General features: G+C 36.4%; 1 protein-coding gene across 2 annotated transcripts; it reads left to right on the top strand.

The window, feature by feature from the left end:
* Positions 1 to 31,374: 31,374 nt before the first annotated feature.
* Positions 31,375 to 65,510, top strand: PERP (p53 apoptosis effector related to PMP22). 2 transcript variants are annotated; one of them, XM_056818872.1, is made up of 3 exons: positions 31,375 to 31,885; positions 60,454 to 60,594; positions 64,016 to 65,510. In XM_056818872.1, exons 1-3 carry the CDS (start codon positions 31,666 to 31,668, stop codon positions 64,237 to 64,239), a joined length of 585 nt encoding a protein of 194 aa, XP_056674850.1. In that variant the 5' UTR covers positions 31,375 to 31,665; the 3' UTR covers positions 64,240 to 65,510. The 2 variants fall into 2 exon arrangements, with proteins under 2 accessions (XP_056674850.1, XP_001370231.1); XM_001370194.5 differs by lacking the exon at positions 31,375 to 31,885 and adding an exon at positions 45,213 to 45,629.
* Positions 65,511 to 72,089: the final 6,579 nt, after the last annotated feature.

Below are 72,089 nucleotides of genomic sequence, written 5' to 3'. Positions count from 1 at the left end.
TTTCATATACTAAAAACACATGCTTATAATCAAACACCCACTATACTGGGAGTAGATTCTGGACTCTGTCTCTTATTACCTGAATGGCCTTCGCTAAGGCAATTTATACCTCTGGGGCTCAGTTTCTTCATCTGTAAAATAAGCAACTTGTTTAGAGTCCTCTATCTGACATCCTAGGATGTTGAACAGGGTGACAATTCAATGAATTAATAAGAAGGAAAGGAAAAAGAGAGAAAGGAAGGGAAAGAAAAAGAAAGAAATGAAGAAAGAGAAAGAAATGGAGAAAAACATAATAAAGAGGAAAAAGAGGAAGAAAAGAAAGAAGAAAAATAGAAAGTAAGGAAGAAAAGAAGAAAGAAAAAGTATTCACCATAGAGTAGGTACAAAGCATTTGGCTGAATTTGGAATCAAAGTTTTAAATTCTAACTGTGTCACTGTGTGACCTTGAGCACTTCAAGTGGAAAATGATGGTTGGACAAAATTACCACTAGAATCCCTTCAAAGCTATTTACTGACATGCTTTTACCAAGTGTATGTGCTGAAAAACAGTGCTTTACTGCCATCTACAGAGCCAAATAAATAATTCCCCCCTATTTGTAGGATATAATAACATCTTCTATTTCACTAATTTTTTTAGGGAGTAATAAATAGATGGTAGGATCGAAATTAGACTTGTGATTCCATGGTACATGGAACCTCTAATCTTGAAACTTCCCTACCGATGCTGATCTATACCTTCTCTGCATCCTCCAATCTCACTGAGCTCCCTGGAAAGTTGAAAGCCTTGTCCCTGTGTCAGTTTCTGAACTAGAATTTTCTGCTGCTAGATTAAATTTACTTTTTTTTTTTTATGAACAGACCCAACAGATGGATGTTTTTCTTTACCAGTCATAATAATTCCACATATAGTGTCATCTCTGTTTTAGCAATGCCAAAGCCCTTTAATCCTCTCAAACTGATTAAGGACTTATTTGAACATTATGATGGATTTATAAGAAATTTCCTTAAGATTTAGTTTTTTTCTTTTTCTTTTACCCTTTCCTTCCGTCTTAGAGTCAATACTATGTATTGGTTCCAAGGCAGAAGAGTGGTAAGGGCTAGGCAATGGGGGTTAAGTGACTTGCCCAGGGTCACACAGCTGGGAAGTATCTGAGGCGAGATTTGAACCTAGGATCTCTCATCTCGAGGTCTGATTCTCAATCCACTGAGCGACCCAGCTGTCCCCCAGTTTTTGCTTTTTCTGACTTGAGTTCTCACTTAAGATGAGGACTAGAGAATTCTTGTTTATAATAAAAATCAATTCAAGTCCATTGACTGATGAATGATTCTTATTGCCAATTGGTACAAATAATAAATCCCCAGAATTGGTCTGATATATTCAGATTTGCACTATTTGAAGTTATAATAATATATTCTCGTTCAATGGAAATATGCAGTGCAACTTTAAATACTGTGACTATTTCAGGGAAGTCATTCTCACTAATCAGGACCCAGATGTGCATTAATTCTACCCCAGATGGAGCAAGTGCCTGAAACTGCTGGAGGAAGACTATATGTAAGCTTTCCCTTTAGGACTCTGATAGTACAAACTATTTGTATCATACTCAAGCTCCCCTTAGAGAGGCAAGTGACTAGGCAGAGGACTTGGGAGCAAAGACAGAAGTGACCAAAAGCTGACTGAGCTATTAAAAGGGACAATTTTCTAACAGAATATTGAAATAAAGGTTTCATTAAGCATAGAATTTTACCGTATATAAAAAAGTAGCAATAGCTCATATTAATTTTAGAGTTAATAATGTCAGATTTTGAGGTATTGTGTCTACTCTAAATCAGAATTTTTACTGCCACACTGGATTAACTTGTCATTGTCATATGCTTTTTAAAGTAGCAGAACTGGGATTTAAACTATATGAAAGATATCATTTTCACACTCACTGCACGGCTCATTAGTACCTGTTTCCACTGAAGTCCCCTCAAGAATTTTTTCACAACTGGAAGATCCTCCCTATTTTTTCTACTGATATGAATCCTCTGAGGCCCGGAAAACTATATTCTGAAGTCAGTGGACCTGAGATTGATTCTGAGACCATCTGGTTACTATTTGTTTGACTTTGGGAAAATCACTTAACCTTTCCAAGTCTCAGTGTCTTCATCTGTAAAATGATCTCATTTTACAGACAATGTGGTATAGTAGTGTGACAGAGGCTGACACTAGAGAAAAAGTACCAAGACTGAAGATTATGTGAAATTGATCACCTTGTTGGGGGAGGGGCCCCAGGAAGGGACTCTGGAAGGAGGAGTAGTTTCTGGCTGAGAGCAATGAGTCTCTCTCAGTCTTGAGAAGCTGAAGAGAGAAGGTGGAAAAAGACTTTCTCCTGAGGGCTACCCATTTTTCCTGCTGGTGACTGGAAATATCCTTCCCCCCCTCCCCACAACACTTCCCAATTGAAGGGACTTTCTGAAGCAAAACCTGAGCAGACTTTACCTCAACTCCTGCTGCCCAGGGATGAGTCAACCTGACTTTATCTCAGGGGGTTCAGGCTGCCAACACCTGAGTTATCCCCCAAACTCAAGGAGGGAGGGGAAGGGTTAGATAGAGACAGGGATCCCCTTTTGCCACATTTCCTTTTCCCATTTTTCCCTGCCCATTATTCCTTTGTAATGCCTTATGGAGTTAACATTAAAAGTTATCTGTTCCCCAAGCTGAGTGTTAGTGAATGGATCAAAGGGAGACCTTTTGGTTTCAAGAAGTGGAGGGGGGACAAGAGTGATAAGAGCAAATTGGGGAGAGCAGCTTTAGCTAAGGAGGGAAGGCAGAAGGGGGAAAATCTTCAAACCCCATCTCCTCTCTCTGAGCCAACCTATTACATCAGCTGTCTTCCCTGAACCCCGCTTTGAGAAGGGGGTTCTCCTCTCTTTCCCCCTCTCCATACCGAAAATCCAAACTTCCCTCAGGGTACAAAACTTCCCTCATTTATCTTTTTTTTTAATGCAGTAGAAAGAGTATTGAATTTTTTAATCAAATGACTCAGGTTCAAATCTTTGCTACTTAATGCCTCGTGACTGAGTAAATGGCTTAAATTTCCTCAGTCTCAGATTCCTTATTTATAAAGTGAGGGTTTGATTTCAATGGCCTAAAAATCCCTCCTAGAATTAAATCTATAACCCTATGATTCCATAATGTTTAAAGCTCCCTTTATCTCTGATCTACCATGAAGCTCTCCTTGCCTACCCTATCCTATATCAGTGTCCCTCTCCTGTCAATGCCTAGGAGTAAATTGAGAAACCAAGACATTTATTGGTCAATAGTTCTAGTTATGTCCAAGTCTTCTTGACTCCATCTGGGGTATATTGGCAAGGACACTGGAGGGCTTTTGCCCTGTCCTTCTCCAGCACATTTTGCAGAGGAGAAAACTGGGCAAACAGTTAAGTGACTTGAATAGAGTTACAGTCAGTAAGTGTCTGAGGTCGAATTTGAACTCAGAAAGATGAATCTTCTTGACTTCAGACCCAGAACTCCATCTCCTGAGCCAACTAAGATGCCCCACCTAGCACATATTGGACACTAAAGAAATACTTATTGAATGAGGGATTGATTGACATGAACTCATTTAAGCACCAACCATTATCTTCTATAGTCATCAATTCCCTCTTGTCCTTTGTTGTTATTTTCACTTCTTTCCATTTCAAAACTATTTTGGCCAGAGAAATGGAAGCAAAACAACAGAAAAGCAGTGTTACTTTCTCTTTGTCATTTGTTAATATTGCATTCTCTTCCCTCAACGGTGGACATATATCTTCTTGCTCTCACTGTCATTCTGAAAATAGCTTTGAAAGCTCCCTTTGCTGTCTTTGGCGTTTTTTTTTGAAGTCTCTCACTTAGGCTTACTTTATGCCAATGCTCTAAAAATCTGTGTTTGTCCATGGTAATCTATCCTCAGTTCCATCTTTTGTACATGTCCATTTAGAATTGGAATTTTTTCATTGAGGAAATATTTTTAAATACCCAGAAAAGAGTTAAAGCAGGTTCAGAAATAGACATAGGCAAGCCGGTATTACTATGTTAAATGTAAAATATACTTTTATTAAAAAAGCCCCTAACACATGTAATACCCAATGAAATTGCATGTCGGCTACAGGAAGGTTAGGGGGAGGGTAGAGAGGGAAATAATATGATTTTTGTAACCAAGGAATAATGTTCTAAATTGACTAAATAAATTACTTTAAAAAACCCATAAATGTAGGAAAAGAACACAAACAAAATAAGACAATACAAATAAAGACAAATTTCAAAAGTAAAAAAAAAAAGGCCCTTACCTTCCATCTTAGAATAAATACTGTGTATTGGTTCCAAAGCAGAAGAGAGGGAAGAGCTAGACAATGAGGTTTAAGTGACTTGCCTGGGGTTACACAGCTAGGAAGTGTCTGAGGGAAAATTTGAACCCGGGACCTTTTCATCCCCAGGCCTGTACCTCAAACCACTGAGCCACCTCACTGTTCCCTTAATATTTATTTTAAAGAAACCAACTCACACATAATAGAAATTCAAGTTTTGCTCACAATGCTTTTTCTTGTTCCTTATGTAAAGAAATGTTGATATTTATTCATATGTTCAAATGTTCATGTTTTTAATAATAAAAAAGAATTTTTTTTAATTTGAGTTTTTAGGAGAACTCTCAGTTACATCTGTTTCTTTAAAGGCCTCTGCCTTTATTTTTTTCCTCATTGGAATCATTCATTATTGTGTTGTCAGCAAAGCTGGAACTAAGGATGTTGTCCTGAGGGATCAATTATGGACAACACTGATAGTATTTGCATATCTTCAGCTGGCAGAAATAACTAAATGTACATAGAATATTTAGTTAAAATAGGAAGCTAAGGAGTGAGCTCTTCCCTGATGGCACGTTGTGGCTACCCTTCCCATCTGAGCTTCTCCTCATCTCTCCCTTCCATGGAGATGTGCTTAAGTCCTGCAGTTATCATTTATTCCAGGAGCAAAAATTCTAGGTCAACTCTTACTTGAGCCACATTACCTTTAGAGTTCTGGGTTCTAAGCACTGTGTTAAGAATTGAGGACAGGAGGCAGCAAGGTGGCTCAGTGACTTGAGAGAGAGACCTAAAGATGGGAGGTCCTGTATTCAAATTTGATTCCAGACACTTCCTAGCTGTGTGACCCTGGGCAAGTCACTTAATCCCCAATGCCTAGCCCTTCTTGCTCTTCTGCCTTGGAACCAATGCACAGTATCAATTCTAAGATGGAAGGTAAGGGTTCTTAAAAAACAAAAACAAAAAAACCTAAGGACACAAATATAAACTTGTTAAAATAGACCCCTTAGAGCTTGCCTTCTGATAAAGAAGGCAACATATATAGGGTAGGTTAGGTCAAAATCTGAATTCCTTTTCTTTGAAAACATTATTTCAAATTTGGTGACTCAAAACAACTAGTACTTCCAGTTTCTGATTGGGTCCTGTTAGTAATTCTTGACAAAAATGCAATATTCTTTTCATTGACCAGCAGAGGGAACTAGCTATCTATCATCCTAACCAGGCTTTGAAACATTTTGCCAATAAAAATGTGCCTTTTGAAGGTCACTAAATAGATCCTGATGAATTCATGGTGGATTCTTGTGAATTCTCAGTAGAAAATAAAGCTAAAAGTAGAATTATATAGTTGACTGTTCCAGTAGAAAGCTTGGCATGTGTGCTAAAACATATGTTCTTTCGACTTGTTAAAAGGTCAAATACTAATGAAACCAACTAAACTTCTTTTCTTTAAAAAAAAAGTATTAAAACTCTTATGCACTCAACATCCTTTATTTCTATTTAATTTAGCTATTACAAACAATATTTCTGTACTTCAACCCACAAAACAAACACTTTGAAGGCAATTGACTGAAGGCAAATTTTCCCTTATAATTATGTCTTGATATGTTATTTTTATTAGCATGAATATCAATCAACAAGGCAGCCATCAAAAAGCTACAGGTATTTCCAGAAACCAAAGATGGAGTAGATGGTATCGCTACATGAGATCAGCCAGCTAAGAAGCACCAAAGGAACCACTACTCCCAATCACCATTGCCAGCCCCCTCAGCATTCCATTCCTCATTGTTTGTGATTCTTGTTTGCATGGACCAGGTCTCCAACTCCCTTGACTAGGATTCCTGGAATTTCCTGATGTCATCCTTAGTCTGCTTTTTCTTACTTTCCCAGACCGATATCTTCAATGAGGAGCCATCTCTGAATTTGTCTCCTTAGCTAACTCCAGAGAAATCTGTCTAATGCACACATTTATAGATGCTGATCCCCTTTTAATCTCTTTGATTGGTAGATAAAACCATTGATGGATGAAAGATCTTTGTAATAATACTATGTAGTGCTGTGATTTTTAAAAAAATCATATCTGATTCAATTCAATTTAGTTTATTAAATTCTTACTCTGTGTAGACCATGGTTGTGCTAAGTGCTGGAAGGGATACAAAATTATTGCCTTATCTTTATAGATTTTACAGTTCAATAAGGGGATAAAGACAAATGGAGATAACTATTTTGCACAGCATTACACAGTATATAGTGCCTAGGACATCCCTTTCTGATATATGGCATCACAGAAAACTAGTCCAAATTCAAGATCATATATCTACTCAAAAAGCATAATTCACAAAGCCTTTACATTGTGTTTATTTTTATTAGTCAATTCAAGAAGAATTTACTTGCTTACTATAGACCAACTGCTGTGCTAAGCACTGGAAATACAAATATAAGTAAAGAGAAAAAAAAGTTTCCTGCCCTCAAGGAGTTTACATTCTAATGTGGGAAGATAACATATAAGGGAGCTGAAAAGCTGGGGTAGGTGAGATACCCATTTGGGAACAGTGTGCTAAAGTCCTCAGAAGTGGAGTCAAGAAAGGAATGAAAGATGGCTGGCCTGGGTTTTTCCTCCAGATGGAGGATCTAGAAGGAACTCACCAATGGGAAAAGAGAGTTACAAGCTAGAAGGTGGGGGGTGAGGGTGGGGAGTGTAGGGGTTCACTGTAAGAATGCTTTAGGGGTAGACAGATGTTCCAGGGTGTGACGGTACTTGAGGCATGGCATCCAAGTCCATAAAGTCTGAAATAGTCAAGAGAGGGATGAGTCAGCCAGATGGCACAATTAGTTAAAAGCAAAGGCATTTAATGGAATAAGATAAGAAAAGAATCAATAGAATATATTCCTGATAAAGCTGGGTCTTATTCTTCCACAATTAAAGATGCCATCAGTGTGGAGTGGACATACAAACAAAGAACATATGTTCAGAGTGGGTATATGGAGTAGGACTCACATAGGGAACATAAATGGAGAGGATACACCCATAGCAGGTATCTTGTGCCTCTGTTGCAAAATGATCACCACCTTTTGGTAATGTCATCATGCTTCTTCTGCTACCCACAAAGCTCACCTGACATACATTCTTGCAGGGCATGTGGGTATGGCTCTTAGTCTTTGAAAGGTGCTACTCCTTGCTGGTTTTATGACTGATGAAAGTCTCTGCTACCATTTTCAAAGTTTCATTTCTTCAGTGCACATGACAGCCATCTCAACTGATTGCTTGGGTAGTGGCTGGCAAACTTCTCTTGACATTCCTTCAGTAAAAATTAAGGCTATGAAAGATCATAATCACACAGAACCAAAGCTAGGAAGAATATTCTCAAATGAAGATTAGGTACAATTTCTGAATTCCCAATGTCTGGAACAAAGACTTTGTCCTTTAGCTTCATTCTTTTCTAATTACTAGCCATCATCCCCTTCGGAATCATTTTAGAAACTGCCCTTTTAACAAATCATTAAAAGGTATCCAGCTGTCTTCTCAATCTTGCCTTTATTATGTATATGTGGAGAGCAGCAAATTTCTAGCAAATACAATTTTTAAAAAACTGGGAAAATTGGAAACAAGTTAAATGTTTATTGCTTGAAGGATGGTTAAGCAAAATGTGGTATGTGATACATGAATATAATGAAATATTATATACTGTAATAAATAATAGATATGATGACTATAGAGAAAGGCTGACATGAACTAATGCAGAATGAAACAATTAGAGTCGGGAAAACAATATATACAATGACTATAGCAATATAAATGGAAAGAACAACCACCACAAATAATCAAAAATGAATCTTGCAAAATCATAAAAAAATAGATGTTGCCTCAAAGGAGAGATGAGAAAATACCTTTCAGCTACCTTGTAAACATTGTGGTCCATAGATGTGGAATACTTCATACACATAAGATTTTTTCAATATGTTGATGGCTTCTGCTGATTTTTTTCTCTTTTCCATCTTTTATAATTCTTCATGATAAGAGCTGGCCCTTTTGGAGGGGGAGGAATACAGATAGAAGCCTCAGTGATATAAAAAAAGATATTGACAAAAATCTATTTAAAATAAAGTAGCCTGTGTTTACATTACACTTTAAAAAAAAACACATCTGATCTTCCCAACAACCTTGTGAGATAGATATTTATTTTACAGATGCGGGAACTCAGTGTTAGAAAGTTTAAGTGACTCATAGCATTTCACAGAGAATAAGTGTCAGGATTGGAGTGAAACCTGAATTTTCTCCTATCAAATCAAGAACTTTTTTTTTCTCACATCACACTTTCTCTAAGACTAGAAAAGTAAAGTGGCGCCAGATTGCAAAGGACCTTGAATATTAGATAAAGAAGTTATACTTTTCTTAGTAGGCAAAAGGGAGCCACTGAAATCTTTAAGCAGAGCAATTACATGATGAGATTTCTTAATGAGGAAACTTCCTCTATATCTGTTAAAGGGATACCAGAATAAAGGGCAGAGAATAGAAGTGGGGAGCAGTGTGCTAAAGTCCTCAGAAATGGAGTCAAGAAAGGAATGAAAGCTGGCTGGCCTGGAAGAGTATTGGATAGTATAGGAGGGTCTGGACTATAATGATATTAATGGAACTAGTACAGAGAAGCATATGTCATATGTGTGACAGATAATGTTGAGGTAGAATCAACAAGACCTGTTAACTGAATGGAAATGGAAGGTGTGAGAGATACAAGAGTAAAAGATACTACCAAGATTTCAAGTCAGGGAAACCGAGGAGAGAAGGCACTGGGGAGAAAGATAAGCATGGATTGGATATGACGTGATGATAGCACTTCCATTGTTCAGTCATGTCTAATTCTTCCTGATCCTGTGGACAATAGCTTGTCAATGCTGTCCTTGGGACCTTCTTGGCAAAGATCTTGGAGTGATTTACCATTTTCTTCTCCAGTGGATTAAGGCAAACAAAAGTTAAGTGATTTGCCTAAGGTCCCACAGCTAGTAAGTGTCTGAGGCTGGATTTGAACATGGGTCTTCATGATTCCAGGCAGTGTTCTATCCATTGAGCCACCTAGCTTTCTCAAGAACTTCTAAACATAGCTAACAAGAAGTATCTCCCAAGGTTCTGTCCTGGGTCTCTTTCTCTTCTCTTGTAGTGAAATTGGGATTAACTACACCCTACTTATTCTTTAGATTTTTAGCCACCAGGAATGCATACACCCCCACTTAAGGATTTAGTGTGGGGGAAGAAGGTCTATGACCCACATGTGCTAGCAAGTGACAAATCAAAAACTAATGACTGTCCCTCGGACAGTCCAAAGCCAAATTTAAGCCACCATTTGTACACATAAAGGTGGAAGGAAGGCACAGGAAGTGACACAAAGAACTACCTTTAAATTTGGTGTCCACTTCCTGTGAGGGTTTTTTCACCTTGGAACTTGGCCTTGGAGGAGCTAGACTTGAGATCTCAGACTGCTTCCCTTTGACACATGGTGAGTGAAAAGGCTGACTCCCTTTCCTTGGCTTTCTGGAGGCACTAGCCTCTGGAAAGGCCACTCATCTTGATGTCACTTGACTACTTTACTGACAAGGGAGGGAGTATAGAAAGAGAAGACAAGAGGCTTAAGGACATATCTTTGGGGAACATCTGGCTGACAGCAAGGGTCAGGGAGAAAAAAAAAGTCTCAATAAGGGACTACGTTCAGAAGTTAGAGAAGCAGAAGAGTATATGGTGGCTTTGAAGCCAAGAGAGGACAAGTATCCAAGAGAAGTTGTTAGATAAAAACACAAAAGGCTGTAGACAGATAAAGGAGAATGAAGACTGAATAAAGGCCATTGGATATGGTGATTTGGATGTCACTCTTGAGAAAGCAGTGCCAGCAGAGTGATGGACAATGATCTTCAAAGTTGGGTATGTATACCATAGGCAGAGAACAAGATGATCCAAAGAAGTGAAAGAAAAAAAAAATCTATTAGAATTAGGTAGAGAAGCATAGATGTTCAATGTACAAGCATAAAAACTGTACCTGCCTTTGCCTCTTAACTTCACCTTTTCTGGATTTTGTGGTATCTACAATAGGTGGCTAACTATTCCCATCCCAGGCAGGTAGACTGGCTGTCATTCTCTGGCTGGCCCAACATCATCTTCTTGCATGTGGCCCAAGCAATGCACAGCTTATCTTTCTCCTGTCCTGGGTACTACACAGGCAGTGTACAAGTTCCTTCTTGACTATTTATGATCTTCAATTCCTTCAATGCCAGGAGAGCAAGCCCTGGAGGACGGGTGGTAAGTAGAGCGTGATGTAGCAATACCAGTAGGAGTGAGACTAAGAAGCAACAACAGTAGCTAGCAAAAGTAAGAAAGTCGTGGTGATCTGTTGTTGCTTCCAAGCACCAAACTCTCTCAGATCTGCAGCTGTGATCTCAAGATGTCCCTATCCTTCAACTACCAAACCCATCAGACAGCTAGGCAAGAACCAAAGGTCATCTACTACCAGGCAACTGCATTTTAATGGGGGAGACAACATGCAAATAAGTGTATACCAACTAGCTTTAATGTTGTTTTCATGCAGTCCAGTGTTGTTATAAGGGTTTCCTAACCCTTATTAATAATTGGTATAGTATGGTAATACCAATAATTTTTGTCCTGTGTGGACAGGATTTTGGTGTGATTGAGAAAAATGGCTTCTCAGAACTGCCTAAGAATTTCAGCTCAGCCAGTTATACAAAAATTTGCATATTTTTATTATAAGTAAAAAAAAAAAACTAATGAAAGAGATAGTAAAAGGAAATAAGTGGAAAAGAAATTCTTATAATATATAAGTCCCTAAGCTAATAATTCTTACTCTAAACACCCAAAATCTGATCTGCAAAGATCTTCTTCCCGAGAGTTGAGGCTACTCTCTCTTCCTATTTTATCGAAATCCCCAAAACCTTAATCTATCTACCCTGTTCTAAATTATATACAAGAGAAATGTTAGGTCTCTCTCTCTTCCTTGCTGAATAGATGAAAAAGAGCTTTGAATCTGCACAGCCTTTCTCCACCAGCACAGCAAACCTACTGGGCTTGCACCAATGTTTTACCCAACAATCTCCTTCACTTGTCAGGTCTTTTAGATGAATCTTTAGATATGAAAAACACTGTGATTTTTCCCAATCTGATTGAGCAGCTCTTAGGACCTCCTTTCAGAATAGGGTCAGCCCAAAGAGTGAAAGTCTGTTGGGTAACTGTCTCTCAAAGCACTCTGGAAAATTCTCTCTTACCTATAAATCCATTTGAGATTCCATTCAGATTTTAAGGAACCTAACATAAATCTCCCATATGCATCTATCAATAACTTATGCTACTTAACTCTATTTCCTAATGAACTCTTAATTAATAAATAATTCTCTATAGTGTCAAGACAAAAGTCAAGACTCCTGACAATGATCCCAGATGCAATGGATGATGTTGGTGTCTTCAGCATATTACCAAGTTCTAAATGCTCCTCTATGCTTTGCTTCATCTGCCTTCATGGCCATTAGAACAACCTGGGAAGTGGCACAGTGGAAAGAGTTCCGGGGCTGAAGTCAGGAAGATGAATCTTCCTGAGTTCAAATTTGATCTCAGATGAGGACTAGCTATGTGCCCCAGGACAAGACACTTAACCTTATATACCCTAATTCCTCAAATATAAAATAAGCCAGAGAAACCCCAAATGGGTCACTGAGAGTCAGAAATGATTGAATAACAATAAAGAGCTATTGATAATAAATGGAAAGTTACCTGGAAAAATCTGAAAATTCAAACCCTCTGGAAAGGAAGGATTCAGGAGTTTTATGATATATATTGTGAAAATGAATTGTATTTTTAGAGGGAAGTGGTAAGACTGACGACCAGGAAGGGTTCTACAGGGGGTGGGATTGTAATTATCTTAAAGCAAGCAAATAAGAGGTGAGGGAGCCAAATATTTTAGGCACGGATGTTGGTCAGGAAAGGCACAGAATAAGAAGACAGAGAATAAAGTGAAAGAAGACTAGACATGTAGGAAGGATCAAGTTATGAAGAGCTTTAAATACCATAGGATTTATTTTGTAATTTATCCTAGATTCACACAGCCACCACTATGGTTCAAGTCCTCATCACCTCATACTTGGACAATTACAATAACCTGCTGATAAATCTCCCCACTCTAATCTATCCTTCATTCAACCACTAATGGGATTTTCCAAAAGCACAGGTAATAACTATGTTACCCCATCCCCAACTCCACATTCCACGCATACATTCAGTAAATTCTGGTGGCAACTAATTGCCCCAGGATCAAATACAAAATGCTCTCTTTGCATTAAAAGTCCTTTACAACCTGCCATCCTCCTACCTTTCCCATTTTCTTACCCCTTGATCCCCAACATGTACTCTTTGATCCAGCAACACTGATTTCCTGGATATTCCTTGAACAAAACACTCCATCTCTCAGCTCTGAGCCTTTCCTCTGATTGTCATCCAAGAAGCTCTCTCTCTCTCTCTCTCTCTCTCTCTCTCTCTCTCTCTCTCTCTCTCTCTCTCTCTCTCTCTCTCTGTAAACCCTTATCTTCTATCTTAGAATTGTAAAATTTAAATCAATATCCAATAAATCCAAGTATATATTTCATAAGATTTGTTAGTAATTACTTGAAGTAGAAGAAATATAAGAATAAAAGTAAAAGCCTAAGTAAATAACACATGAGTAAAATTCTCCTGCCTAGCATTCACCCAACCTCCATCAACTGTGTTCCTGGGAAAAGAGGGAGAGGGCAGAGCTACACTCACAACTTTATCTTCAAAACATGAAGATGTAATGTGACAACAAAGATGGGAAGCTGGGAAAGAGAGTTCTGGGGAGCAAAATTCTAATTATACAATCCCCACTGTGATTCCATTGGGAAATGAGCATTTAAAAATCTCCAGATTTATATGCCTAGTTTCCCCAATGCATCATTACACATAACCAACTTATATCTCTAAAGATCTTTAACTAGAGATACATATAATATTTTGCTTTCTAAGGTGAAATTACAAAAATTGGGGAATAAGAGAGAAATAAAAGAGAAAGAGAACAAAATCCAGTGATCGCTAGGCACATTGACAAAAAGCCAATAAGGGGGCAATCCCCTTTGGCATAAGAATGTACATTCAAAATAAATGCGTTCTACCCCCACAGTTCAATTCACTGCATACCAAAGTTCATTCTGGATCTTTTGGTGCAGTATGTGATTTCTGTAGGCATCTTTGTGGCACCTTCTCCAAACAGTTCACTTTCTTGATTCAGGGAGGTATCAAATTTCTTATCCTAAAAGTACTCTCAAAATGATTTAAACTTTGCATTATAGGATAATAATACAATCACCCCTGAGGAGGGTGTTGACTAATACCTAGATCACTCTGGGATACATGGCTGAGTTATGAGGTATATGAATCAATTGTCAAAAGAAAATAAAAAACATAACCCAAATAAAAGAGAAAAAAGTAACTTCTGGATGAAACATAAAATATTACAGAGTAATGTGTAAAAATTCTAAGTAAGGAAGAACAAACCTATAACAGGTCCTAGAATTAAGGCCTAATTAAAGTGATTTATGTTCTACAAGCCTGTAGTAGCAATTATGTACTTACCCAATCATCAGCCAAGACTACAGAAAATTGTCACACTATGAAAGAGAGAAAAGGGACTAGATTTTGAAGCAGAAGGGAAATATGACTCCCTGGTCTGATTTTACCTTTGCTCTCAGGGATAGAGGAGCCAAAATGGCAGCCAAACCGAAGTACTTGGTAGAAATCTAAATTTGGCATGATGGAATCTTTTATCTGATGTTGTCAAACAGCCGGTTTCTTGAACCTCAAAATAAAGTCAAGTCCCCTGTTTTGTTGCAGAATCTCCAGAATCTCATCAATCCCACCAGGATTGGTTGATCTTGACCTTGTGCTCCTTGGCACTGTATAGTGGCTCTTTTCTGATCTCTTCTCCTGAAATCAGACACAATTGTTAATCAAAGTCCCATAATATTTAACAATCAATGGCAGGTTTCCATAGTCTAAAGCTTTTGGCTTTGACCAAAATTGACATTAGGGCTAATGGACATTTTGAACTTACACTAGTGCAAAAAAAATAATATGGTGACATATGCTTCAAGTACAAAAAAATTAGAGAAAAAAAGAAAACTCAAATACTATATTGCACATAAAAGGAAAAACAATAATACAATTTTAGAAAATCAAAAATATATCGTTCACAATAAGTGACACACTGTGTTAGCCAAGGAGAGACACAATACAAAGATTTCTCACTTGATGGACTCCATTCATCATCATCTATGTGACAATTAACAAAGGCAAAAAGAAACAAAATGCCATTTAGAGACAACATGTGACCTCTATGGATCTGGTGACAAACCCAGCATCCATAAGGACCTATGGTTTTGCCACAGAAAGGGGTTTGTCCAAGCTTATGGACTTTTATAATGGTCTTTTCTCTAGTCCAGTCAGAAGGGAAAGGTACAAATAAAGACAAAGTAACAGAACATATAGCTAATGGCCAAAATACAGTAGTAAATGACATAGTGGAGTAAGAGAATAGTACAGATTAGATTAACATGTGAATTTAAAAAACAAAAATTAAATCTTAAAACAATCAGCAAATACAATATATGTGACAACATGTGAACAATAAATTCAAGAGTCCTTTTCTCCAATTCCAATAACTGTGTTACAGAGACTTCTTCACTATTTGCAGGGGGAACAAATTGAAACAGTTAACATCAATAAGTCAAATGAAGTATGAAAAGTCTTAAAATTCAGTTCTAAACTCTTTAAGATCCCTTCCCCTTCCAAGTATCATCATCCATCTAGATACCTTTGGTCACACTTCTGGGGTTCCCCATACGGGGCAGATTTCCCCACTGAGTATAGTATGGATGAACCCCATATTGGATGTGCTGCAGAGACTAGGCATGCTTAGACAGTAAGGGGAATGAATCTCCCTTTTAAATCTTGAGATTACTCAAGCTAATAGCAAGGACAAGTCCACCCAGGAACAGTAGGAAGAAAGGATATCCTAAAACCTTGAACTGTGTGAGTTTGGTAATACTGTCCAGGAACGGGAGCTGTTTGAGATAGGGGGGAAATTGGGACATGCTTGCAATTCTACTTCCTATCTGTAGGTGGTGCTACCCTAGTGTGTACTGGCTAGGAGTAAAGTTAAGAGGTTTGGAAGAGTAACCTTCCTTCCCCTCCCCCTAGGGGTAAAAATGCCAGTGGTCCTGTGATACCTCAATCCCCACCCCCACAGCCAGGAACATGGAAGCCTCTCTGGGTTATCGAGGCTGGGGTTGGAGTGGATAGTATGGATTGGCTGTTCCACATTGTATTCCTCTGCTGAAAAGCAGCTAGCACAGGAGTGAGACCCACATGTTTGTAGGAAGGGGTAGCCCAAGGGGATTTGGATCTCACCCTTCCAGCAGGAAAAAGAAGGTGCTTCCAAGCAACTCTCAGACCTTTGGACAAACAGCAGTGGTAGGGGGGCTGTGGTGGGAGTGAGGGGAGCAATGTCCTAAACTCCAGACTTCTGGTCACCAACAATGTAAAATTTAAATTAATATCCAATAATTCCAAGTATATATTTTATATTTACTAGTAATTACTTGAAGTAGAAAAAAATAAAGGAAAAAGCCTAAGTAATTAATACATGAGTAAAATTCTCCTGCCTGGCATTCACCCAACCTCCACCAGCCACATTCCCAGGAAAAGAACGAGAGGGGGCAAAGCTACACTCACAACTTTATCTCCAAGATGTAAGGATGTAATGTGAGAACAAAGATGGGAAGCTGGGAAAGAGAGTTGTGAGGAGCAAAATTCTAATCATACAGAATCAATACTGTGTTTTGGTTCCAAGGCAGAAGAATGGTAAGGAATAGGCAACGGGGGTTTAGTAACTTGACCAGGGTCACACAACTAGGAAGTGTGTGAAGTCAGATTTAAACCTAGGACCTCCCATCTCTAGGCCTGATTCTCAATTCACTGAGTTATCCAGCTACCCCCTAGAAGCACTCTCCTTTCTTATCTCTGCCTCCTGGTTTCCCTGTCTTTCTTCAAATCTCAACTAAAACCCTATTTTCTTCAGGAAGCACCTCCCAACCCCTCCTGGTTCTTAATTATTTCCTATTCATCCTTATTATAGTTTGTATATATTTGTCTGCTTGTTATCTCTTCCTTTGGATTATAAGTTTCTTGAGGCCAAGCACACACTTTTTTTGCCACTAAATTTATCCTTCAGTGTTTAGCATACTGTCTGGCATATAGTAGACATTTAATAAATATTTAGTAAATAATTGATTGATAGTAGATAATAAAAATAATTAATTGATAATAATATAATTGATGAAGTAGGGCAGTGGCATCATCTTCATTTAGATAACTTCCAGATCTTTATATATCTATCCCTATTCTCTCATCTGAAGTCTTCAAAGGGAGGCTTGAAGGCCGCACACACTTCACAGGTGTGTTTTATGAATGAAAAAACTATGTGTCATGTATAGTTCTAAGTAATGGGAATACAAATTAAAAAAATTGAGATGATTCCTGCTTTCAAACAGCTCACACACTAATTAGCAGAAATAACCGAGAAAAGCAACTTCATCAGTAGGTCAAATGGAAAAACTTGGATGTCCTTTGTGGGCATGAGTGAATATCAAAATGCAGGAGTCCTGTAGTTACATAAGTAGGTCAGACATCAGTATGAAAGAATTGCAGAGAGCAGAGGGAGAAAAGATGATAATCCCTTGAGAATCTTGGAAGGTAATGGCAGGGTTGATAGTATGCTCTGGTGTTTCTCTATGCCACTGAAAGGTTTAGGTTGGTTGACTCCCATTTTGTCCAAGCTGCATGAACTTAAGCAGTGAGGAAGAAACACTAGTGATAAAAGCTTAGTGTCCAAAACATAGTGCCAGTAAGCCTTGGTCCTGTATTTTATCTGGTATAGAAGGCTAGCCTCATTTTTACTTAACCAGACTTCAGCCAATAAACAAACTAACTTGGAGCAAGGTAGAAAAACTCTGGCTAAACTCTCTGGTGGAAATGTAGGAGCTAAAGGAATTGTTGGAAGTCCCCTGAAAAGTGGATATAGTTTGGGAGAACAGAGCCAAGACAACAGGAATCCAGGTGAACTCTCAGTATTCCCCTTCAAATAGTTTTAAAACAACACCTCATATCAAAATGTTTTTTGGAATGGCAGACCCAATGAAAGATCAAAGTGAAATATTGTTCCTACATAATAAAACTTAGGAAGTCTGTAGTGTAATAAATGTGGGTGTTGACTGAATTGAAGAGGTGCAGGGGATAAGGAAGGCTCTGCAACAGGGAATGGAGGATTTGAAGGGACAGAGGGAATATGGAGGCTGGTGAGGTAAAAGGAGAGAGGTACCCTCTGCTGAGACATGGTCTTTGTAATTCCCTCACATTCAAACCACAAGAGAGGTACCCCTAGGTAAGGTTAGGTTAATGATGACAGGACCTGTGTCCTTGAGAGTACTTCTGGGGACTAGTGGAGATTATTTAGCAAGGGTTGACTAGTAGTTGAACCTCAGAGGTTCCCCTTGTCTGGCAAACAGACTTACTGTTGGCTCTCATTGTTATGCCTAGGCTAATGGATACCTTAGCCTCTAGTCTCTTGTTCTTTGTTCTCCCTTCAATATGAATCTGAAGGTGATTTTCTATTTCTCAAATAGTTTAATAATTTTAGTAAATCCAAAAAGGGGATAGGTTTGAGGGAAGAGGAAACCCTACTGCGTTTCTTGTTTTTCTTCAGCTGAGTCAAGATGGCTTAGTTTCAACTTATTTATCTTCTTTTACCTAATTAATGTCTATATCCTACCTTAACAAGTGGCAAGTGTCCTTCTTGGGAAGGTCAAGGGATAGAAAGGATCTTCAGGGTGACCCCCTGAAGTTAAGGGAGTAGCCCCTTCTCAGCAGCTGTTGTTTGTTCTTTCTCTGATGGATGCTCTCAAACATACAGGAACCTTTTTCTTCTGGGTAAAGGAAATGGAGACAAGATTTTTCCTCAGGTTGGGATTGTGGAAAGGAAACAAAAACAAATTCTGGACTTTCTGCCACTGTGTTGGAACAAGCAATAGTGGGAATAGAGAGAGAGAAGAAATTGACAAGACTGACAATTGGTGAGGGAAGGGGCAGCTGGGAGTGGCAGTTGGTCTTGTGACTAGGATTTCCTTCCTGGCATGGGGAGTGGGAGGGGCTTTGCTTCTGAGTCTCTGGATAGAAGTGCTGCTATTTTCTTCAGCCCAAAGAAACATGCCCAATCAGCTCTGAAAGTCAGAACTTTTCTTGTTGCTTGCTATCTACTGCTAATATTTTGAAATTAAGAAAACTAGCACAGATATAGCATAGGCAGGAATAAGAGAATAAGAGAAATCCTCCACTAGCCTGTGAGGTCTGGCCTCAGCTCCAAAGCTGAGAAAGGCTCCAACCTTATCTAGAGAAATCCCTCTTCCCGTTTTGAAAATAATTCTGAGAGAAGAATTTCAGTGTCCTGGAAATCTGGATCATAAAGCCTAATTGGTCTTTTACATTCTTTCAAACATCTCACAGGTTCTGAAAACCAGGAAGGCATCCGTTTTTTCAGACTTTCAAGGTCAGCTGTTTTAAATGGTTTATATGTGTTAATATGGCTTATGCTGCTATCTGGTTGTAGGCTTGTTTGATCTCTTAGTAGCAATATTGGTATTCCACCTTCAGCTCCATCTGTACTTTCTTGCTTAACTACATTGTTATTTTTAGGTATGTCATGTTGTGTGTTAATATATTTGCCACTTTGTTTCTTCTCAGTCAGTTGCTTAATCATTTGCTTTAGTTGCCTCATCTTCTCCCTCATGGCTAAAATCATTATGGCCATTTCATTGTCTTTTGATTTTTTTCCCATAAATTAGATGCACACCTTTTTTTAGGGCATAGTATAATTGGATTAAGAAGAGTAATGCTCTAGCATATGTGGGAATGAATGAAATCAAGCGATATATTCTTATATTCAGCCATTGCAAACTTTCCTAGATCTTAAGAAGAAAATTAATAAAATCTGGAATCTTGACAAAATATAAGTTGTAAAACATATCAAAGGAATGTCTAATCCAGCCTAGATAACCCATGGCAAGTAATAGTTTCTTTGCCATCTTGTATCTTGAAAAGCCTTTTGCAACAGAAAAAAAAATGTTTTTAAGTCTGGTCCTTTAAGAGTTGCCTACTCCCTTCAGAAGGAGTGGTTTCTTTTGGCTATGGTATTACTAGGTGGATTAGTTGCACACAACACTGCTCTCAAATAACTAATTGTCTATGCTATGTTTAATTTAACTTACTCCTAATCTATTCCCTATTCTAATAATATAAATATTATCTAAGTCTCTAGTCTAATCTATAACCTAATCTTATGTACAACATATATACATACTATGCTAAATATTTATAGACTCTATCACTATGTTACTAACCCAATTATAGTATATACATTATTTATAGGTATTATTTACATATAATACAATAAGATACATTGTTCTACACCCTGAAGTCAGTCACATAGAAATTTCTATTGATCTTTCTATTTACCAAAGACCTTATGGAACTAACTATATACATATTTACATTTTGTATAAATACAATTTCAGACACTTGTTTATTTAAACAAGCTCTCCCAATATGTCAGTTTGTGATTTTGTTTTGTGTCTAATAGTGTTGTGTTGAATTAATATTTATCAAGTTTCGTCAGATTTTCACTTCTCATGTTGACTGATGGATCTCTTCTTTCTTCCAAGTTATGTAGTGATGCATGCTATTTCCCTAATATGTGAAATTACTTTTGTTTTATTATTTCAACACACTCAGTCTTACATATAAGTCTCATTTTCCATCTGTCCTGTTCTTATATAAACACATTTACAAAGTTCAAAGTCTTAGCTGTCCATTTCAGCTTTTCCTCTTTGTTTCTTCTCTCTAGCAGCTTTTCTTGATGCTTTTCCTCTGGGCTGGTTTAAAATCTTTTCCTTTAGGATGTGTTTCCTCTGGGATGCTTTTCCTCTGGGCTGGAAAGTTGTTTTCTCACTGTGGCATGCTTGACTATTGGGATCTTGTCTCAAACATTATGTGTCACTATTATTTCTTTGTGGTGTTTTGATGTTAATCAGTTTTTGTTTTCATTTCTCAGAACTATCTTTTGTCTAATTATCTTCTATGTCTGTTACAGTGTTTTGAATTTTTTCTGGTTTTATGTGGGAACAGTGGAAGCATGAGTCTTTCCCTACAATTTTATAGCTGTTGGTCTAGTAAGCAATAATTAATGTGGTCCAGTCCATTTTATGTCTGAAGCCAATTTTCTATTGAAAATTTTTAAGAATACTATGTCTCCTGGTTTGATGTTGTACAAATTGTAATCCACCAATACTGTTTGTTGTATCGAGCTCATTTCATGCAACTCTACTATTCTTGTTTGTAAAGCTTGTATATGTTTTGTTAATTGACAGTCTCCACCTATCATTGCAATGTAAGCTGGTTTACAAGGCCTTCCTTGCCAAATTGCGTGTTCATATAACATCTCAAATGGAGAGATGTGCAGATCTCTACTGGGTAGTGTTCTAAGATGGAACAGAACTAATGGCAAAATGTCTGTCCATTTTTGTTGTGTTTCTGCACAAAATTTTCCTATCAATGTTTTGATGTCTTTATTTAATCTTTCCACTTATCCTGAACTTTGGAGATGAGACAGTGTGTGGTATATTGCTTGTATTCCTATATTTTTATAGATTTCATTTAATATTGATTGAGTTAAGTGACATCCACAGTCTGAGTCCAATTTTGTGGGAATCCCAAATATAGGTATGATTTCTTTTAATAGGATTTTGACCACAAATGCCGTGTTGTTCTTTTTTTTTTCCAAATAAGATCAATTTTAATAACCAGTTCAGATTGGAGAGGTATCAGGGAAAAGGGAAGAGGGATTTCTCTAGAGAAGGTTGGAGCCTTTCTCAGCTTTGGAGCTGATGCCAGGCCTCACAGATTGATGGAGGATTTCTCTTATTCCCGTCTATGCTATATCTGTGCTAGTTTTCTTAATTTCAAAATATTAGCAGTAGACAGCAAGCAACAAGAAAAGTTCTGACCTTCAGAGCTGATTGGGCATGTCTCTTTAGGCTGAAGGAAAATAGCAGCACTTCTATCCAGAGACTCAGAAGCAAAGCCCCTCCCACTCCCTATGCCAGGAAGGAAGTCCTAGTCACAAGACCAACTGCTATTCCCAGTTGCCCCTTCCCCCACCAACTGTCAGTCTTGTCAATTTCTTCTCTCTCTACTATTCCCACTGTTGCTTGTTCCAACACAGTGGCAGAAAGTCCAGAATTTGTTTTTGTTTCCTTTCCACAGAATCTAGAACTCCAGGTCCTTGCTCCACACTCTACAGAGTTCAGAGGGCAATAGCCCTTCAATTAGCAGTTTTTCGCACAATCCTCTTCTCTCACTCCAACTACCACTCCTCCCCCCCTGCCAATCACATTCAAATTGATGTCTGTTCCACCTCAGTGGGCAGAAATGCAAAAGCTTGATTCACAGTTTTCCTTTCCACAGTAGAAGAGTTCTATGATACCACCATGGAAGTTTATCCAGAGCACACACAAGGAGACATCAATAGCAGCAGTAGCAGCAACTGTAGGAGCTTTCAGGTAAGGGGAAGCAAAAGTGTCCAATAGTTGATCAGAAAGAGGACCTGTTCCTGACAGTGGGTATAGCAGGTACAGATTGATAACTCTATTGTCTATATACAGTTCAATGTCACAGTTATAGGATAGAAAGGAATGTTTGTGGATAGTCATAAGGAAGAAGAGGCCCTGTCCATGGTTCTAGAGTCAAGAGGAGTGCTAGTGCTTGTGAATTCATGGGAGCATAGACCAAGAGAGCTATGACTATACCTCTCTCATTGGCACAGCACCTTGGAAGCACCAAAAACTGGCATCCCCCCAGAACCAGCTCTGAAAACAGAAGAACACATAAAAAGCTAAAGCTTTGAATAGTGCTTCCCCAACCTGAGGTGAGCATAATTCAACATTAACATAAAGTTGAAAATCAGTAAGTCATATAGAAAAATTATCAAGCAACAACAGAAAAATAACTTTACCATGAAACACTAATATGGTCACAGGGAAGCCCAAGACACAAATTCAGAAGAAGACAATAACAGGGAAACAGCTACAACCAAAGTTTCAAAGAAAAATGCCAATTGTACACATTCAACAGCATTTCTAGAAGAGTTAAAGAGATGAATGATAGTGGAAAAACTGGGAAAAGAAATGAGAGTGGTACAAGAAAAACATCAAAAGAAAATTAACAGCTTGATAAAAGAGGCCCAAAAATATTAAAGAAAATAACATCTTGAAAAATGATAAGAAAAAGATACAAAAGCTCACTGAAAAAAGTAATTCCATAAAATTAGAATTGGAAAACTGGAAGCTAATTACAAGTAATAACAAAAGAATGAAAAAAGAGAAGAAAATGTGAAATATCTCATTGGAAAAATAACTGACAATAATTGAAGAGCAACATTTTAAGAATTATTGGACTTCCAAAAAACCATAATAATAAAAAAGTAATTATGAAGGATAACTGCTTCAAAAGCTAAATCCAGAAGGTAAAAATAGAAATGTAAAGAATCTACCAATCATCTCCTGAAAGAGATCCCAAAATATAATTTTTCAGGAATAATATAACCAAATCAAGGAGGAAATATTGCAAGCAAATAAAAGTAATAATTCAAATATTGTGGAGACACAGTCAGGATCACACAAGATTTATTGACTTTCATGTTAAAGAACCAGAGGGTGTGGAATATGATATTCTAAAGAGCAAAGGAGCTAATATTACAACCAAAGAAGATTTTGTATATAGTACTAAAATTAACACAATGGGGTGACCACCAGAGTTACTGTAGTTACTGTTTCTTTATTGTAATCACAAAATGAAATTCATACAGGGACCTGGATGGTGGCCAGACTCATCTTTTGTTAACTAGGAGAAAACTAAAGTGTTATAGAAGAGAAATAGACATGAATGTGATTGGTGTCAGAAGAATTTCCCATATCCCTTTAAGTCTTTGGCCAAAGCATGTTGATGTCTTCCTTTTGGATCATATTTGTGTTTTGAGTCTTTCCTGAAAGATGTGAAGACCAGAAGGTCCCTTGCATGTCACAGAAGGGTCAGAGCTGCTTTTTATATGTCTATAGAAGCTTAATAAAAATAATAATAACCTCTCAAAAAATAAAATCAAAGTCATGAATGATAAACTCACCTATAAAATGGAAGTAGATAGTAGAATGGATTAAGAACTAGAATCCAATAATATGGTGGTTATAAGAGGTACACTTGAAATGAAAAAATACACATAAAGTTAAAATAAAGGGATGGAGCAGAATGTTATATGCTTCATTCAGCTGAAGTAAAAAAAATATGGCAGCAATCATGATCTCAGACAAAGCAAAGGCCAAAAAAGTGATCTAATTAAAAGGGATAATCAAAGAACTTACATTATGCTAAAAAGTACCATTTACAATGAAGTAATATCAAAATTTTTACAGTAAGTTTCTTTTTTTTTAACCCTTAGCTTCCATCTTGGAATCAATACTATGAATTGGTTCCAAGGCAGAAGAGTGGTAATAGGCAATGGGGGGTTAAGTGACTTACCCAGGGTCACATAGCTGGGAAGTGTCTGAGGCCAAATTTGAACCTAGAACCTCCCATCTCTAGGTCTGGCTTCCAATCCACTAGGCTACCCAGCTGCCCCCCCCCCCCCAGTAAATTACTCTAATAAAGACCTCATTTCTTAAATATATAAGGAATGGGGATAAATTTATAAAAAATAAGAGCCATTCCCCAATTGATAAATGGCCAAAGGATATGACTAGGCAGTTTTCAGAAGAAATCAATGATATCTATAGTTAAATGAAAAAATGCTCTAAATCACTATTGATTAGAGAAATGCAAATTAAAATAACTCTGAGATACACCTATCAGAAATAACAAATGCCAAAAGGGCTGAGGGAAAATAGGTACACCACTGAATGGTTAGTGAAGTAGTTAAAAATTTCAGCTATTTGGAGAACAATTTACACCTATGCCAAAGGAATACAGAATTCCACATATCCTTTTATTCCACATACCACTACTAAGACTGTATCTGAAAGACCTAATATATAAAAAAATGTTTATATAGGTTTTTTTTGTAGTAACAAAGAATTAGAAATTGAAGGAAATCTCAGCAGTTGGGGAATGGCTGAATGGGTTGTGGCACATGAATTTGATGGAGTGCTATTGTGCTGTAGAAAATAATGAGGGACGTGTTTTCAGGAAAACACTGCAAGACCTACATGAATTGATGCAAAGAAGTGAAAAGAACCAAGAAATCATCGTACCTAGTAACAACAATATTATAAAGATGAGTAATTGTGAAATACTTGGCTACTCTGATCATTACAATAATCCAAAACAAGTCCAAAGAATTCATGTTCAAAACATGCTCTCCACCTCCACAGAGAAATTATGAAATCTGAGTGCAATCAAAGTATAATTTTCTCCCTTTTTTGGCAATATGGCTAATATAGAAATGTTTTGTGTGATTTTTGTGTGATATATAACTGATATTGATATTGTTCATTTTCTCAGTAAGTGAGAGAGGAGGTAGAAAAGAGGGAGAGAATTTGGAACTCAAAATTTAAAAATAAAGAATCTTAAGAATAAAAAATACATTTTTACATGAAAAGAAAAAAATTAAGAAATACAAAAATAAACAAACAAGGGAACTAGGTAGGTCAGCAGATAGAGAGTCAGACCTAGAGTTGGGAGGTCCTAAGTTCAAATTTGGCCTCAGACACTTCCTAGCTGTGTGACCCTGGGGCAAGTCACTTAACCCCCATTGTCTAGCCCTTACCATTCTTCTGCCTTGGAACCAATATACACTGTTGATTCTAAGATAGAAGGCAAGGTATAAAACAAAGAAACAAATGAATGAAAAAAAAAGAAAAATAACTGAAGAAGTTCCCGGGGATGAGAAGATTCCAGTAGTCATAGTGACTCAGTTAACCAAAGGATGCCCAGGGGTTAGTAGCTGGAGTCAGGTGGAGTTGGGAGCCAAGGATATGTCAGAAAACAAGGCAGAACTGCTAGGGAAGAGGGAAAGATTAATTGACTTGAAGGAATTGTCTGATGAGCCTCCAGAACAGCAGAGATAATTTCCACTGCCATGAATGCTAACACAAGAGTCTCTCGGGGGACCAAGAAAGCCACTAGTTAAGCCTGAGTAGCCTGTTACCTCTCCAGAAAAACAGCTATTGCTTTGTTGATAGTTGCAGGGATGATCATTAGGATATGAGTCATTGATATAGGCAATCTGGTTCTTCCTGCTATAATAAGAATTCCTTTTTGGTTGGCCTAGATGGGCAATAAGGTGTCTTCCAAAACTCTAAGTTTATGATTCTGTGAAACCTAGACATAGAATACAGGTGTAGACATTTAATAGTATTGAAGTATAGGCATAAGGATCTTGGGGTTTTAGCTCCTGCACTTTGTATGTATCTAAGTTTGTTACAGACATTATTTTGATCATAGAAACATGCATAGGACCATTAAAAATCTATGTGGAAGCAAGAAGGCAGTGACAACAGTAAAAGTATCATAGACTTTAAAAGTAAATGTTTGAGGGCAACTAAGTGACTCAATAAATTGAGAGCCAGGCCCAGAGATGGGAGGTCCTGAGTTCAAATGGGACCTCAGATACTTCCTAGTTATGTGATGCTGGGCAAGCCACATGTAACCTCCATTGCCTAGCCCTTACCACTCTTCTGTCTTGGAACCAATACACAGTATTCATTCTAAGTCAGAAGATAAGGATTTTTTTTAAAAAAACGAAATGTTCTTCTGATGACTAATGAACAAAGGCATTTCATGTGAGAGAATCACATTTTAATTTCCATCTCTAATACTATCTGTGTGAGTCTGGGCAAGTCATTTAACCTCTCTGGGCTTCATTTTCCTCACTGGTAAATGAAAGGTTTAAATTTGATGGCTTCTAAAGTTCTTTCCAGCAGTAAACCCATGATCCTATGACTCTGATCAATTATTGTAGGAAGTTGGGTAGTGATGAAGAAAATAGTATTTTATGACCATAAAACTCTTGTCATTATAACCTGGTTATCACCATAGTGATACCATAAACTTTTCATAGAAAAGTTTAATTGACTTAAAATTATTGTCATAATGAGAAAGTCAAAAGAGTCCCCAAATTACTCATCATTTGCTTTATCTTTTTTTGTGATAGCTCATGTTACATTCTAACATATTCATCAAAGTTAACCTCAAAACATTCATAAACTATCATCATCAAAAACTTTATAGATATGGAAAAGTAGGTTTGGTGATGCCATTTTTGTTTTCAGTTGTGGTGGCAGTAGGGGTGGTAATAATAAGATCTGATTTTTTTTTCCATTCTTTTAGATTTTATCTCCTTCTTCCCTTAAGATAATTTCAGCAAATTGATGCTTAAATGCCTTTAAATTTGTGTCACTGGAGCATGGATTTCTCCTATGTGTATTTTCTTTACATTCACCTTTTCTTCCTGACTTGACAAACTACATTTCAACTTCCTCATCAATTGATCAATTATAGAACATATATTAAGCACCATCTAGGTGACAAGCACTATGAGAGGAACTTGGGATACAATGACAAAACCAAAATTGTCTCTGCCCTCAAGGGGTTTATATTCAATCAAGGGAAATGATATGTACATATATAAGTAAAGGTAAAATAAGCACAAGCTAATTTCAATGGGAAGTACCTCGCACCTGAGAGGGCAAGGAAAACTCTCCCATGTGAGGAGAAACTTGAGCTGAATTTTGAAGGAATCTTGGAATTCTAATACATGGAAGTGAAGTGGGTATGTATTCTGGACATGCAAAGCATGGAAATAACAGATAAATTAAATGAGAGAAATCTCTCAGAAATGAAAATTGAGTGTGAGGAATAGCAAGTAGTTCAGTTTATTTGACCGTGAAGGGCAGTAATATATAATAAGTCAAGAAATATAATCTGGAGCAGATTGTAAAAGATGTTAAATACCAGAGGGATTTTTTGTATTGCCAAAGAAAGTACCAAGATGTTAGTGTCTAAATGAAGTGGTTCTACTGTCATTGTTCCCATTAGAATCTTAGCTCTTGGAGAGGGGAAACAGTTTTATTTCTGTCTTTGTCATAGTGCCTGGCACAAAGTACATCCTTATAAATGTTGAATAGAAGAGGAAATATGTATCACTACAGAAACATTGGCAAATCTGTTATTTCGGACCTAATTATTGTTCCCAGTTTCTTCTGGTAATGCTTTTGGGGTAATCTAGCTTAGTTGAGTTTCATGCTAGGCTTTCAGTAGGTTTGCTTTTTCCTCTCTAGTAATTATCTTCCATAGTGTTTGGAAATTCACTTATGCCCTAATCCAGTGCTTCCCTAAACTACCACATATCTTGTCTTAGTAATTATCTTTAAAACATCATTAAGGTGGTTGGCCCAGTGGATTGTGAATCAGGCCCAGAGACAGGAGGTCCTGGGTTCAAATTTGACTTCAGATACTTCCTAGCTGTGTGACCCTGAGCAAATCACAACCCCCATTACCTAGCTCTTACCACCCTTCTGCCTTGTAATCAATATTCTAAGGGTTTTTTTTTTTTTAGTCATCAAGGATATGTAAAGATGGAAAAGAAGTCAGACTAATCATGTAGCAAGAGAGATAAATAACAGATGGACTGTCCAACCAACATGTGAACAGACCCAGAAAATGTCTTGCATGTTTAGTTAATCTACTATGTAGAAATGGGGTAAGGATATGGTGGTGAAAAAGTGTCCACAATGATGTGATCATAGATCTATAAGTAAATATTGTAACAATAGGTATTCATCAGAAGAGAAGAAACCAAAGGACCAGTGACTCAGACTTTGTGTCAGAGAGATGATTTGGGTATCAACTAAGAATGAAAGAAAATTGCCCAGATCCTATTGGCCTTCAGTTATCTGTTAGCTTAGTTTATTCAGTAGTGGTGACCTAAAGGGAAGATTTCATTGGTAGGACAAAGTACAATACCTAGAGATTAAGTTGATTAGAGACCCAGATTAACAGTTGAGAAACATTCTGTGGAGAGTGTGGGGATACAGATCTAGGAGGGTTTTCCTGATCTTTAGCCTAAGGGACCAATTGGTATATGTCAAGGTCCTGTAATCTACAACTGCCCACATGTCTAAGGCTCTCACACAGGTACCTCCTAAAGAATATGGAAGGTCTCGGATGTAAAGGATATAATTATCAGTCACCATAAATCATTACCACTTAGCCCTTTGGTGTGTTCTGTGCTTAAGAAATCAGGCAACTTACTTTAAAGCCCAATGCACAAGACTTTCCCAGGGACTCATATAATACAGGGAATACAAAGAAAAAAAAACTACTCAAATATTCAGATTCTTTAAAAAAAAAAAAAAGCTACTCAGCCTCAAAGCATTCTCACCTGGCTTTCTTAATATCCTTTCTTTGAGCACAATCAGTTGTATATGTACATGTATATGTACAGGGACCAGTATAGCAATTGTAGTCCAGAAACTTGTCTCCCTCTTTTATGTGTGGCTTCAAGGATAGCTTCTAGCTGGGAGAAAGGCTAATATGCTTCTTAGAGCAATTTGCACATAACATAAAGGGAAGAGATGATTCCCCACCCTCCCCCCAAAAAAACCCTGAGAGGGCAAACCAAGAAATGTGCTCTGTAAAATCTATTTAAGTAAACATTCAGAAGAGAGATCAATGTTGCAGTAAAGACATTAGCTTCTGAAGGGACTAGAGAAATGTTACCACTTTCAAGTTCTGAAATTTTGAGGAGGCAAGTTTGAGACTCAAAGAAGAACACTTTATTGTTTAGCCATTGGAAGGAGGAAGAGTAGTTTTTCCGAGGTATACACCAGTTTTTGGAGACCATAAAAGTATGATATATCCCCCCAGAATTAAGCTAGAGGGAGAACACAGGGACATTCTTGCTCATATCCAGACATGTCACATGTAAGGGTTGTGAACATAATTTCTAATTAGAAAACACAGGGTTATGAAATTAGAACTGAGAATCAAAACCCAAACTGGGAAGAATTTTAGGCAGAAGGGAGCTAAAGAGAGAAGATTGAAAGTCTAGTATCTACTGAGTGGCCAAACCAGAATCAACTAACAATATTTTTAAGCAATGTTAACTATTTTTAATTTGATCTTTACCTCCTTCCCCTTCATTCAGTTGTATGTTCCCCTATGGTGCTTCTTAATAACTCCCTTTTTAAATAATAGCCCCAGGGAAGATCAGCTATTTGGGAGGGAAGGCAGAGTAAGGATGGAAGAAATGAAACCCCTGTGATTTTTCTTTTGAAATAAAGTGAGGTGTACTACAATTTACCAAACCTTAGCATATTAAAAAAGCTGGAGATCAAAGTCGACCTATGAGTTGAAAGCTTGACTTGATCTAGGAGAAAATAATGGGTGCAAATGACCTAGTTTTGTCTATGGTGCCACCACCCTAATTATAGGTGGTTCCTCGGAATGTTCAGAGAGGTACCCACCTACCTCCAGAGATAAAATCTAGGCCCTTCTACTATTCAGTGTACCAATGAGTAGACAAGACAAGGAAGCTGATAATGTAAAAATACCCTTTGAATTTGGAAATGAGAATTCTTTTTTAAAAGTTAATTAATTTAGGGGGCAGCTGGGTAGCACAGTGGATTGAGAGTCAGGCCTAGAGATGGGAGGTCCTAGGTTCAAATCTGGCCTCAGACACTTCCCAGCTGTGTGACCCTGGGCAAGTCACTTGACCCCCATTGCCTAGCCCTTATCACTCTTCTGCCTTGGAGCCAATACTCAGTATTGACTCCAAGATGGAAGGTAAGGGTTTAAAAAAAATAAATAAAAAATAAAAGTGAATTAATTTAGAATATTTTCCCAAGATTATATGATTCATTTTCTCTCTTTCCCCTCTTCTTCCCCACCCCCCACCCCAGTTGACAAGCAATTCCACTGGGTTACACATTTATTATTGCTCAAAACCTATTTCCATATTATTCATATTTGTAATAAAGTGATCTTTTAAAACCAAAATACCCAATCATATATTCATATAACAAGTGATAAATCATATGTTTTTCTTCTGCATTTTTACTCCCACTGTTCTTTCTCTGGATGTGGATAGCATTCTTTCTCATATGTCCCTCAGAATTGTCCTTGATCATTGCATTGCTATTAGTAGCAATAGCTATTGCATTTGATTGCGCTACAATGGTTCAGTTTCTGTGTACAATGTTCGGTTTCTGCTCATTTCACTGTGCATTAGTTCATGGAGGTCTTTCCAGTTCATATGGAAATCAAGCAGTTCACCATTTCTTATAGCACAATAGTATTCCATCTGGAAATGAGTATTTTTAATAAAGAAATCTTGGATTTGGTGCCAGAGGAAACTTCCAAGGAGATAAACCCCTTAATTTTATAGAAGAAACTGAAGTCAGAAAAAATAAGAGACTTGCTGCAGGCTGTCAGAATCCAAATTTGAAACCCAGTTCTACTAACTCCAAATGCATTGTCATTTCTACTCCACCAGACTGATTTTCCGAACTAATCACAATATTCTATATTCTGTAGTCAATATTTTATATATATATTGTACATATATATAATTCCCTATTTGGCCTTTGAGAATCATAGATTCTTGAGACATTCAACTCATTCCATTCAAGGTGTTCCCCTTCCCAACTCCCAAACCCCGGTCTGGAATCTCCTCAGTGCCTTCTCTGCCTGTGCTTTTATGCTGTCTCTTGTCTCCAAGTGTACAGAGGCAGTGATATATAGTATTCCCTACAGCAAGGGTTAAGTGTTGTTCTCTTCAGACCCATGGGTGTAATCTGAACTCTGTCACGTTTACAAGCTTGAGCCCAGCCTATCCCAGACTTGTTTGCCTACCGGCACGCAGCCTATCCCTGTCCCCAGGACAGTTCTGGACCCTCCATCAGCGGTTCCCGCTCATAGAAGTGATAAGGATCAAGGCGGAGCTGTCATATTGCTGACTACAAAACCTTTCCTGTGGGGCTTTTGCCAAGATTCTCTTTAAACACTTCCCCTCTCACCTGATAACTTCAGTAGTGCTTAAGATTCCCTGCTGTCCACACCTCGGCTCTCTCCCAGACTTAGGTTGGCTTCCCTCCTTTGGTTCTCAGCTGCTTGGAAAGTCGGACAAGATGTTTCGCTGTGGTATGGACTGTGAACGATGCCGGTGGATCCTGCCCATGCTACTGGTCTGTGCCATCACCTTTGATATCTTAGCGCTGACTGGCCGCGGCTGGCTGGAGTCAAGTACCAAAATCCAGACATCCTCTCTCTGGTGGAAGTGCCCCCAAGAGGTTGGCCCCAGCGGAACTGGCTCCTTTGAAGAAGGCTGCGAGACCCTTATGCACTATGGTGAGTGTTTATGGACTTGACAAGGGAGAGTGAGGACAAGACTAGTTCTTGTTTCATGTGATGCTAACATGAGATTCCCAAAGGTTTTCTTTTTCTTTGCAATTCTCCCGTACCTCCTCACCTCCTACCCTCATACACCCGTCTTCTCCAAGGATTTTAGAAACGTTTGTATTGTCTTTTCTTCTCTTACTTAAAACGCTTTAGTCTGATACAATCACTCCAACTGAGCTGTCTTTAATTCTTAACCTACTTTTGAAATACTTAATAATTATTTAATTGTAATTGGTTTCCTTTGTAATCCCATTCATTTAGAAATATTATTCTCGGTAAGGGAAGCTTCGTGAGAGGGTTCATAACCAAAAAACAAAACAAACAAAAAATGTTCTACTATAATTCCCAAATAGGAAGAACATCAGCAGGTCTGGGAGTTCAAATTCCATGATCCTAGCCCAGAGGATGCTTGAACCACTGAGATGACAGTTATTTCTCCACTCAACATGCTATTATTGCAGAGTCCCAGAAAAGTAATTGGAAACGTGCACTGTATGTTTTTATGAGAAGTTTCTGATTTTTTTTAATTGCATGATTGGGGTGATGATACATGAAGTATCACTTGATTACCACAGATGGTTATTTTATCAGTACTTTCCCTCTCATTTTCCTGTTCATTTCAACCTGAAATCCAGAAGAAATGCTTCCACTTCTTTCTTTTTTTTTTGGTTAAAAAAATGCAAGCTCCCATTGATATAATTTTAATTATTTTGTAATTCAGAAAGTGAAATTATGTTAACTTTTGTTTTAAGGAAGATTTTTCTGGCTTACTGACTAAACTGTTCAGAGAAAAAGATTTGTATTTCAATTTACCACAGACTGTCAACTTCTTGAGAAGTTGGTTTTTCTTCTTTTGTCTTGGTATCCTTTGTAGCCAGTACAGTGTCTTGCACAAAATTGGCACTAAGTAACTGTTTATTTATTTGAATTGAATGTAGAAAACAATGCAAATACATTTTTTATAGCGTATATCAAATTTTTCCTAGCCTGTGTCCTGGCAAAATGAAACTCAGGATTCCCAGGTTTTTGTATTGTATGTACAGAGTTGGGACAGATATTAGAAGTTGTCCAGTTCTGAAATGATGAATTTATAATGACCAATTACTTCCTTCTTGAAGAAAAATTGATAAGAAAATGCATCTAATTTCTTTTGCTGTGATAGGAGCTATTAGTCAGTAAACAGATATTTATTAAGTTTCTGCAGTGTGACAGGCATTATACAAGATACTGGGAATACAAAGACAGAAATGAAACAGTACATTCCCTCAAGGAATGTACATTCCAATGGGAAAAAGTCATATTCCATATATAAAAGATGCAAATTAAAACTGGGTGATTAGTTGATAGCAGTTGAAGAAAACCAGAAAAATGTTAATGTAGATGGTGGTACTTGAACTGTTGTGAAAGAAAGCAGAGATTTCAAAGGATTTAGGAGTGGAGGAAGGAGAGCATTCCAAGGCATCAGGACAGTCAATACAAAGGCATAAAGACAGGAAATAATGCCTTCTGTGTGATCAATGTCTAATAAGACTGCAAAGAGAGGCTTTTCTGCAAGAATCTTTAAATACCATACAGAGAAGTTTATATTTGCACTCAGAGTCAAAGTGGGACCACTTGAGTTTATTCAATGAGGAGTGATACAGTCAGACCTGTACTTTAGATGGTTTGATTATTGAAAGGAAAAGGGACTGGAGAGGGAAAATACTTGAATCAGTAAGATTAACTAAGAGTTATTTTATTAGTCCCGGAGAATGGTAACATGGCCCTAACTTAGACTGGTGGCTATATGTGTTGAGGCAAGGAGTTATGTAGATATAGAAATGACAAGATTTGGCAACCAATCAATTAATAGGCTTTTATTATAATTGGGGAAAAGGTAATGAGCATTTATCAATCAGTAAACATTTATATAGAATTTATTGTATGCCAGATGCTTGCTTAGCATTATATATATTCTCTTATTTGATCCTCACAAACAACCCTGAGCTATGTGCTATTAATTATCCCCATTTTACAATTAAGGAAACTGAGGCAAACACAGGTATGATGTTAAGTGACTTCCCTAGAGCTATACAGCTAATAAGGTGATTGAGGCTTCACTTAAATTCATGTCTTCCTGATTCCTACTAGGTAGTTAGGGTTATAGTGGAGAGTATGCCATGCCTAAAGTCAGGAAGATTCACCATAATGAATTAAAATGTGATCTCAGATACTTACTGACTATGTGACTCTAGGCAAGTCACTTAACCTGGTTTGCCTCAGTTTCTTCATTTGTAATATGAGCCGGAAGAGAAGGAAATGGCAAACTACTCCAATATCTTTGCCAAGAAAGCCCCAAATGAGGTTATGAAGAGTCAGCCATGAATGGCTTCTTGACTCCATGCCCATTGCTCTATACACAGCGCCACCTAGCTACCTCAATTATTTGTTATGTAAGTTGAATGAAGAATGGAAAGTTGAAGTTGAAAGCATGAGAAGGAAAGTGATGCCCCAATAGAAATAGGGAAATTTAGTAGCAGGGTGGATTTGGGGGTAAATATAATGAGTTTTATTTGAGATACTCTAAATATGGAAAATTACATATAATATTAGATACAAATACTAGAGCTGATATTTGAACCTATGTCCTCTGACCAGTGCTTTTTTTTCCCCACAAGGCGACACATTACAATGTTAGATGTAATTCTCAGAGCTGAAATTTAAACCTAGGTCCTCTAATTCCAAGCCAATGTTCTTTAATTACCATCAATCCATAAGAATTTATCCTATGTCATGTGCCAGGCATTAAGGATATGAAGGATACAAACATGAAATAGCCCCTCTTTTCAAATTTTTTTTTGAAAAAAATATTTTCAAAAAATATTTACGATCATGTAACCCTCAAAAAGAACTGTGATCTAATCAATTAGGGATGTCCTGCCAAGGATGTGATTTACAACTGATCCCAACTTGTCCAATGTTCTCCCAAAAGTTCATTATGGTGGGTTGACCCAACATGTTAGAGGTTTTCTTTGCTTTTTCCAGTCATTGCTTCTCTAGGAATATGTCCATTTGTTGGTCATTAGACAGGTCTCTGACCTTGAGAGTATCAAAGTCAAACTGAAATTTATTTATCATATAAAAATCTATCAATTGATTTTTTTTTTAAATCCTGTGATTCTTAGTCATTCTGCCACTGTCTTGCAGAAATGGAAGAGAGGTGCATAACACTGAATCTCATTTTTAACTTTTCTTTGATTTAGGAGGATGGGCTTACCATCATCTCCTCCTCTTTCTTCAATTTCATCATCAGCGGGCAGTCTATTAATAGTGTACCCCACCCATAGTTAGTCATGTTTGTCCTCAGAAAACAGATTAATTTGGTCTGTTCCTGGGATCTTATTTAAATATTCTAGGGCCTTTACTGTATGGTAGAATTTTCCAGAACTTGTGTTCCACTATCATAGTCTAAGAATTCAGGGTCACCTCTAAACCACAATAGGATTTTGTGTCAAATAAGGGATACATACAAAGTAATTGGGTGGAGAGGACTAGAAACTGAGAGAATCAGAGAAGGGGAAAGAGAAAGAAATATATATTTATATATAATAGTCCACTGTATGCCAGGCACTATGTTAAAAATTTTTATCAATATTATTTCACTTGATCTTTACAAAACTCATGTGAGGTAAATCCACTTATTATTCACACTTTATAGATTAGGAAACAGGAACAAACAGTGCTTAAGTAGCTTGTCCCAGTCACACAGCTAAGAAGTGTCTGAAGCTAGATTTGAACTCACATCTTCCTCACTTCAGGCCTAGCTTCTTATCTACTGTGCCACCAGCTGCCTCATCAGGAGCAAGAGAGGCTTCCAGTAGGATGCATATTTTGAGCAGAACTTGGACAGAAGATATAATATGAGTAGTACAATGGATAGAGCACCAGAACTGGAGTTGGAAAGACCTGAGTTCAAATTGGCCTGAAACACTTCCTAGCTGTGTGACCCTGGGCAAGTCACTTAATCCCCATTGCCTAGCCCTTACTGTTCTTCTGTCTTTGAATTGATACTAAGACAGAAGATAAGGATTATTTTTAAAAAGAAGGAAAGAAGGACAGAAAGATAAAAAGAAAGAGGGGGCAGGGGAGGGAGGAAGGAAGGAAAGAGAAAAGGAAATAAGAAAAGGAAAGAAAGGAAGAGGTGAAAAGGGACTGCATTCTAGGCATACAATATGGGCAAGAGCTTGGATATGGGAAATAAAATATATATGTGAAACAGGAAACAGTCAGATTTGGTCACAATGTAGAATAATGTGCAAAAAACCCCCTTGAAATCTAGGCTAGATACAGGATGTGAAGGGCTATTTAACACAGAAGAGTTTATATTTCATCATGAAGGCAAAACAGAACTATTTGGCACTTCTTAAACAGGAGATGATATGGTTTAACCTATATCTCAGCTATATCACTTTATTAGCTCCTCAGAGGATGAATTTTAATGGAGTAAGAAGTAAGGAAACCTTGAGCTAGGATGGTAGTTTTGCCAGAGAAGAGGACAGGTGTGCTATATGGTGGATTTAGAATCAATGAGACATGGCTACTGATTGGATATGAAGGGTGAGGGAGAGCAAAGAATCAAGGATTTCAAGGTTGTCAACCTATGTGACAAGAGGCATCAGGTTCCTTTCAATAGAAATAAAGTTAGAAAACTATAAGATTTGAGGCAAGAGAAAGATAATGAGCTATGTTGTGAATACACTGAGTTTGAGGTGTCTGCAAGATATCAGGTTCATTTATAAATGTTCCTGAAATAATTTGGCTTGGTTAGGATTCATGCCAAAATTTCTTTGGGCTCATTTTCTCCCTTCCTGTTTGTGATTTTCCTAGTCTTCCTGCATAATGTATGGGAAATGTGTGTGTGTTGCCTCTGGCTACAATGTCATCCCTTTGAGAAAAGGTGACACTAAGAACATCATCAAGGAAAGATAGTAAATTTACATGCACCATCTAGTATAACACACATTGTCATAAAGGGTAAATTAACTGAATTGCAAAAAGACATGGAGGATAATACTACAATTATAGAATACTTTAAATATTCCCTTTGGAAAGCTGGCTAAGACCAAACAGAAAAATAAACAAAATAAAATACAGAGAAGCAAACAAACTATTGGAGAATTTAGAGCTAAAATACTTGTGATATCTTCTGAATGAGAATATTAAAAATATGCATATTTTTTCAGGACTATATGATATTTTTACAAAAATAGAACATACAGAAAAATTACAAGTAAAAGGAAAGAAACCAGAATACTAAACAAATCATTTACAGATCATAATGTAATAAGATAATAATCACTACAAGGAATATAAACAAAAGACTCAGGCATAAATGGAAATTTGATAAGGAATGGGTCAAATAACAAATTAGAAAAAATTACTACTATCTTTGCAAAATGATAATTAAACTATATTAGACCAAAATTTCTGGTGGTAGCTAAATCAGTCCTCAGAGATAAAATCCTATCTCCATGAATTTGTAATAACAAAATAGAAAAAAGAGGATGAATCAAAGGAATCTGCAATTTAAACGACTAGATAATAAACTCAAAATAAGCACGAAAGAGGAAATTTTGAAAACTAGAGAAAAAAAGATAAATTGGAAGCTAAAAAGATTATGGAATTGTTGAATAAAGCAAAATGCTAATTCTTTGAAAAGTCTGTCAAAATCAGTGAACTAATTTAATTAAAAAGAATGAATTCCTCAACAGATAAATGGCCAAAGGATATGAACAGATAACTTCAATGTTGGAAACCCAAATTAGCAACAGCTACATGAATAAAAAATGTCACATCAATATTAATAAGAAAAATGCTAATTAAAACAAAATTGAAGTTCTATTCCATATCCAACAGATTGAAAAAGGTGACCAAAAAAATAAAAAGGAAAATAAAAAGTGAACAAACACTCAATACTCTTTTATCCAACAATACCACTTCTAGATCTATCTTTCAGAGTTAGAAAGAAGGCACCCAAAAGTACAAAAATATTTAAAGCAGCACTTTTTTGTTATCAATCAATAAACATTTATTAAACTCCTACTATGTGCTAAGCACCATACTAAGCTCTAGGGATTCAAAATGAGACAAAAGAGATCCCCTGCCTTCAATAAGCTTACCATTATAGCAAAAGATATAGTTTTTTTAATTTTAATTTTTCCAATTAGTAAGCATTTATTTTCCTTCTCCCATCTCTCCTTCTCCCAATATAGATTAACATCTCCCACTGTAACACCAAGATAAGTTCAAAATGGATACATAATTTAGACATAAAAGGGTGCTACCAAAAGCAAATTAGAGGAGCAAATTATAATTTACTTGTCAAGCCTGTGGATAAAGGAAGAATTTATGACTAAACAAGAGATAGAGAACATTATAGGATATGAAATGGGTAATTTTGATTATATTAAATTTAAAAGGCTTTACACAAACAAAATCAATGCAACCAAGATTGGAAGAGAAACAAATAACTAGAGGGACAAGTATTTCTGATAAAGGTCTCATTTCTCAAATATAAAGAAAATGAAATCAAATTTATAAGAATAAGAGTCAGTCCCCAATTGATAAATGGTCAAAGCTTATGAGCATGCAGTTTTCAGATGATGAAATCAAGTCTATCTATAGTCATGAAAAAATGCTCTAAATCACTCTTGATCAGAGAAACACAAATTAAAATAACTCTGAGGTATAGCCTTAAACCTTTCAGATGACAGAAAAAGAAAACAAAAAATGTTGGAGGGGGCATAGTAAAATTGGGACACTAATGCACTGTAGATGGAGGTATGAACCTTTCCAACCATTCTGAAGAATGATTTGGAACTATGCCCAAAGGGCTATAAAATTGTGCACACCCTTTGATCTAGCAATAGTACTACTAGATCTTTATCCCAAAGAGTTTTTTTTAATGGTACAAAAATATTTTAATTGTACAAAAATATTTATAGCAACTCTTTTATGGTGGCAATGAGTTGGAAATTGAGAGATTGTGCTGATTGGAGAATGGTTGAACAAGTTGTAGTATATGATTTTAATGGAATGCTATAGTGGTATAGTAGTAGTCTCTCGGTAACCGAGGATGACGATTGTCTTTGTGCATTTTCATCTATGATAGATGAGTGTGCACAAAGACACTTGTGCGTGAAAGAGATTTAAGTGGAAAAGTCGATGCACAGAGACAGTCCCACTCTCTCATGGGTAGTGGTATAAGAAATTATAAAAAGGATGATTTCAGAAAAAAACTGAAAAGACCCACATGAACTGAGGCAATGAAGTAAGCAGAACCAGGAGAACATTATACACAGTAACAGCAATATTGTATGATGATCAACTGTGAAAACTTGGCTACTCTCAGCAATCTGGGACAATCCTGACAAACTTATGTCAGGGACTGCTAGACACCTACACTGTAGGAGTAGAATAGCTGCAGATCCAAGCATATCTTTAAATCAGGGTATTTATGGTTTTCGTTTGGGGTTTTGGCTATGTATGTTTTCTTACAACAATGACCAATATGGAAGTGTGTTTGCATGATAATAAAAATAAAAATTTTAAAAATCCTACTAAAATATTTTTGTATATATGGGTCCTTTCTAATGTTATTTAAGTTCTCCATATTATATGTAGTTTTAGTAGTAGAAATTTTAACAGTTTAGTAACTTTGGGTGGTATATTTCTGAATTGCTTTCTAGAATGGATGAACTATTGTATATTTCATACTGGATGTCCCATGGGTATGTGCAAAATGAGCTCATTATCTTTTTACAAAAAAACATACCACTTGGAGTTGTGAACTGATCCAACCATTCTGGAGAATAATTTTGAACAGGGCTAAAAGGACTATAAAACTGTTCATGCCATACAAGTACTAAGTCTATATCCTAAAGAGATTGAAAAAAAAGAGAAAAGACCTATTTATAAAAAAATATTTATAACAACTCTTTTTGTAGTGGCAAAAAGTTGGCCATCAAAGGGGTGCCCATCAATTAGAGAATGGCAGAACAAGTTGTAGTATTGATTGTGATGGAATACTTGGAACTAAAAAAAAATTATGAGCAGGATGGTTTCAGAAAAACAACTCAAACTCAGTACAAATTGAAGCATACTTACTTTCACTTTATTTTTCCTATTGTTTTGTGTGTTTCTTTTGCAACATGGCTAATATGGAAATATATTTTGCATGACTTCACATGTATAACTGATATTATGTTGCTTGCTTTTTCAATGGATGGGAGTGGGGAGGGAAGAGGGACAGAATTTAGAACTCAAGTTTTTTTTTAAAGAATGTTAACTTTTTAATGTAATTAAGAAATACCTAGTGAAATAAATAAAAACATATTTTTAAAAACTCATGCCACTTGTAAACTTTAACTAACATCACCATTCATTAAGGCACTCAGTGTTTTCCTTAACTCTTCATTCTCCCTGACTCAATATCTGATCAGTAACCTACTCTTGTTGTTTCTGCCTCTACATCTGTCCCCTTGACTCTACTCTGATGGTCTCCACCTTAGTTCAAGTCTTCATCATCTCTCCCCTGTGCCTCTGCAACAGTCTACTAATTGATATCTCTGCCTTTAATCTCTCTCTTTTCCAATCCATCCTTTAGCTGCTGAATGAATTTTCCTGCAGTACAGGTCTGATCATGTCACTATTCCATTCATACCAGTGCTCTTTATTGCTAGTAGGATCAAATAGAATTTCCCCTGCTTGGCTTTTAAAGCCTTTTTAACTATGTTATATAATTATTCCTCTTTGTGCACTCTAAGTTCCAGCCAAGTTGGCCTTCTTACCATTCCTCACATACAACATTTATCCCCTCTGCCTACCATGCATTCCTGTCTCCTGATTTTTGGAATTCCTTATTCCCTTCAAAACTCTGCTTAAGCACTATCTTCCATTTAATGCTTTTCCTGATCTCCCAGGCTCCTAGTGTCCTCATCTCCTTCAAAAATGTAGTATTTATTAATATGATTCTCTATGTACATGTTGCCTCCCTCCATAGAATGTAAGCTTCTCAAAGAATATGATTGGAGATAGAAATGAAGGGATCTGAATTATTTTTGTCCTCATAATTCCCACATCTAGCACAGTAACTGACATGTTACTTAATAAAATGCTTAATAAAATGTTTTTTACTGATCACCACTCAACACTTTGTTAGACTCTTCACCTTGTATGCCCAGTGCATAAGACAAGGATATACCAACCAGGGGAACACAAGCATAGCTATTTAGTAAATGTACTCAGTTATAAAGTTTCCCGAGAACCACAGTATTCAACAATGAAGAGTTGTCACTTGGCTCTTTCTCTCTTTTGCTTGAAAATAATCAATTCTATACCCACAATATATGGGCCAGCTTAGGTATAATAACTCATGGGTTGCTATGTGGTCCAGTGGATAGAGCACCAGGCCTGGAGACAAGAGGTTGTGGGTTCATATCTGGGCTCAGATATGTCATAACTGTGTGATCCTGGGCAAGTCACTTAACCCCAACTGCCTAGGACTTTCCACTCCTATCCTAAAACTAATACTCAATTCTAAGACAGAAGGTATGGATTGAAAAAAAAATATCTCAGAGACTTGTACTCTCTCTGTTTTCATGTGTGGTACTTGATGAGTTGCAGAGTTAAAAAACAATGAGTGAGAAAAGGAACACTAAGAAGAACAAGAGGATATTGTTGCCAGATAGCCAAGATAGCTTCAGAAAAGGAGATGAAGGGAAAAAAGTTCTTATTATAGTTATTTGTATCACCTTCAGCTACTGAATTCTTAAGAGATCAGAAATTCTACTTCTTTTATTATGACAATGGTATAGGTAGAAGAGGAGAACTTTCAATCAAGGGCTAATGACCAAAACATTTGGTTTATGGAATCTTCTTGTGGGGATAGGATCTGCCAGAACAGAAATATGGGTGAGTCCAAAGAATAGTCTTATCCAAAAAAGGGCAAGTCCTGAAATTTAAGGGCACCTCTCTTTAGATCTTATAAATAATTTTTCATTAAGATTTTTGGGAAATAGGGTGGACATTCCCAGGCTATGGAGAATGCGTGTTTTGAATTCCAAGATGGCCGAGCTAAGAGGATATATGAAGGAAGTTCCTATCTAACTCTACACCTATCTATGTCACCTATCAGGACGGTGAACTGCATTTCCAATCAGTCAGATCCATCACTGTGGAACTCAAAATGAGTTAATATCAAGACTCATAGACTGAGTAAGAATTTTAGGAAGGAAGAATCTAAGAAAACTGTATTAAGTATCTTGTAGCTAGGGGTAAGCATCAGGATTAAATACACAAACCTTTGTAAATTTTAAAAATACTTACTTTTTGACTGATTCTACTTTATCCTGTCTTCAGTCATATGTTCTCCTATTTTTGTTGTTTTGTTTTTGTTTTTCCCAGACTCATAATTTCATTAATATAATTAATACCCAGTGAGGAAACTCCATCTTTGAATGCAGCTCAACTCTTGTTCTGCAACTTAGAGTGGTTTGAGACACCCAGTGGATAAACTTGTGTCTTGGGGTCATAGTCAGTATGTATCAGAGGTGGAATAGTTATTAATTCCTGACTCCAAGGCCAGTTCTCCATCCATTATACTGGTGGTTCTAAAACTTTGATCTAGGGTGCCATGGGGGTCCCTTTCATAGGGTCCATGAGGTCAAAACTATTCATAATAATAAGATATTTTAATTTCTATCAGTATATATCAATAAATATTGCCCCTTTGACCTGCCCTTTAGGGTCCTCAATAATTTTAAAGAAAATCATAGCTAGGTAGCACAGTGGATAGATCACTATGCCTGGAGTTGAGAGGATCTGGGTTCAATTGTGACCTCAGATACTTCCTAGCTGTCCGTCCCTGAGCAAGTCATTTAACCCTGTTTGCCTAACTCTTGTCCTTCTGTCATAGAGTTGTTATGAAGATAGAAAATAAGGCTTTAAATAATAATGATTATTTTTAAGAGTGTAAAGGAGTCCTGAGAACAAAAAGTTGAGAAGTACTTGATGGTATTCAAATGCCTTTCATGCTCCCCTGTAATTCTTAATTAATCCCCTTCAATCTGGAGGAGCTAGGAGTTAGAAAATAACATATTTAAAGACAAAAGGCATTGAATACAAGTGTAATTCATGATTTAGGGAACCATTTCTCACAAAAGGTTCTGGCTCAGGACTTAGTCTGGATGTATTGGTTGAAAAGAGGGGAGCTAGTCTTTTCATACAATCTCTGACTCATTATTTTCCCAAACAAAATCCTGGAGGGAAATCTCTAACAGCAGTGCTTAGGCATGGCTCATATCTAAGGTCCCCCAAAAGGGCTGGGCAGGGTCCTTTTTGGAAAAATACTTGATGTACAAAATAGATAACATGTATAGGAAAATTATTTATTTCTATCATCATGCATATAAAAAAATTTAAAATACAAACACCCATATAAGTGAAAATTAATGCATTATTAAAACCAGTTACATTTCTGCTGTTCCAAGAGGTAATAGATACTCAACTTTCATTTCCGATTCTTACTAGATTGGGTCAACATACAAGGTCCAGATTTTCTGGGCAGCCATGTCTAACTCTTTTATTTCCTTCAGAATCAGGATGATCTTTCTGGATTTTTGGCTTCTACTTTGAGAAACAATGAAACTGAAGAAAACATCTGTTGGGTAACTGGCACTCAGGAATTCCAGACCTTTGGAACGAATGGGTTACCTCAAGAGTTAGAATTATTGTTCAGAGACTTGAGGTCTTTCAGAAAGCTGCAAAACTGAAAAGACATCCAGTGCCTAGAGGTCTAGGCTTAAGTTCCCCTAGGCAGCAAGTTTCCTTGTTGCTGTTGCTATTGGGGCTGGAAGTTAAATACCTTCCTACCATTTGCTAGAAAGAAGTCTAAGAGAGAGATAGTTCTCTGTCTGGAGAGGGTGACTCTAAAAGAGATGGGTGGAGCCTGTCTAAAACTTTTAGAGCCACCTGAGGCTCTTTCTGGCTCAGTCACTAATTATCTGACATAACCTTGTCATAAGGACAAATATGTAATTGGTTCATTATCTCTAGGTATAGCACTTGTCTCACAGTAAGAGTCAAACCTTCAATGCCCACTTCCTTTGGAGCACCCACACTTTAAAATACATTAAAAAAATAAATCTTATTCTTGTAAATATATTTTATTATTATCTTTGATTTCTGACATCACTTATATTTCACTCTCCCAGAGTGTCATCTGTTATATAAATCTCCTTTTAAATAATAACTGCAAGACAGGGCAGCTACAGAATAGTAGGACAAGAAGGGGAGAGGAAAGAAAATGATAGTGAACTTTTCCAAAGTATAGGGAATCCTAGCTGTGTGACCCTGGGCAAGTCACTTAAACCCATTTGCCTAACCCTTGGCACTCTTTGGCCTTGGAAATAATTCTTAGTTCTAAGACAAAAGGCAAGGGTTTAATAAATAAATAAAGTATAGGGAATCTCAGAAAATCAGAAGGCATGATAGCAGCTTACTACCCAAAGGGGACAAATATGCTTGACCCATTGATTTACTTCTTTGAAAAGATAGTTTGGGTATAGGTGGCACAGAGCCTAATTCTGCCTTTGACACCATACCACCTCTAATTATGGGTGTTTCATTTCTTTGAAATCAAAGAAGGATTCTCCTCCCATAGCTAAATAGGGTCCCCTTTATTTCTCCAAAGGTCAAGAAAGATGCTCACGACATGATAGCTTCTGAATTTGTCAATGGGATGATCTTCCATGATCTTAGTAAGGATATAAAGGGGGAAGAATCCCAATGGGAAGACCCATTTCCAAGAATGAATAAAATTCACTGATCTAACAAGAATAAACTCCTTATTCTAGCCACAGCTTCAGAAACTTAGAGAAACACAAACTATGATAGGATCGCTCCCTAGTTCTCAAATGAACTATTCCGGTAACGGCTTTTTTGCCTTTTCATAAAACCATGACCACCTAATTAACCATTTTCCATTTTATACTCTTAGAATCCTAGAATCCCTTTTCTTCCTAATCAGGAATGTAACCAGAGCCTTCCTCATCTGTGCGCCTACATTGCCACCTGTCTGCATATGTGTGAAGACACAGGCTGAGCTCCTGGTTTTACTGAGGAAAGAACTGAATCATGTACTTCAGTCATTGTGTGTAATTTGAACCCCGCTTGACTGGAGCCTAACCCTGGCTGAGAGCTCACCTCGGGCTTTACAGGTTCCAGCCACTGTTCTTAGTCATTAGGAATCTAGGTGGAGCTTCCTTGTTGCTGACCACAAAGCCTTTCGAGCTTACACTTTCCTCCTTAAATACTTCCCCCTTTACCTTACATTGTCAGTAGTGCCCAGAACTCCCAGCTACCCACTTCTCTCTCCTCTCTGGAAGCCCGTCCCGTTTCCTCCTTTGACCCCAGCTCCCTGGAGTGTCCGACAAAATGCTGCGCTGTGGCCTGGCCTGTGAACGCTGTCGGTGGATCCTACCCCTGCTTCTGCTTAGCGCCATTGTCTTTGATATCATAGCCCTCTCTGGAAGAGGCTGGCTGGAATCTGATGACAATTCTCAGACTTCTTCCCTCTGGTGGCAATGCCCAGGTGACACTGGCGCTGGGGGCACTGGCTCCTACGAAGAAAACTGCAGGAGCCTTATGGACTATGGTGAGTGCGGAGGAGGCTTGGGGAAGGCAGCCCATTGTTTAAGTGAATAGCCCTTGAGGGAAGAGTGATCCGAATTCAGCGCCCTGGATTTTCGCTCTCTCCTCCTTCCTTCTTCGAAAAATGGCTTCTCTGGCCAAGTTCTCCCAAGTAGAATTTTAGCAGGTCCCTTAGTACCTGAGAAGGCGAGATCATGTTGACTCACGTTTTAAGTAATGTTTCCTGGCTTACTGATGGAGTAAATTCTTTGTTTGCTTGCGTGTAAGTTTCTTCAGAGGCTTGTATTTGTGTTTACTGATCCTAGCACAGTGCTTTGTACCAAACAGGTGCTAAAAGAGGGAATGCAAATAAATTAAGGAAAGCTGCTACAATAGTGAAAGGAAGCTCACTGACGGCAGGCTGATGGATCTTCATTTTAGAGCTAGAAGGAAACTGAGGTTCACAGGTTCAGAGTTTGGGGGTGTGGTGAGGTGTAGAAGTTGTCTAAAGGTTTGACAGGAAGGAAAGTGAAGTTGAGAAATCTTAAGTAATTTGCCCAAGGTCATACTGGTTATGTTTCAGAGCCAGAAAACCAGAATTTATTCCAGGGAAATAACCTGACATCCCGTTTCCCAGTGTACAATGGGATTTCTCCATGCAAGTATTTCAGTTCTGAAATGGACCTATTATCTCATCAATGTGGATATTCCTTCTAACTTACACAGATCTCACTGAATGCTAAATTGATTGCAGAACCCAAGCAAACAATACCTGTGCTTTTCCAATTTAAAATTAATTTAAAATGTAAAACTTTACCAGGTTAAAATCATTCCCAGGGGCCAAGGATTTATAAGTTGATGTTGATTACTTTGTCAGTGTAGAAGCAGTCAGTGTTTAAATACTACTCAATTGAGAGTAACACTAGGCCTTCATAACTAGATTGATCACTGTAGAAAAAGAAGGAAATGGCCATGTTCTTTTCCAATTATTGCCTGTTAAATTTAGATATCCCTGTCTGTTACCCCCAGAGCTTCTTACCAGGTCATCTTTATTGAAGGTCTCATTTGTTTACCTCCTCTATAAATATTTAGAAGACCCTCTGGTACAATTCCTTCAAAGGGATCCTGGGAAAAGGCAGGGGGTAAAGTGGGAAAATAAAACCAGGAACTGGACTGAATCTGTACTTTGCTAAATATCTATGCTTTTTCCTTTAGGACAAACATTTTAAAATGACTTCCTAAAAATAAATTGAAACCCTTACTTGCCCCTCTGTTTCAGAGAGAGGAATAAATTCCTTTGAAATAATATAATCCCATATCCTAATTAGAATTTTAACTTTTGGAGGAATGAGAAGAGATCTACTGGATTCCAAATATAGATCAAGATACTTTTGGCCATATACAATTTTTTTTACTTGAATATGCTGATTAAAAGTTTTTTTTTAAATTTTCTTTTGGTTTGGCAAGAGGAGCAGTGATGAACTGGAAGGAAGAGGAAAAATATTTTTAATTAAAAACAAAAAGGCTTTCAAAGACATTTAGGCTAATGTTGAACAAAAGCTATAGTAACCTGCTTAGCAAAACGGAAAAGCTTGCCAAAGCAGATCCATGGAAGCAGTCTGGAGAAGTCAGGTTCATTCTTGCTTGAGCAATTCATGAATTCCCTTGGTGTGCTTTTGCTAGACCCCTCTGGTGAAAGAGGCACAATACCTTTTTTTTTTTTGGTTGTTGTTCTCTAGTGTACTGATAGGTAGAACTCACTGGTTTTTTAAACAAGTTGTGGTTCAATGAATCACAGACTAATACTTTAAATACCTTAAACCTTGAGAGAGCAAAAGTAATTAAAATTATACATACAAGGGTAATACATACCTATTTCCCTTTTAATTTGAAAGGGACGGTTGAAAATGTTTAGAATATATGCAGATTTAGCTTAAAATTGCTTTTTCAGGAAAAATTTTCTGAATTAATAAATAAAATTTTAAATAAAAACTAAATTGGGGGCAGCTGGGTGGCTCAGTGGATTGAGAGCCAGGCCTAGAGACAGGAGGTCCTGGGTTCAAATATGACATCAGACACTTCCCAGCTGTGTGACCTTGGGCAAGTCACTTAACCCCCATTGCCTAGCCCTCACCACTCTTCTGCCTTGGAGCCAATACACAGTATTGAATTCAAGACAGAAGGTAAGGATTTAAAAATAAATAAAAAGTAAAAAATAAATTGCTCTTTCAGAAAAGTTCCATTTTTCCCTCTAATGCAGTCTTGAAAAGGGTATCAAATCCTTTCTTTATGAAAAATGACAATAAATTAGCAAGATTAGGGATAGCTTTTACAAGTCTGGTTGTTTTTGTTACTTGTACAAAGAGTGCGAAATATGAGCAATGTGCCAAAAACAGTTTCAGACCATTACTAGGAACTGAGTCACAATCAAAGGAGGTGAAGGATATTCTCCAAAGTAAGAAAATAACAACCAGGAGGAGAAGGTAGTTCATTTGGATCATCAGAACACATCTCTGGCTATTTTAGTCACAGAATTTGTAATATTGCTCATGCTCTGATATATTGCTTATGCCCTGTCTCACTAGCTATGAGTTTGTTTGTATTGTCACTTCCCCTATTTATCCCCCTAATCATTCAACATCTCACCTAAATTCACAGTTACCTAAAAATATAGCCATGGATACATCATCAAAGCATATAATCATGTTAAATATCCCCTTTTTATTAATGAAATTTAAATTATTGGCAACTTTCCCCAGATAAGAGATGAAACACTTGGCTCTGGTGTTCTTTTAAGTCATTTACTTCAAAGGCACAGTACTATCAGGGCATTAAAGAAAAGTCAGAAACCAATCTTAATAAGATGCTCTTCAGATTCTCCTCTCTCTATTTGGAGACATTTGGACATGAAAGACAGAGTGTTGTAGTGGAAAGAGAATTGAACTAGCAGAAAGCCCAGTTTTTATTTCTGACTTTGCTAGGCAGTATGTGACACCAGTTAAGCCAATTTCCCTGAATCTTGTTTTTCTTATCTATAAAACTATGAGTATTAGATCTCCAAATTCCCTTCCAACTCTAACATTTCCAGAATCACAGAATTTGAGAATTTAAGGAAAACTTAGAAGTCATTTAGTACAAACTATAAATGAACAGGAATTCATTTCTACACTTTCCTTAAAAAAGTGACCATCAAGTATTTGTTTGGAGACCTCTAAATGAAAGGGAACGTTCCTCACCACTCCTTCATAATTTGGGACAATTCTAATAAGACTATGAGGAAGATATCCTGACATTGATTCCAACTGAAGCTCTCAGCCATCTTAATAGGGTGGAAGCCCTGTTGTTCCTAGTTCTGTCTTCTGGGGCAAAGAAAAACAAGCTGTCATGGCCCACATAAGTCTTCCTTAAGCTAAATGTTTGCATTCTCTTTAACCAATCCTTTTATGGTATGATCTCCAACCCAAACACCATCTGAGTAACTATTTACCAATTTTCTTTAGTTTATTAATATGTTTTTTTAAAGTTGTGATCTTCAAATTTAAATATAGTAAAGTTCAATTGAACTAATCATTTCCCTTCATTTGGGTACTTTTTTTTTCCTGCCAGATTGCAATCCTCAAATCCCCCTAGATTTTTTCCCCCATATCTTCTCTATCCTGTACTTGTTGTTGTCATTTTAACAAGTTTAGGACTTTAGATTTATGACAATTACATTTAAAATTTTTGGATTCAGTCTGCTATAGATCTTTTCAATTTATTTGGAACTTGACCTTGTACCATGGAATGCTACCTATTTTTCCTAATCTATGATACATCCAACATACTCACATACTTCATTGGTCAGCATTTCTAAATCTGTGAAAATGGCAATTTTGAAACTATTTCTGAGATTTAGAATTAAGGATAGAAGAATTCAAAACAAATGGTTTTTGATTCTTTACTTGAAATACTGATTCGTTTTTCAAAATGACAAATGATGGTATAATGATAAAGGGTCAGGGAGCTCTAGGTTCAAGTGCTTTGTAAAATTTTTTGACCATGAGCAAAACATTTAATTTTGCAGAGCCCCAGACAACTCTTGAAGACTGTAAGTTAGAGAATAGTTGCTGTTGTATAATTATATAGGAGGAGTTTTCATACTTGGAATGTCATAGGTTTCAAACAAAAATAATTATTGCTTTTCATCATTTTGACAAGAGTTTCTAAATATGAGGTTTATACACTTAAAAAAAATTCTTCTAAGTGTGTTTCCCCATAATGATTTCCTTTGTTAACCCATGCATTTTATTTTATGCATTTAAAAACACTATTCTGAAAAGGGGTTCACAGGCTTCACCAGGATCTCAAAAGTGTCCATGAAACAAAAGAGGCTAAGAATTTCAGCTTTACCTTCTATTTCAGTAGAATTGCCAGTAAGAAATATCTATTCTTTACCTGAGTGACTGACCTGCAAAATTGTCACAACATTCTTTTCTTTTAAGTCCTCACCTTCTATCCTAGTAACAAATCTAAGACAGAAGAGTGACAAAGGATAACCTCTATGGTTAAGCTATTTTTTTCAGGGTCCCAATTGCTCCTGCATCATAGAATTAGGATACAAAGCTTGGACCAAGTCAGGAAGATCACCTTTGGGAGTTCAGATCAGTCCTTGAATGCTTACTAACTGTATAACCTTAGGCATCAGTTTCCACTATGAAGCACTTTTTCAGAAGTGCTTTTTCATCATTCCTTGTGATGACAATGTTTTGGGGGAGACTTTGAAATGCACTTCTGCAAGGGAAGTGGACTTGAGATATTTTTAAGATTTTCCAGATTGCCAGTTATGGTTACATGCTGGTTACGTGAAGGCAGGGACTACTTCATTCTCATCTTTATATTCACAGGATCTAGGATTGTGCTCAGTAAAGGTTTGCTGAATTGAACTGAATGAGATGCAACTGGATTTAAAATGAGGCAAATGACTTAAAGAAGCGAAATAACTACTTTCTGGAAGTTAGAGCCAAGATTAATTTGGTTAACTGAAAATGATAGCTTGAGATAGAGGATTTTAAAATACAGAGTTAATATTAATACTTTCTAATTGTTTTAGAAATTTACTCAGTCAATATTAAGAACCTGTTATCTATTTACATGGGCATTTAGGTGGCACAGTGGATAAATGCCAGCCTTAGAGTCAGAAAGGACTGAGTTTAAATCTCAGCCTCAGATATTTACTAGTTGTGTGACTTTGGGTATGTCACTGACCCCTGTTTGCCTCATAGAAAACTGCTCTATTATTTTTTCCAAGAAAACCCCAGATGGAGTCACAAAGAGTAAGAGGCAGCTAAAACAACTGAACAATAACAAATGTATATACAAGCCCTGGAAAGACAAAGACTAAAACAAAAAGCCTTGGAACTCAAGTAATTTTCATTCTACTGGAAATTTCACTGGTATAATTGTTATCATTATTTAAAATGTCTTTTTCTCACAAAACATTTGACCATCATCTTCATTAGTTATGCCAGAATGGTTAATTTGGTAATAAATATACAGTCTACCTAGGCAAAATAAAGCAATGCAATGATGTTAAGGAAATGAAGGACCCTTTTTTTTTAAAGAAAGGAAACAGAATTATAATTTGCATTTCTGAAAACATGCAAAAAAAATCTAGTCCAACACAATTTCACAAGGTGGTTTGTTGTTTGTATAGATAAAATGCTGAGTTGGATTTTAGTGTTCAAGCTTGCATGGACATGGAGTACTCTACTCCACCCAAAGTTCCTCCCCTTCCAATCTTCCAAGAAAGGAAAGAGCATCAGGTAGATGCCTTTTAGGGAATTAATTGATGTAGGATTTAGCTTCTTAAGCAAGCTACTGCATGTCAGAGGGAAATTATGGAGATGAGTTTGAACCACTCCCTCTAAACAGGGAAAGCAAATGGAGAGTCATGCTGGCTTAGTTAAAGAGTACTGAACTTCGGATCAGAAACTCTTGAGACTTTATCTCCCTATTAATAAAGCCTTTTTGAATTTTGGGGGAAGTCAGAGAATAATATTAACTCACATTTCTATAGGATGTTAAGACTTAGAAATCATGTTACAGAAAAGTTGCACTTAGGCTACATGACTTCTCCACAGACACAGCATGGCAAGTAAAAAGTAAACTATCTCTAGGGTCCGAAATTCTGGGTTCAAATATTGCCTCTGATGCTTACTACCTCTATGACCTTAGGTTATTCACTTGGGCCCAGTTCCCTCACCAGCAAGGTGAGGATGTTGAATCAAATGTCTTCAAAGGTCTAAATCTTTGAATCTGTATATTAGAAGCAGTCCTGAACTTGCTCCAAGCCTCAGCCTCTGGATGCAGTATAACATTGTCTTTTAACAACATAAAAGTCAAATTGCCTTTTCTACTTTGCAAATGTTTAATAGATTAAAAACATTATCACCAGTGAATCTGATAATTGCCTCAATAGTGAGAATAAATTGATGGATGTCTCATTCTTCCCTTCCTGGTGTTCTACAGGCAGCTCTGTATTTCCTCTAAGCCATGTTGTTATTGTGTTTATTATTTAGTCGTTTCAGTAATGACCAGCTCTTTGTGACCCCATTTGGAGTTTTCTTCACAAAGAGACTAAGGTGTTTTGCCATTTCCTTCTCCAGCTGATTTTATAGATGAGAAAATCGAGAACAAAAAAGTTGAGTGACTTGGCCAGAGTCACATAATTAAGTATCTGAGGCTGGATTTGAACTCAGGAAGATGAATCTTTATCACCCAAATGCCCAATAAAGTCATCTCCTCTTTCAAAATCTCATTTATTTTTCCTTGGTTGACTATGTATGTCTATGAGTCCTAACATGGCTTTTGTCTTGTCAATCATGAAAGGGCAATACCCATCTTATCTATTGTGTTTAAACTCTGGTGTTGGTTCTGCATTTTTTAGTCATCAGTTTCCAAGTTTTTAAAAACAATTTAAAAAATCGAGACCCTGAGTGCAATTCGACTTTCTAGATGTGTGCATATAAATTTAAATCTTAACAAAGCCAGATGTCACAGTCTTTATTGATGATTATCTGTATCCACTACATGTGGGCATGTTTTTTAAACTACTCTGATATTGGTGCTTCCTCTGGCCAGAGAGTCAAATCTTGGATAGGAGATGGAGACTGTACAGGGATTTAGTCCTGAAGATTATATAGGCATGTCAGGTAGATACCTCCCTCCCCCCCCCCCCAACTTAGTCTATGGCAAAGAAATATCTTTGTGAGATTAGAAAAGAGAATTAAATTTAAGTGGAGTATGAGTCCTAAGTTGATTAAGGTAGTAGCAAAGAACCCATATTCATTTTTTTGAGTAAGAGACTATATTTTTGCATTCAGCTGTCTTTGCTAATGGGTTTAAGTATTATTCTTAGTACCATCCAGCTGGGAGCTCTGATGAAGTCTATTCCCAAATTACAAACTGCCAACTGGACATTTGGAACCAGATGTCCTACAGACATCTCAAACGCAACATGTACAAAACGGAAACTTAAGATCTTTCCTCACAAACTTATCTTTCTGATGAACTTTTCTGCTTTTGCTAGTAGGATACTGTCATCTTCCACTCACCCAATTTTGCAACCTCTGTTCCATATTGGACCCCTTTATCACACAAACTCTACATCTTATTTGTTGCTGAGTTCTCTTGCTTCTGCCTGCAAAGAGTCTTCCATCTATCTCTCTAATTCGTTTCACCTACACAGCTAACACCCTAGTTCAGGTCCTTATCACCTCTTGCTTGGACCATTGCAATAGACTCCAGATTGAGTTCTCTTCCTGAACCAGACCCTGAAGCTCTTTCTCCAATAAACCTTCCACATAGTGGCCAAAGGGACTTACCTATAGTGTGGATCTGACCGTATTGCTTCCCTATTAGGTAAACTCCTATGGTTCCCAATTACTTCCAGGTACAACTACACACTCTTCTGTGACTTTAACCTATTTTTCCATCAATATTTCCCATAAATCCATCTTGAATACTATGTCCCTCCCCCCCCCCAAATAACAAACAATCTAGTCTTCTTTTGTATCTCCTGGTCTATACTTCCAACTGGCTGTCTCCCATGCCTCTAATGTCTGTTCTCCTCACCTCCATCTTATGAAATACCTAGTTTCCTTCTAAAGTAGTTAGGTTGCAAGTGGATAGAGTCTTGGACCTTGGGACAAGAAGACATCTTCCTAAATTCAAATCTTGACCCAGACACTTATTAGCTGTGTAATCCTGCGCAAGTCATTTAATCTTGTTTGCCTTAGTTTCCTCATCGGTAAAATGGGTTGGAAAAGGAAATGGTAAACTACTCCAATATCTCCTCAGTTCTCACATCTACCAATCACTGTCCATCAATTTCCCTGTGCCAATGGAGGCTCTAGCTTAACCCAGGACCGCCCAGAGGTCTCTGGCTTTGCACATGTCTGTTGAAGGTCATATTTTCAAATAATTAAATCTTTGATCCTTTGCTACAACCCTTCCTAAATCCTGTTAACCTGAGTAGGGTAAAGATTGGAATAATTAAATTTTGATCTATGCTGCAGCCCTTCCTCAATCCTGTTAGGACTGAGTAGTGTGGAGATTGATTCCAAGTATCTCCATTGTATCAATTCTAAAATCAATCATGACTCAAAGAAATTCCTGTTCTATGCTTAAGCATAGGTCAAAGTCCTTTCCATTGTTCAGCAAAAGGTTTCTGTCCTAAAGTAATCTTAAGAAGGGAGGAGGAGGAACCTCCCATGCCAGTGGGGTTCCCATTCCAATAGACTATCAGTAAGAAATTTTCCAAGTATGAAATATCCCAATGGTGAAATTTCCAACATTTATAAGTCTAAGAAATTTTGAGGTTTACAATCTCCACCAAGAAAATCACAAATACGGTCAGGAAGAGTCAGACATGCCTGAAAAGGAACTGAATAAGGACAAAATTTCTTTCAAGATTCAGCTCAAGCACCATCTTCAACCTCAGGATTTCTAAACCATTTTTGGGGTAAACCAAGTTCAATTATTTTTACATGGACCCCTTTGGAAATCTGATAAAGCCTATGGATTCCTTCTCAGGATAATATTTTAAATAATTGAAGGATATGTTAAATTTTAATTAGAGATGAGTGAAATTATTGTTGTAGTTTTTACCCATCCAAGTTCACAAATACCCTGAAATCTCTCCATGGATCCCAGTTTATGGGTTCTTGTTCTACACAAAACCTTTTCAGATCATTGCCTATCTCCCTTACTCCAGTTGTCAATGCCTTTGCCCTACAAATTAACTTATATCTAGTTTGTGTATACCTATAAGTGTACATGTTATCTGTCTCTTTCTTTTTTTCTTCCTTCCTTCCTTCCTTCCTTTCTTTCTTTCTTTCTTTCTTTCTTTCTTTCTTTCTTTCTTTCTTTCTTTCTTTCTTTCTTTCTTTCTTTCTTTCTTTCTTTCTTTCTTTCTTTCTTTCTTTCTTTCTTTCTTTCTTTCTTTCTTTCTTTCTTTCTTTCTCTCTTTCTTTCTCTCTCTCTCTCTCTTTCTTTCTTTCTTTCTTTCTTTCTTTCTTTCTTTCTTTCTTTCTTTCTTTCTTTCTTTCTTTCTTTCTTTCTTTCTTTCTTTCTTTCTTTCTTTCTTTCTTTCTTTCTTTCTTTCTTTCTTTCTTTCTTTCTTTCTTTCTTTCCTCCTCCTACCAATTGTAAACTTGAGGACAGGAATTATTTCACTTTAGTATTTGTATCCACAGTCCTGGCACATAAGCAAATTCTTAACAAATGTTTGCTGATCAATTTTTCTTTAAGTTTCAAGGTTTAAGTGTAAAGAGGTCATAATCTCTTGAATTGACCAAAATGTATTAAATTTATTCATGGAAGCAGAGAGAGGCTATATAATACCTTAAATCTAGGAAATGAAATCAACTCACTAATTTTTGGGGGGGAGGGGGTTCATTTCTTTTATTGAATTGCTCCAAAGCTATTTAATTAGAATGATTTCAGAACCAGATTCTGCTTGCATGAATGAAGTAATTGTTACTTCCATTAAAATTAAAGTAATGTTTATTTAAAGATTTTCATTAATGGGATTACATAAAAAACTAGAAACCACCCATATATACAACAAGAGGTGATTGTGGTTTAAATAAATTGCAATACATTAATATAATGGAATGGGATATGATTGATATAAAAGAAAAAGCTGACCTCTGAGCCAGGTAGACCTCTGACAGATTCTAGTTTTGTGATTCTGGGTCAGTTACTTAATCTTTCTGTTCCCTGGACAACTCCCAGGACAAGACTACAAAGGAGATATAGAGAGAAAGGGTGTAGGAGGAGGGAGGGAGAGGGGAAAGGGAGAGACACAGAGAGAGAGAATGGTCAAATAAAACTCTCAAGCACTTAGAGAAGGACTGAAAAAATATTATTGTATTTTATATATTGAAATGAGGTACTTTAAAAGTAAATAGTTACTAAGCAAGTATCATTTGCTTTGACATTTAGAATTGTTTCTGATTAAGAAAAATTAAATGACCAATAAATATACATGAATAATTTTTTAAGTGAGATGGTGTGTGCATTCATGTGTATATTGATTTAACGATTTCCTAGTTGATGGACCTGTACTTAGTTTCTAAGTCTTTTGCTTCTTAAAAAAGTATACTGTTATAAAAATGTTTGTCTTATGTGGGATCTTTCTTTTCTGTCATTGCCCTCTCTTTGGTATCTGCCTAGCACTGGGACCACTTATTTAGAGGGGGTAGATATTTTAAGTCACTCTAAACAGAATTCCAAGTTTCTCTTTCATTGTTTACTGGTAGAATTTTGCTATGAGCCAACCCAGGAATGGTATCAGTGATTCAATGTTATTCCTCTTTGGACCCTGACCCCCCACACCCTTTATCCATGGATCTGTTTGATCTGTGTCAGTTCAAATACCAGAAGTAATCTGGTTTATATGTATTTTCAGCAGAGTTTACAGTCAAAATGACAGCTCTTGACTAGATCATTTCTCCATTAGTACAATAAGCAAAGGATTGAATAATTACATATAAAATATATATATTTATTCACCTTTACAGCTGTGTAAAAAGTTGACTTTTTAGCAGCAGCTATTCTAAATACACTCAAAGAATATGTTATTTGAAGAATAATCCTAAGGTGAGCCATATTGAAAAGAGCAAATATCCCTTGATTTGTTTTGTAAATTTGGGTTTTAATATTTTAGCATAACATGAAATATAGTTGATCTAATGAGTTAGGTTAACTGAGTTAACTGAAAGGACACCTAGGACTTAATCATTTTAATTAGCTGCTTCTAGGTTCATCAGCTAATTGCTCTGTTTTCCTTAGATAATAAGTGGACATGGAGCTTTGAATTCTATGAGGTTCAGGAGTGGTTAGCAGAAGTTCTTGTGTGTCAGTCATTTCAAAAATTCATTTTTGGATGAATGAGCTCCATTAACTAGGCTTTAAGTTAGGATGTAGACTGTGTGTGGGTCCGTGTATGTAGGCATGGATGTTTTTATATTTGTGCCTGTACCTCTGTGTATGTGTTTATCTAATAATAACAATATAAAAAAAAAGTCCCATCTGAAATCATCACACTTGGCTCTATTTCCAACAGCTATGTGCATGTGTAATCTTTGTCAATGTCAATCATATAGTCAGAACCATGCAGAAAGGTTCTAAAGTTTGTCAGGACTGGATCCACCCAAGTTCCAGTTTGCTGGCTGTTAGACCTCCAGAGCCAGATGTCTGCTATTTCCCTTTGGGAGGCTACATCAGTGCCTGAGTTACCCTCAGAGTTAAGAAATTTTGTCTCATATCCAAGCTAACCTTTTTGCTACACCATAAGCCCCTTTTGACTTGCTCTGTGGCTATAGATCACTGTCCTCCCTATAGAATCTTTGGAGAGGGAGATATACCTCCCTTACCTGAATAGAGACATTCCAGCAATTTTCTGTGCAGTTTCCTTTAATGCAAATACCCGTAAACTAAATGTCACTGGGGAAAAGTGAAGGAAAAATAAATTTTTCATAAAATATTAACATTAATAGAACTTAACAAGGGGGACAGCTAGGTGGCTCAGTGGATTGAGAGTCAGACCTAGAGATGGGAGGTTGTAGGTTCAAATCTGGCCCCAGACACTTCCCAGCTGTGTGACCCTAGGCAAGTCCCCTAACCCCCATTGCCTAAACTTACTGCTTTTCTGCCTTGGAACCAATATACAGCATTGCTTCTAAGATAGAAGGTAACTTTTTTTTAACTTAAAAAGCATTAATAAGTAGACTCAATATTAAAAGTATACTCAAAATATGAACAGTAATGCTAAATATTAATTGTGCTTTAACTAAGTCACACATTTAGAGATATGTGTATGTTTGTATGTATGTAAAATATACAAAGCATATTAGAAATTGTCCATGTGATTGTTTCACTGAATCTTCCTTCTTGAAAAAGCAATAATCTCTAAAGCTGTGGCAGCTAGGCAGAGCATCTTCACCAGCTTCAGACTGAATGAACTCTTCTGATTTCAAGTCCAAGTTCATTCATTGCTAGATCATTAGAGTTTGAAGAGATGATAGAATTTCAAAGTAGGATGAGATCACAGCAGCCTTCTAGTCTAATCCAAATACAAAAGAACTCTACATTCAATATCCTCAACTCATTGACACTTTATTGGAGGACGAATTACCTATCCATTTCACAATTTCTCTGATTGGCTCTATTCCTACCATTTCTCTACTTTGTTTGGGATGTGGAGGGCCTGGCGATTATGAAATACAGAAAAGGGGTACTACTTTGGTCCTTATACACCCAGGCACTCTACCTGTCTCCTGCAGGAGAAAAAAATTTTTTTTATAAAACAAACAAAATAATTGCTGTGTTTTATGATGGAAATTTACTATTTAGATACTATGCAGTACAATACATTCACACTTAGCAATATAGATGCATCCTAAGTCACCATAGTTGCAGAAAGTCCTAAAATTTGAGCCGTAATGGTATATAAGGTATAATGTGCCCAATCAAATCTTCAGGGCAAGATAGACTGCCATATTGTATTTAGATTCACTGATTATTCCTCTTTAGATTATGATGATGTTATTGAATAGAAATAAACTTTTACATGTTACTTTTTTAAAAAGAATTCAATGTTATTAATTTGAAAGTGATAATAGTTGTTAAATCCATTCCTGTAAACTGGTGCTGCTTTAAAAATGAGTCAACTAAGCTTCTATTTCTATTTATTACAAACCATTGTTTGTAAATGTGAAGCATGAGTTATTCCAAAGAGGGCCTGCCCTAGGAAATGCTGGCTAGAATACCAAGACTTAGGGTACAGTTTGCAACCTACACACCATATAAATCTTCATTAAAGGTAAACAAAACTAGAAGCATTATCCAAAACCTGAGAATATCTTAACTTAATATCTTAACTGAGAATAACATAATAGTGATACTGTGCTGGTTCCTATACTTCCAGAAAGATATAGCAGCCTAAAAGGAAACAGAAGAAGGCAAATCTTATGATGAAGCTTCCATATAAAATGAAGGTTAACCTTTTAAAAATTAGTCCAAAAGATACTCATTTTAGATTACCCAGTGAGGAAAAAAAATGTGGTTTTCATTTTGTGTTAATAATTGTTATTGCGTGTTTCTTGCACACATAATATTTCATCCTCTATCTCCATGCTTATCACAGATTCTATTTTCCTTGGCTGGAATGTATTTCATCTTCATTTGTACCTCATATCTCTAGTTTTACTTAAAACTCAATTAAATGCTATTTCTGATCTATCAACAATCTTGTGCTAACTCCACCCTAATATTATTTTGTATTCGCTTTTTATCTACATATGCTGAATATGGTTTCCTCTGTAGAGTTCAAACTCCTTGAGATTATTTCCTTTTTGGCTCTGTAAATCCAATGTGTTAAGCATAGTGCCCAGTGCCTGTGTACATTTGGAATTAGTATTTGTTTGATTTCACCAGACCTGTGGGATGTTAGGAAATGATTAAGAGGGAGAAATGGTATAAAGTTCTCTTGGCTCAGGAAAAGAAACACTTCTCCCAGAAATATATGGCAATTATTGGGGAAGGGGATAAAGGGAGCAGTAAAAGTCAACATGAGAGAATAATTAGAGTGCTAGACTTGGAATAAAGGACATCCAGTACCACTTTCAGCAAATCACTTAATCTATTTGTTCCTCAGAAAACTCCCTAGTCCATATCTACTGAGTCATAGACTGCAGATTGGGTCTGAGTTGGTGAAAGGACAAAGGGATAATTCTTTGATAAAACTTCAACACTAGTTAGCCAGTTATCTACGCTGATGAAATCTGAGCCTTCATCTCTTCAGGGAGGAACAGATAGGACCACAGGTTGTTCTCTTAGACTTTGCCAGTTTAATGAAATAGGGTTGCAATATTCTCTTTCTTTACTCTGGACTCCCAGTGATGTGGTTATGATCTCTGGCAACAGAGTACAGGTCAAACACATGGGTTTTGAAATAGAGGAAATATCATTTTCCTAGACTGCTTTTCATTGTTATACTTGCTTTTTTTATTTTTAAATTTTTCTTTCCTTCATTCTACCTTTTCTCCTCACCAAGAGGACAGGTAATATGATATGGGTTGTATATATATTATCATATAATACATACTTCCCTGTTCATCATGTTACATTTTTAACCAGGTAAAGGTAATCATATGCCTCCTTAAAGAGGAGAAGAGGAAGTGTGGAAATGATAATGAAGAAATAAAGAAAGAAAGTAGTTCCTTTGCCTTCCAAAAAATCTAATGGAAGAAGTTCTTTTTTGCAATCTTATTTGTTATTAAATATTGTCTCTTTTTTTATGGTAGCCTGGGGAAGAGCAGCGGCTGCCACTCTCATGTGTGGCTGCATCATTCTCGTCATCTGTTTCGTCCTCTCCTTCTTTGCTCTTTGTGGACCACAAATGCTTGTTTTCCTTCGAGTGATTGGAGCCCTGCTGGCCCTTGCTGGTAAGCTAATGTCTGAAGAGTAATTTTCTTTGCTAATATCTGTGAACATCAACAACATAATGTGTCTCTCAAAAGAGAGACAGCATTCTGCTGCTGTATAGTAGAAAAAGTTCTGCCTACAGACTCAGATCACAGTTCTGCCAGTTACTACCTGTTACTTTAGGCATCTTCTTTAACCACTTGTACTCTCAGTTTTCTCATCTTTAAAATGAAAAGACTGAATCAGATGACCTATAAAGTCCTTTTAACTCTAAATTTATGATTCTATTTTAGGAAATAACATAGGGGACCCAAGACTAGTGACACATTTTTATTCCACTTTGGGGTTTACAAAGTAATTTCCTAATATATTTGTTCATCACTCCTGCATTTTAGAATATATTCCTTCTAAAATTAGTCCAGATGCCAACAGTGACATGAGACATTTCCTATATCACCCAGGTGTTAATGCTTTCCCTCCCCAATTAGTTTCTATATCTAAGTCCTTCCATTGCATCCCAAACCATAACCAGTTGTTGTTCTGTCTTTTGTTTTGCCATTGGACTTTAATGTCTCTGAAAGAGTCTGATGATCTTATGCAACTCTTCCTCATTTAAATCCAATTCATGCACAAATCAAGACTTCATCCCATGATGTCATTGGTCCTTTTGGAAAACAATGGACAAACAACAATTTCCTTGGTATATAGTTTGTGTTTACTTCTTTATATTTCACTTGGTAGAATTGGAGGTCCTTCTAGAGAAAAGGAAGTTTTGTTTTTATCTTCATATTTCCAGGGTCTAGCAATACTTGAAATTATGTGGATTGATGTTTATTGATTGAATAATCCAATGAAATTGAGAATGTCTAATCATTCCCATTTTACAGATAATCATTGTTCTAGTCATTCAAATTTGTAACTGTGGTGTCATCTTTGACTCTTTACTCTCAGGAACCACACTTATCTAATCAGCTGCCAAATCTTATCAAGTCTACCTATATGACATCTCTTCCTTTTCTCCTTTTTATTCACAAAGATAGCACCTTAGTTTGGGCCCTCATCACTTCTCACCTGAATTATTGATATAATCTCCTAACTGGTTTCCTCCCCTCAAGTTTCTCCCTTCTCCAACATATCTTCCACACAGATGCTAAACTGATCTTCCTATAAAGCATTTTTTTATCTTATCACTCCCCTATTCAGTAAAACTCCTGTGGTTCAAAAATAAAATAATAAACTTCTCTTTGTCATTTATAACTCTTCACAATTTAGTTTCAGTCTATCTTTCTAGCCTTGCTACACATTAATTTTCTTCTAGCATCCAGAGGTTAAAACAAATTGGCCTTCTTGATGTTCCCCATATAAGACCCTTAATCTGTCCCTTCAAGATAAAAGTCACATTTAAAAAACTTGCTTTGACATTTTTCTATCACTTTAGTTTCCTACTGTAGTCTTCCCCTTTCCCTTACTCAGAGATCCATTCCATATAACCAAGAATAAAAAAAAGAAAGATGGCTCAGTAAAATTATCCACTATATCTAAGAATTGAAATTATGAAATTGAAATTATGAAGTTATCCACACCTTGAATCAACTTTATTTTCAAAGAAGGGAGGGAGTTACATTCTCATATGTTTTAGGATCAGACTTAAGTCATTATAATTATACATACATACTATTTCATTTTGCTATGCTTTCCATTTACACTGTTGTAGACATTGTCTACATTGTTTTCCTGGTTCTATGTACTTCACTTTGCAACAGTTCATAAAAGTCTTTGTATTCTTCATATTCATCCTTTTTTATTGCTCAGTGTTATTTTATCACATTCATATACCACAATATATTTAAGTCTTCTTTGAATGATGAACATCTATTTTTTTTTACTTCATTATAAGCAATTCCATAAAAACAAATATTTTGGTTTGGACATTTCTGTCATTGCTCTCCTTGGGGTAACTGTCTCATAGTGAGATCTCTCAGACAAAGGATATAGACATTTTCATCAGCATCTTAGCATAATTTCAAATTACTATCCAAATAAGTTTGCTCAAATTTATAGCAATTTTACCAGCAATATGTCAATGTTTAATTTCTTTCCATAACCCTTCCAATATTTACTATATCTGTTTCTTATCCTTTTTGCCAATTTACTGGTCATGAGGTAAATCCTCAATTATTTTGCCTTGTATTTCTTTTATTATTAGTGATCTGGAACAAACTTTCTTAGAGTTTTTCATAGTTTGTAATTCTTTGTAGAACTCTTTATTCATATCATTTGATCATTTCTCCATTGGGGCTTTTAGTATTATATATTTCTAATTGCTTGCATACAGATTGATTATATGTTGCTCATATGTTAATATCAGATACAAGTGGAATTTCAACAATGATATTTCTGAAGTGTCCAATATTGAAGATATATAGACAAATAGCATAAACATGAACAAAAGCGACCCCCCCCCATAACTAAGTGGTCAAAGGTTATGAATAGTGATAAAAAATGCCAACTATTAATAACTATATGAAAGTTTGCTCCAAAAACACTAATATAACTATAAACCAAAACAACTTTGAGATTTTGCTTCACATTCAACAAATAGGCAATGATGTCAAAAGATGGGAAAAGTCAATCTTGGAGAGGTTGTGGAATAATTGATTCAATGAGGAATTTTTGGTGACCCTGTGAGTTGGTCCAATTCTGGGAAAGAATTTAGAACTGTTTAGATAAAATAGTTAAAGTGTTTATACATTTTTATTCAAAGATTCCACAGTTAGACACATACAGATACCAATGACAAAAAGAAAGACCCCATATATGCCAAAATATTTATAGCAACATTTTCTGTAAAGACCTGGAAACAAAGTAGATGTCTACTGATTGAAGAATAGTCAAATTGAGGCACCTGAGTATAATGGAATATTCTGATCTCATAAGAAATGATAGCTCTGAAGAATATAGAGAATCAAGGTAAAGACTTTCAAAAAATCAGATGAAAACAAAAATAAGCAAAACTAGGAACATAGCACATGCAATGACTATAAAAACATATGTGAAAACAACAAAACTGAAACTGAGCACTGTAATGTTTTAATAACCAAATTTGGTCCCAAAGGAAGAGAGTATGAGATATCATTTATCTCCTTTGTTGAGGTAGTGTTGGAGTGTGGAGAATTGCATATAACATCAGTATTTTTAGAGGTGTTGGTTAGTTTTTCCTGCTATGTGTAAACCACCATTCTCCAATAATTCTTTTGTACTTACTTAGCTCAGTGCAAGGCATATAATAGCTGTTTAATCAAGGGCAACTGATTGATCAATATACTCTCCTGTAGAATAGAACTTATATTTATATAAGGAAAGAAATATTAAAGATGAGAAAATTAGAGGTTTTTTCTATTCATTGAGTTGGTTTTCTTTTTGTTTTCTTCCTACTTTTAGCTGTGTTTCAGATCATCTCCCTGGTTATTTACCCAGTGATGTATACCCGGCAATTCCTCCAAGCTGATATTGTTACCAGGTATTATTACAACTGGGCTTATGGCTTTGGCTGGGCAGCTACCATTATCATGATAGGCTGTGCCTTCTTCTTCTGCTGCCTCCCCAACTATGAAGATGATCTCCTGGGCAATGCTAAACCCAGGTATTTCTACACATCATCTTAAGAGCTGAGAGTAAAAACAGAAGAATATTGATACTACTTTGACAACTGGATTCCAGAGACAGAAAGACACTCATTCCTTTCCACACCATACTGAACTTATATGTCTACAGAGACATGCAAAGGATTCAGCTGTTTTTGAGCAATTTTTTTAAATGCCATAAAAATTCGAGATAAATATCTTAAATGGTTTTGTATTTTTGTATGCATGTTTCAAGGGAATTATTGTGTTAGATTTTCCTTGTTCCTTTCAATTCATTACTAAAAATATGCCAAAGTTCCCCAGAATCTCTCTTTAAAATTTATATGTCATTTGTAAAAACATTACAAACCTAAAATAATCATCGTATAAAAACAGAAACTGGAATTGCTTTAGACAGTCAGGTAAGGTTTCTATTTGTCTTTACTTAATGGACTGGGTTTCCTAAGTTGGGCCAAAGGAGAAAGAGAAGATATTTTAAAAGTTAGCAATAATTGTTCTCAGCTGAATATTTTAAGATATGCAAAATATGTTTTCCAATTCATCTTTTTATCTTTTTAAAAAGCATGGTGATAACCTGTACCCTTAACATTATCCATAATTTCTCATTAACCCCATAAATCTATGAATTTTTATTAAATTCCATGTTATACTGAAAATATCATTTAAGAAAACAAAAGAAGATCAATATTATTTTTCCTAGTGGGCCACTCCTTGTTGCAGCTGGAACCCTCATTTTGGAGTAAAACATTAAGACGAGTTTTTCTTCTTTAAAGTGGTGCTTTGGGTTGGGCTAAGGTAAAAGCACTATACTCACTGGTCTGTATTATTTCTTTGTCTATATGACTCTGGCTAGATTAGACCAGATTAGAAAATGGGGGTTATTTTTACTTACAGTGTACATGCTATGCACATAGCCCCCATGATGGAATTGAATTTTTCAGTTCCAGTCTGATTTGGCTGCATCCTTATCGCTATGGCCTGAAATAGTAGAAAGATTGTACTTTAAAGCCTAAAATGCAGCAAAAAGTCTGGTGGTCCTTGGTAAGTAATGTACAGGTTAAAAATTTTAAATTAAAAAAAAATTCACTGAGCTGAATAAAAAAGCACTAAGAAATGCCATTTCTATAAATGACTGTACAATGATGTGTTTGGTTTTTTACCATTTATATTAGTTAACAGATTGAAAGTCAAAACTGTATTTATTTATCAATTATCCTTTTGTATATTGCAGTATAAGCAGTTGCAAATAGTTTTCATTATAATCTCTTCCTAATAAACCAGGTCACCTGTTACTTGTTTCTTGTATAATTGTTGTATTTGCTTAAAAAAAAAAAGACTGCTTCTAAATAAATATTTGTTTGGAGGTAGTAAACTTGGGAGAAGTTTACTATTATTCCTGCTTTTCTCACAAATCTTGATCCCTTCGGATGATTCATTCAGAATTCCTTTCCCTTCACACTTCGAATCATAGACTTATGGGAAGAATGTTAGATATCATCTGGTCCCATCCTTTCACTTTGGTGTTGAGAAAACTGAGGCTTGGAAAGATTAAGTGATTTGCCAAATGTCATAAACATGAGATCATTTCTATGCTATTTTGCCACAAAAGGAAATAAATGCACCAGGATTCTGTGTGCAAAGACACTCTGTAATAATAATAACTGAAATCTAGAAAGGCCTGGCAAAGTATTTTACATATATCATCTCATTAAATCCTTACACCAAGACATTATTAATTCAATTTTCAAGATGAAGGAATGAGGTTTAGAGAAGATAAATAATTTGCCAAGGGTCACACATCTCAGGTAGGGATTGAATCTCAGTCTTAGTAATAGGCTGCATGGTCTCTTTGTGAAAGTGTACCTCATTTGCTCCAACAAATATTGATCAATGTAGATTATATCAATATTTACGCTATTAAAATTTAAAATTCTGAAATTATTATAAAAATAAATTTTGCCGTGAAGACCTAAAAGAGTTTTGGGAATTCCCGGGGATCCCTGACCACTCTTTGAGAACTGCTGCTTTAGATGATGAAATGAATGAAGCTTTGAAGACCTTGATATTCTTACTCCCTGAATTCTCACTGAACTATTTTTCCTTATTTCTTTTGCCCTTTTCCTTCTTTTTTTATAGGAACATTTCTCCCTCCCTTCCCAAATTCTAAATGCACTTCAAATTAAATTATCTTCACTGGATTAGACTCTGTTACATATACTCTAATACAGGCCATCTAATATTAGTGGGTAAAGAATAATAAAAGTAAAACAAAAAAAAGCTTAGTAAATTTTGGTGGAATCAAACTGAAGAAGATAAACTGTACAACAGTGACAGGAAAAAAATGGAGACATTTTTTGTCCAAAGCTACAGGTATATTCTTAAACCTTGTTGGCTTAAACCCTGTGCTTCCTAGCATAAGCTAAAAGAAATGTAAGCAGAGTGAATTTTTTTCTTTTTTAAAAATGTAGTTATTTAATTAATTAATTTGAAATATTTTTCCATGGTTACATGATTCATGTTCTTCTCCTCCCCTCCTCCCACCCCCACCCATAGCCAATGAGCAATTCCACTGGGTTTTACATGTGTCATTGGCCAAGACCTATTTCCATGTTGTTGATATTTGCACTAGGGTGATCATATAGAGTCTACATCCCCAATCATATCCCCATTGAACCATGTGATCAAGCAGTTGTTTTTCTTCTACGTTTCTGCTCCCACATTTCTTTCTCTAGATGTGGTTGGCATTCTTTCTCATAAGTCCTTCAGAATTGTCCTGGATCATTGCATTACCGCTAGTAGAGAAGTCTATTACATTTGATTGTGTCACAGTGTCTCAGTCTCTGTGTACAATGTTCTCCTGGTTCTGCTCCTTTCACTATGCATCAATTCCTGGAGGTTGTTTCAGTCCCCATGGAATTCCTCCAGTTCATTATTCCTTTGAGCACAATAGTATTCCATCACCATCAAATACCACAGTTTGTTCATTCATTCACCAATCGAAGGGCATTCCCTCATTTTCCAGTTTTTTGCCACTACAAAGAGCATGGCTATAAATATTTTTGTACAAATCTTTTTCCTTATCTTCTTGAGATATAAACCTGGCAGTGCTATGGCTGGATCAAAGGGCAAGCAGTCTTATAAAGCCCTTTGGGCATAGTTCCAAATATGCAGAGTGAATCTTGATGAAAACAAAATAAACAACAGCCCCATCTACAGCTGTTAGGGTATTTAATGTGGGCATTGACCAGTCCAATCACACTAGTTCTGAAAGAATATATTCCAATGAGATCATGGGGACACAAGTTTTAACAAACAAGACTTCCACTTATCCATAATGAGTTCAAGCTCCTCAAGGAAAAGAGTTGTGGCTCTTCTTTGCCAGTATTTTTCCCACAGGGTCAATCCTATGGCTGAGTACATGGGAGACACTGAAAAAATATTTGTTAAAACTGATTGATGAGAGTTTCAGAGCTATAACTTCTCCAAGAGGAAAAAAAAATAAGCTTTGAGATTCAGGTTAGTTGTCCATGACCTATAAATAGCTCATTACAGTTTATTCTAGTAGAAGAAAAGCAAAATAAGCATGTGGAAACCTCTATTAGTTTAATGTAAATACATACATTGAGTCTAATAATTACCTACCTTGGTTTAATGATTTGATTTTCACTGAGATGACCAAGTAACACATTGCAGATTGTTTTTCAGAAGAAAAATCTCATTTTAAAATTTAAAATGAACATCTTCCTGGAGAAAGAACTTTTTTAAACTCAAAAGGTTTTTTATCTCTTTAAATAAAATCGTTTGGATGTAAGCTTAAACAAAAACCAGAACTCCATGTTCTTTATGAGCTGATGAAGCTGAAACTTCTTAAACAGACACACCAGGGATGATGACACACAAATCATCATCCTTTTAACTGAAACTTCTTTTGGCCTGAAGCAAGGGCTGGAGTCCTCCACACCTTGATGGGTAAAACTTAGTAGAGCAGATACTCATATGTCAAATCCACAGAAATAACCTTCTGGAAACTGCCTGAGGGAAGTGAAGTACTTGACTGGGAAGCCAACTTAAGGCTAAGAATACATTGCGTGCAATTTTCCCATGGTGAAGCTGAGCTGCTGGTAATGCTATCATTACTGTAGAAGTCCCCACCCTCTTCTCTTTATTTTCCTTCAATAAGCAGGTATAGTTTCCCAAACAATTATCTCACACTCAAGCTGTTAAATAGAGCAGGATGTTTGGTGCTATTTACCATTGGATGGAACAAAGAAATATGTCAAGCTTTTCTATTGTCACACAATAGAATCCCACAGTATAATTAACTTTTAAAACTATATAATGCAAGGATGACAGTAAAATATGATGACATTGTTTGATTTTCTAAAAGAATCAAAACAAGAAGAAAACATGAATGCAATAACTTAATTAGATTTTTTTTTTTTTTGCTATAACTTGAGAAGCAACTCCTGCAGTGATGCAGCCTGGCAGCTGCTCTCATAGATGCTATACTCACAGTTACTAAAAACTCAGAAAAGCAAGTTCTTGTCACTAAAGTCCTTTGCACTATTAAATAGTTTATCAGAAACCAATGATTTAACAATAGAAATATTAAAGCTGAAGCATTGCAATCTGCTCTATTATTAGAATTCTGAAGACCTTTCCTTCTGATTTGCAGCTGAAACCTTCAAAATGTGTTATTTCTTCCATTAGAATTTAAGTCCCTTAGGGGCAAGGTAGGTGGCTCAGTGGATGAAGGGTCAGGCCTGGAGATGGAAGATGCTGACATCAGACACTTCCAAGTTGTGTGTCTCTGCACAAGTCACTTAATCCCCATTGCCTAGCCCTTACGGTTCTGCCTTGGAACATAGAATTAGTATCAAGTTTAAGATAAAAGGTAAGGGTTTGAAAAAAAGAAGAAAGAAAAAAAATATGGGCCTCTTAAGAGCAGCAATGGGTGTTTTTCCATTTGTATTCCCAGCATTCAACACAATCTTTTGCACATTATAAGTGCCTAATAAATGTTTTACTCATTCATTCCGTCTTTCAATTACTATTGCAGAGACCTTCAAAATGTTAGATAAGCAGGAAAAGAAGTTTGGAGCATTTGGGGCCTTAGTTATTCTCTTCAAATTATATTTCAGTGATAAATCATAATCTTAAATAATTCCTCTAGAATGAAAAGGTATATGGAGTCTTTATATATAGAGTCAATATATAGAGTCTTTAGTCACAACTATAGAGACTATATGACTTTTTCAGCTTTCAAGAAAAGGAAAATTCAATTAAAGGCAGAATGTAACAACAAGATAGAGTATATTTTCAGGTTCCTCAGTTTCAGACCCAAATAAGGGTTACAGAAAAGGTTCAAATAGATCCAACAAATGTTTGTTAAATGCCTAGACCATATTGGTTACTGGGGATATGATGTGAAACTGTCTCTGCCTTCAAGGAGTTTATAGTCTACTGATGGGGAAGGGAAATGCAATATATACACAGAAAAGCAAATGTAATGTCATTTCCAGAGAAGGGGAGAATTGACAAGTAGGGAATAGAAAAGGTTTAAATTAGATAAAAATCAAGAAGAAGAGCAGCTAAGATGCTCAGAAATTCACAATAAGCAAGAATCCAAGAATCCAAGAAATCCAAGAAAAGTCAAAAGTAAAACTCATGGGCTCAAATGTCTATTCACCATTGCCCAGAGGAACTTTGGAGGTCTAATGTAGGGACACAAATTTAACTTCATATATGTCAATGAGATTTGATGGGAGGAAACCCAATTTTTACCCAATTAATTTCTTTTCTTTCTTTTTTTTTTTTGGTCAGGCAGAAATTAGGATTAGAATATTTGATATCATATTCCAAGATAAGTTTCAAAAAGACAAATGTCCTTAAATATTAAAAATTTTAACCTAGAAACAATATAAGAAATAGATCACATGCCTTTCGCAGCTATTAGATAAGGGAATGAATTCTTAACCCAAATAAGATAATTACAAAGGAAAAATAAATAATTATAATTATATAAAATTCAAAAGCTTTATTCAAACAATTTTAATTGAAAAATTTTATTTAATTAATTAATTTAGAATATTTTTCCATTGTTACATGATTCATATTCTTTCCCTCCCCTCCTCCCTCCCACCCCTCAACCCCCATCGCCAATGTGCAATTCCACTGGGTTTTACATGTATCATTGATCAAGACCTACTTCCATATTATTGGTAATTGCATTAGGGTTATTGTTTAGAGTCTACATCCCCAGTCATATCCCCATCAACCTATGTGATTAAGCAGTTGTATTCAAACAAAATTAATGCATCTATGGCAAGTGTTTGACAGGGAGAAAAACTTCATATCATTTATCTTTAATGAAGGCTTGCTATCTGAGATATATAGACAACTAATAGAACCACATAAGACCAAAAGCCACACCACCAATAATTAAGTTATCAAAAGATATGAACAAATAAAAGAAAAATTATGTTATTTAAAATCATATTAAAGAAAGTTCTGAATTACTACTAATAAGAGAAGTACAAATCAAAATAGTTGTGAGGTTTCACCCCATGCCCAAGAAATTAGCAAAGGTGATAAAATATGACTATTACTACTAATAACAGCACCAGCTTCTCAGGGTTATTGTAAAGACCAAATGAGAGTATATATGTAAAGTGCATAGTTTAGTACCCAATATAGTGAAACTCTATAAATGCTTATTTCCTTCCCCTTCCCTAACAGAATATAAGCCTCTTGAGGGCAAGGGCTGTCTCATTCCTTTGCCTTTCCTGGACAGCTTTTTCCCAGACTAGGAAAAAGGGGGTTAAAATCCTGAGTTCAGAGGTCAGCAAATGGGTCAGTTTGGCTAAAACATAGATTATATGAAGAGAAATAATGTTCCATAAGCCAGGAAAGGTAAGCAGCAGAAAGATTTTGAAGGGATTAAAATGCCAACCAGACAAATGTGATTTTTTTTATCTGACATCTTCTTTGAAGGCAGTATTTTATACCTCTTGGCATCAGAAGAATATTCATGTTAAAAATATAGGCATAACCTATTTACCCCCTCAGGAAGGTGGGGAGGGCAGGGAGGGAGAAAAATTTGGATTTTAAAATGTCAGAAAACAGTTGTCAAAAATTATTTCTATCTGTAACTGAAAAAAGAGAAAATAAAAACATCTTAAAAACAATATTCATGTTAAAAGAATGGAATTTCACTGGAGGGAGAAATTTAGGGATAATTCAGAACACTGCAGTTCCCTTACTGTAATCTGGTCTGCTTTCTTCCTTTTGTTCAATTTGGGGCCCAGGTCATTGCCCACTGGGAGTATCTAAGATACCTGTAGCAGTTAAAGAGCTCTCTGTGTTTTTCCTCCCCTCCATATACCTGCTTATCACATTCTGGACAATAGCAGACTGTAGATCAGAGTTTAGGGAGTTGGTAAGGAAGCTTCCTGGTCAAACTGATGAGCTTTCCCAATGAATGGTCAGATTTTGTTTGGTACTTTGAAGGCATCTCACTCTGGAATATATGGATATGCCCACTGGCTCTCTCTTATTTTAGGACAGATATCTCTTGATTGTTTCATTCATATAGTGCTGTGGGATGGATCCTTGGGGAAAAGAGCCACCCTTTGTTCTGGTCTGAAAGAAGGGAGTCTTCATTTATTCATTTAATAAATATTTAGCTTTTTTTTTTTAATTTGGAAAGGGCAGTAGAACTAAAAGTAAATACAAGTCCTAAAAGTAGAGGGAGATCTTCTCTCCTCCCTCCACTCTCAACAAGGTCAGTCATTAATGTCTGTCTTGGGACAGAGGGGGGGAGGGGGGGAAACCTACATATGCTCTGGTCCATGTAGTCCTAGAGAAGAGTT

This window comes from Monodelphis domestica, chromosome 2 (assembly GCF_027887165.1).
Source record: "Monodelphis domestica isolate mMonDom1 chromosome 2, mMonDom1.pri, whole genome shotgun sequence".
NCBI lineage: Eukaryota > Metazoa > Chordata > Mammalia > Didelphimorphia > Didelphidae > Monodelphis > Monodelphis domestica.
The sequence above is the reverse complement of the archived record's forward strand: the minus strand, read 5'-3'. Positions and strand labels throughout refer to the sequence as shown.

Excerpts from the sequence above, each read along its gene's own strand:
- PERP (XM_056818872.1), top strand. The coding sequence starts at position 31,666 with ATGTTTCGCTGTGGTATGGACTGTGAACGATGCCGGTGGATCCTGCCC. Across the intron at positions 31,886-60,453 it reads CGAGACCCTTATGCACTATG|CCTGGGGAAGAGCAGCGGCT; the intron begins GTGAGTGTTTAT and ends TTTTTATGGTAG. Across the intron at positions 60,595-64,015 it reads AGCCCTGCTGGCCCTTGCTG|CTGTGTTTCAGATCATCTCC; the intron begins GTAAGCTAATGT and ends TCCTACTTTTAG.